The sequence below is a fragment of the Dipteris shenzhenensis genome, chromosome 18 (genome assembly GCF_047967505.1).
Source record: "Dipteris shenzhenensis isolate YYH24624 ecotype China chromosome 18, Dip_SZ_1.0, whole genome shotgun sequence".
NCBI lineage: Eukaryota > Viridiplantae > Streptophyta > Polypodiopsida > Gleicheniales > Dipteridaceae > Dipteris > Dipteris shenzhenensis.
The window spans coordinates 22,292,682-22,364,770 of record NC_141613.1 but is presented as its reverse complement, the minus strand read 5'-3'; the positions used below and the strand labels follow the sequence as shown (position 1 = coordinate 22,364,770).

The 72,089-nt window shown below is 41.7% G+C and overlaps 1 protein-coding gene across 1 annotated transcript; it reads left to right on the top strand.

Moving 5' to 3' along the window:
• The first annotated feature begins 14,573 nt into the window (after window positions 1-14,573).
• On the top strand, window positions 14,574-43,704 carry LOC147890954 (uncharacterized). The gene is made up of 5 exons (XM_087389101.1): window positions 14,574-15,084; window positions 15,663-17,242; window positions 37,251-37,371; window positions 41,430-41,492; window positions 41,583-43,704. The coding sequence occupies exons 1-5, from the start codon at window positions 15,079-15,081 to the stop codon at window positions 43,125-43,127; spliced, it is 3,315 nt and encodes a 1,104-aa protein (XP_087245227.1). The 5' UTR covers window positions 14,574-15,078; the 3' UTR covers window positions 43,128-43,704.
• Window positions 43,705-72,089: the final 28,385 nt, after the last annotated feature.

Sequence of the window (72,089 nt, the reverse complement as noted above, 5' to 3'; positions counted from 1 at the left end):
AGTTAGTCTTAGTTTACCATTTAGTACTTATCTCTAGCCCACCTTACAGAATTTCAGTAGCAACTCCTCATAAAATTAGCTTGACTTGAGCTCCTCACATAGTACCTGCATGAATCTTTCTTTGTTTTCCCTTTGTTGGTAAGCCCCTAGATAGCCAAAAATTTAAAGAAAGTTTCTCCTAGAAGGACATGATATTGCAGTCATCTGGAAGACACTTTCTATTGCTTTTCTATGGTTTATGAGGCTCAACTTTTCATAAATTTGCAGCTAGCATTAGGTTCAAGGTGCTGCTATATATGCCTCATGAAAGGCAGAAAGAATTAGCAAACGGGACTTCAGGGACTTCCTAGAGGCCACGATATCACGGTCTCCAAGGAACCCCCTTTGCTCATTTTTTTGCCCCTTCAAAAAGCATTTATATGGGGCTAAAGAGGCATTGATATGCCCTTCATTTGCTTTGTCCCTATGAAGGGAATGCAAGCGTGAAGGAAACCAATATATAGGCACTCATAGCACAACAATATCATTGATGTTGATGATGGGTAATGGAATTTTCCTCTCTTTAGGCAACCTTCAAAGGGGAAAAAAAAAGAGTGGAGAGGACTTCCAGGAGGCCACATATCGCAGTCTCCTAGGAGCCCCCTTTGCCCATTTTTTTAATGGAATTAAATAGATCAAATGCAACAAACTTTGGCTAGCGATCTAGACGAGAACCACTCTCAGCAATCTCTCAAGTTGAGACAAGGATCTAGATGAGAAGCACTCAACAACCTCTTGAGTTGAGGCAAGGGAGTGAAATTGGCAAGCACTAGTCTATTTATTGATGGGAACTTCGATAGAAAAGCTTGTGAACTAGCCATGGAAGAAGGCATGCACGCACATCCTCTATGAGTGCACCAATCAATCCAACATTTGGGAGGTAGCTGAGTTGGGACAAGTATGGAACAAGGTTGAGGGATGGATTATGAGACTGCAATTGCGGGGAGCAGCGATGGGGAAGGAAGTATGAAACGGGGGCCATTGATGGGTAAGGAGTATGGGAGTAGGGTAGAGGGAGGGATTGTAAGAGAGATGGAGGCAACAAGGATGGGGAAGGAGTGAGTGGAGGCACTGAGATTAAGTGGGAGAGAGAGTGGAGGCTGCAAGAGCAAGTGGGAGGGAGCAAGAGTGAGTGGTAGGAGTGTGGAGGCAGTAAGAGTGAGTGGGATGGAGTATGAGAGTGTGGGGATAGTGAGAGTGAGTGAGGGAGTGAACGAGAGTGAGCAAGGGACTAAGCGAGAGTAACAGATTGAGAATGAGGGAGATAGACGTAGAGAGTGAGAGGAAAATCGAGAGTTAGAATGAGGTAGAGTTAGAACGAGGGGAGTTCGAGAGTTAAGGAAGGTAGAGGAAGTTAGAGAGTAAGAACAAGGGAGAGAGACTTAGAGAGTGAGAGTTAGAGCAATAGTTAAAGAGTGAGTGATTGTGAGAGTTATAGATCAACTGTGAGAGGAAGGGAGGTGTTATTGAGAGATAGAGAGTAAGTGAATGGTAGATAATGAATGTAAGGGAACATCTCATAGTAGAGGCAGTAGAGAGCACTTTAGTGATAAGGATAAGGAGATAGAGAGAAACAGATAGATTGGGAGTGGGAGTTAGAGATTGAGTAGAGAAATAAGGGTGGCTAGTGCCTAAGATAGTGTTTAATGTCAACACCTAGTTAAATCCACCACAAAAATGAAGCTCGTGCTGAAATTATGTGTAGTTAACTTGTTTTACCCTTCTCCCTTGTATTAGTTCAAGAAGTTATAGTAACCATTGTCTTAGTTAGAGAAGTTGTACTTTCCCTTGTCTTAAAAGGTAGGATGCTTAAATTGGCATGTACATGAGCATCCTAGTTTAATGGATGATGGGAAAACTAGTGGAGGACAATGAGGATGATGAAAAAGCTAATGGAAATGAGGTACATGTAGATAGGGGAGGATAAGTACAGGAGATATATATTGGTAGAGGAATACATATGGTGACAAAAATATGTGTGGACATGTATAGCGATAACTACATATATATATATATGAGACTCTTTGTAATACTCTTACACATACCTTGTAAGAGGCTTTTGTTTTGACTCAACATCCTAATGGCATTTTGGAACAATTTGTGTGGTTTTTTGTCAGAGGCATCACTGAATAATAGATGTTACTATCATGTAAGTTCAACATAAGGGTTTACTTTTTTCTCACATTCCTACTGGCAAAAGGGTGCCACAAAAAGGATTTCATTTAAAAAATCCAGATTCAATATAAAACGGTTACATTCTATCAATGAAAAATTCATATACAAGACTTGAACCCATGCAATACATGTGTGTGTGTGTGTGTGTATACATACATATATACATACATACATACATACATACATGCATACATACATACATACACACACACACACACACACACACACACACATATATTTATACATACATACATATATATATATATATATATATATGTATGTATGTATGTATGTATGTATGTATGTATGTATGTATGTATATGTATGTATGCATGTATACGTATGTATGTATATACATACATACATACATACATACATATATATATGTATGTATGTATGTATGTATGCATATACATACATACATACATATATATATATGTATGTATGTATATACGTATACATACATATACATACATACATACATACATACATACATACATACATACATACATACATACATATATATATATATATATATATATATATATATATACATTATGTATAGATATACATATACATATACATATATATGTATGTATGTATGTATGTATTGTGTGTGTGTGTGTGTGTGTGTGTGTGTGTGTGTGTGCATGTGTTGCCCTAATTCTCAATGCCAAGGTGAGCATACTAGGTTTTACATAGTTTTTCAATACCTCTATAGCCCATACATGGATTGTGGATCAATCTATGCTTTGTGTGCTAGTCATTCACCTAGAGTGTGGAAGATTTTTGTGGTATTTTTGTTAGAACTTTTATTAAAAAGCATGAAAATAATCAGTTGCAGAGAGTTGGCTTTGTGGTTAAGAAGGATACTACTAAACATGTAGCACTGAGCCATGTTTGGCCTAATCATTGCAATAATAGAATACTGGAGTGGAGATCTAAGTTGTTCAAATCCTTTCAAGAGAGGAATCATAAGGCTCAATGTACTTCCTCCTCAAGTGATCCAAGAGAAAATAATAAGTTTAAATGAAATGGATCTTCTCTATGTCTGTACAAAAATTATAGTGGCAAAGGTCTAACATATGCAGTGACAATATCAGATTTTCCATTCTATTCAACATATAGATAATTTGAGTAAGATCAATGCTTACTCAGTATTTAATGGGTAAGATAGGAATGCATGCTCCTTTTGCAACATAAATCATGCATTGAAATGTGAAAATCACCAAGAGCCCTCACTCAAACTTCCACCTTGCTTGAACGCAGTCGCTCAAATTATGGTAATCCTCATGATTTGCTACTTTACTAAAATATCAATATCCATGTGGCATCCAAGTTACCTTGCTATCGATCCCAAGCCAAGAGATTTGGTCCAATTGATCTGAGCCTCAGAGCCTTCAATATAGAGCCAAGTCTCCCCTCACCATCTCAAAACTTGCTATTGATCACTCCACATACAAGGCCATTTCATCTGTGAACTCTAAATCTAGCAAGTTTTCCACTTGCCAAATCAAAAGTCTCATCCTAGTTACGTATATAGTATTGAGCACAAAAAATAGCCTAGCACCTCAGTTACAAAAAGGAAAAGGAAGGGGGCGAGTAGGAAACATTGTCATACCAAATGGAAGAGAGAAAAGGCCTCACCCGTGTGGCCACCAATAAGCATTTGGCTAGAATTCCCTACATAAAGAGCAGAGACCCCTCTTATCCAACTATCTAAAAAGCCCAATCTATCCATAGTTCCCTCCTAGGACCACTCCACCATATTGTATGCCTTCTCAAAATCTAAGAGAGGGAAAACTAGAGGCTATGACTTCTATCGAGTCCAATGCACTACCTTGCAGAATGTGAAGATGTCGTCCAAGATGCTACGCTCCATGGATGTTTTTATTGAAGGTATGTTTCTATATTAATATAAAATCATGGCAAAAGTTTATCAATATAGTTTTTTTAGTTTCATAATATTGATAGAATATAGTAGACTTTTGTATATTTTCTTTTGAATTTTGAAGTAAAATATGTAAATCTTGGCGAAACTTCAAAAAATTTCATATAAAAGTTTCAAATCCTGGCGAATGTTTCAAAATTTTATTTTTATTAGGTCATACAAACTTTTGACACCAATATACAAGTTTCGCTTCTTAACGAAACTTGCTATGCTCCTGAATGAAACAGGGTGGACCTCTTGTAGGATCCTTGAGAAGTGGAGCATTATCAAGAAGCAAGGGACATAATGAGTCAAATCCATGTCATTGATCATGAACCTGTAGTACCAGGGAATGAATTACACAAGATGCAGGTTGAGATAAGGGGGCTTTGCTCCACTAAGATCTAGGCCAAGATAAAGAGGGCTTTGATCCACCATAGATATCGACTTTCTGGATGTGGTCACTCTCTATTACCAGACTCACTAACATCCAATCTCACACATGTCTCCGTGTTGGAGTGATGTCCACAATCCAGTCCACTACCACTTTGTCTTGAAGGAGCCCCTCTAGCTGGATCAAGTGGTTTCCACCAAAAACTTTTTCACCAAGCTCAAGCAAAGGCTAATATAGGAAGAAAGGCAAAAGGAAAAAGGCCAAGAAAGTCTAGCTCGGGATCAAGTAGGTAGGTTGCTACAATCTCCCCAAGGAACTCTGGAGTTAAGTTGTTGTTGCATGAGTACCTGTGTTCTTGGAACCTAGGCCATCGAGGGATCTAACAACACACCAAAGAACATTGCATCCTCTAGTGTATGAGGGTGATTTGCATGGGCATCCTTCGACTACTCTCCTTGTGGGGCAAGGGCACAACCACCCTTGCTACCTTTCCAGCCTGCAACTTGCAGTTCTTCAAAGTCTTCTTACTCTAGGCTTCTTGCACTACACCGTAGTCCAAGTACCTTAAAAGGGCTAAACCATCATCTGACTTGTCACACACTGGGCTCTCTCTGATTGTTCTCCTCTCTGATTTTTGTGGGGTTGAGAGGGGGCTCTGTTCAGCCCTCTCCTCTGCAATCACATGGAATATCCCACCTTCAATCATGTGTAATGTCCCATTTGCCTACAATGAAGGTACTGTCCTAGCAGCCCCAAGATCTCAATGTGAAGCACTATGCTCAAAGCCCTCCCAATGGATTGGACAATAGTCCTATACTCCATGGGATCCCCAGGAAGTAGAGTGTCATTGGGAAGCAATGGATATGATGAATCAAATCCATGTCATCAGCCTAAAGCCATGGAACCTATAAAAGAGATTCACAAGATGTGGGCCATGATAAAAGGGGCTCTACTCCACCATGTTGAGGTGGTGTGAGGGGAGCTTAGCTAGAGAAGTAAGATGCCTCTCCCCTAGATAGTGACCTCCTAGATGTAGTCACTCTCTAGTGCTAGACTTGCTTGGATCCAATCTCGCACATGTTTCCTTGATGGAGTGATGCCCACAATCCATCCAAGTATTGCTTTGTCTTGAAGTGACTCAATTGCTTGCTTTAACTATTTCTTGTCCTCTAGCAAAAGAAGAACTTTAATAACTTCGGGAGTCGAGGGTGTTGCCATTCATCCCCTTTAGCCAAACCAAGTGGTCACCATCAAAATCCTTTTTCACAAAGTTTAGGAAAATCCTCACCATTTCTATAAGAAGAAAGGAAAAGGGAAAAAGCTAGCTTAGAGATTAGGTAGGGAGGCTAATACAATCTCCTCAAAGGACTAGCAAAAGGGGAAGAAAGAAGGGCCTCTAAAAGATGGGGATTCTCTACTACAAAGAGCTTGCCAATACTTCACCAAATGAGACTGAAATCCAAGGAAGGTGCTAATATGTGATCCCTTAGAGGATCCCAAACAATGGGTTGGCTTGTGAAGAAGCCAGCCCCTAATGAAATAAAGGAGCTAGAAGGCCACAAAAACTCCTGAAGCGGGTGCATCGAACCCAATCCAATAGCCCCAAGGACCCAAGCTGCTACAAAGGGTGCTTCAAGGGGGAATATGACCTACAAAAGGGTGAAATAGGCCACTCCAAAATGTGACCTATATGCAGCAAGCAGACCTGAATGAGCAGTCTTGAGACACCTTTGAAGTGCCTATAGCTATGTTGAAAAGAGCCCCAACTAATGTGCACATAGGGTGAGGCTTGAAAAAAGGCACAAGGGCTGCCCAATGGAGAGATGCTCAAACAAAGATGACGAGGAGGTGAAGAGTTAAGGAGGGGGGGCAATAGAGAGATGAGAAGGGAAAAGTTCATGTAGAATTGCATCAAACCAATACTCTTCAATCATGTGGCTTGAACATTGCAAATGTTGCAGTATCATCTAGACCCACACTCATTCCTATTATGCCCATCCACATTACACTCAATGTAGCAAATTTCTCCTTTTTCTAGAGCTCCTATTATTCTTATCTCTTTGAGAAGATTTTTAGTTCCTCCTTTTCTATCTTTGTTGTGAGACATGACTGTCTTATCCAGCTTTGTGTATACTTATGTACATACCATTATGTTCTAATATCTTCTCTAGGAATAGTGCCTATCATTGATAGAGCAATGGTGCAGTGATAAACTAGGTTTAGCCCTTATAAAGATCAAGGTCCATCATTTTCTCAAGATGTCCCACCTCATTAGTCCTATAATACAATCTTATCACCATATTCTATGGAAATGTACCACTCAAGTGCAGGTCATAGTTGATTGGTAGTAACAAAATCCATTTTGACCCCTAGGATCTAAGCCACTATTCAATCTAGTGCATCATTTTGTCATACTACAGATACTAGAATTGTGATACATACAAGCATGAAGTTGGAGGTTCTTGATCATATTTTCCTATCAATTTGGATATCGTCCCTTCAATTCTTCATCATAGCAGAATTGAGCTCCTGTTGAAATCTTCAACCTTGGCTAGTACAAAAGAGAGGCTCACTCCATAGCCTAGTGGTCAAAATTCTAATCTCCTCCTTTGCATGGTATCAAAAAGTATACCTTACTACCAATAAGTAATCATTTTCTATAGCTTGTGGCTACATATTTGTTGAACATCAAAACCAAAGGGTTCAACAAAGCAAAGCAACCAATGAATTGAAAGCAAGATGAAATGACCTTTGCCAATATACGAGTCATTTGTGGCCAATTTATAGTAGGGGCCAAATCACAAGGAAGGAACATTAAATGAAAGACACTTGAAGGAATCACACTACATAATCCAACCCGTCTCAAGAGCATCTACATGAGTGATCGCTAGCAAAGATATCATCAAAGAAGAGGGGAGTCCATGGAAAAACAGAATAACACAACTCATAGAAGCTGGTCTGCTAACGATGAGCAAATCCAAGATGTAGTAAAATGAGGGCAGATTAAGTAGTTTAAAATCAAATATGACATCGAGGGTTGCAAAGGGGATGGAGCATAAGAAGACCAAGAGATTCGAGGCTTGATCTACAAAGGAAACCCAGGTGTATCATGGGAAGAAGGATTGAGAAGAAACAACCCACAAAGTCCACACAGGTAGGGAAGGGATCCATTTTCAATAACACACTCCACTAGAATGGTAGATGCATCAAAGCGTTTGCTAGTAACTCCAAGGGTGAATCCACTAGTAATGGCAAGACCACATATAAGATGAGAGGGTGAAAATCCTCATTCACAATTGTAAATGTTTCTATGAATGGTGACCATTCTACAATGCAACATAAAGGATGAGTGCTTATTGTACGTTCCCACCATGTTTGTAAAAATCCATTGAGTGATGGCCATTCCATGACATGGATAACATTGAGGGAAGACTTTTTGAAAAGGTTTGAACATGAGTTCAACAAGCAAGATGTCATGATGAAATCTAATAGAAAGATGGAGAATTAATGTATAACTTTGTGGTGCAAATGAGGGTGTTCATTAATGAACTAGCTATTGCTAAAGACAAAATAACACTTCATTTGTGGTTGCTAATTGGTCACACCAATGGTCTAGAATTGAGGAACCTAGAGATCATGGATCTGACAAGGATGTATGATAAATTGCTATACAAAAAAATTGTTATCAAGAAGGGGCTCATCAATGAGGCCAAAAGAAGGAAAAAGGTGGAATCCCATATGTGGATAGTGAAGAGGATGAAGATGAGCTGATTGTCAAAAGACAAAATGTAAAATGGTGGCAAGGGAATGTATGACCATGTAATATAATGAGTAAAACTTGAAGGTATGCAAGACAAAAGGGTGTTTGTATGCTAGGAGGATAGGATGTGTGTGTAAGTGCTTGCAACCAATTTTAATCAATAGGAAAAGCATTTATGTTTATAGGGATTGATGAATGTAGAAGGGGTAATTGTGATAATAAGGACATGCTAAAGATGAGGATGTGCTTTAAAAAAGCTTAGGCCACATGATGTGTCGTTTAGAATAGGCAAGCACAATTAAGTGTGTGTGTGTGTGTGCACGCATGATTGCACATGTGTGTGTACGCATGATTGCACATGTGTGTGCATGTGCATGAGCATGCATGTGTGTATGTACATGTATTGTGTGCATGTGTGCGTGTGTTTGTGCACATGCATGCACTTGTATTAGCATGTAGATGGGTGTGCATTCATCATTTATTTGCATATGTGTGCATGTGTGTGTGCATGCATGTGCACATGTGTGTGTAGGCATGTGCATGTGCATGTATGTGTGTGTGTGTGCACGTGCGCATGTGCATGCATGAACTTGAGTGTGCGTCACACGCATGTGTGCATGTGCATCTATGCTGGTAGTTCTTGCCATTGAACTTCTCAATTTTGAACTTGCCTTCTTCTGTATTGCCTCGACATGAACTAGGAGCCTCCTTCAAAATGATTCAACGGACATTTCTCAAATAAACGCTCTGACACTAGTTGTTGAGAGTAGTGTGATAATGGAGCAACAATGTGAGAAACAAAATGCATAAAATACTCAACATTGAAAGAACACAGAATGGACGAGAAAGAGAGACACCAATATACATGGTTCACCCAATGTGGGCTATGTCCATGAAGAAATAGCCAATCCTGCATTTTCTTATCTAGACAACCATAAGATATAGGATACAACCAATATATTCAACTACCCTCATGCTATGTGAGCCACACCCTTATTTTACAAATTTTGACTACACAACTCATGTGCCAATTTTCATGTATTCTTGGCTTTGGGGGCATTGCCCCCAAACCCTGCCAAAGGGGTCCTAAATAGCTGTTGTTGCACCCCTCGGTAGGGGGGCATTGCCCCCCCTACAACCCCCCCTTCATAGAGTGGGTATAGACATGCCTGGGTCTAAAGCATGGCTAAAAACAACCTCTAAAAGAGGATCAGGTTCCACATACAATAATCTCCCACTTGGAGATAGATCATAGTAACTCCACGATTAGTATACATACTAAAATTCTTTGGATCTGGCTATCTCTCATATTGTTCCTCATCCTTGAATACCAATTGAAATTGAGCAAGTGCTCAACATGTCCAGAGGATTTGTGTATCTTCTCCAACTTCCATTGTCCATCCTCCAAATGAAATGATATCTAAGGTGTTTATGTTTGGTTCTTGAATGGAAGGTTGAATTCTTTGCGAGATGAAAAGCACTTTGGCTATCACTATACAACCTTCAATTCTCTTGGTTCTTCCCAAGATCCTCCATAAATGTTTGCAAACAAATCAACTCCTTACTGGCCTCTGTAACTACAACATATTTTGCTGAGTGTGACAACCTTTTGGAGGTTTGAAACCCAAATTAATGCTGTTCCACCTATAGTGAAAACATACCCGGTGGTTCTTCTTTCATCTTTATCACCTACCATATTTGAATCAACATATCCTTGTAGAAAAATTCTTAAACCTTAAAACAGAATGCATGAGCAGTTGTACCTCTCAAATATATGAGAATCCACTTTACAACCATCCAATGTTCTTTACTTGGAATCTGGATTATTCATAAATTTTCTCACAACTCCCAATGTGTGTGCAATATATGGCCTTATGCATACCATTTCATACATCAAGATATCAATTGGCTGATGCATATGGAACCCTTGACAGATAGTCAACCTCCACTTTACAACCATCCAATGTTCTTTCCTTGGATTGTTCATAAATTTGCTCACAACTCCCACTATGTGTGCAATATATGGCCTTGTGCATGCCATTGCATACATCAAGCTACCAATTGCTGATGCATATGGAACCCTTGACATATAGTCAACCTCCTCTTGTGTCTTGGGACACATATCCTTGCATGATCTGAAATGATTAGACAAAGGTATAGACAAAGGTATAGACAAAGGTATAGAAATAGATTTTGCATTTTGAATTTCAAACCCTTCAATATATTTTGTAGCACCCAAATCCTTAATTGCAAATGTATTTGCCAACTTTCTCTTGAGCGCATTTATATCCTACATATTAGAGCTTGCAATAAGCATGTCATCAATATACAATAACAAGATCAAGTATCTGCCATTGTCTAGTTTCTAAGAATAAACACAGTGGTTTGACATCTACTATAACTTGTTCTTCCATAAACCTGTCAAACTTCAAATACCATTACCTTGGAGCTTACTTTAAGCCATACAAACTTTTCTTCAACTTGCATACCGATTCCTCATTTCCTTTGATCTCGTATACGTGTGGCTGCTACATATAAATCTCTTTCACTCTAAATCCCTATGAAGAAAAACTATCTTTACATCCAATTATTCAAGATGCAAGTCTTTTATGGCTACAAGTCTCAAAGTAGATTTGATTGAAGTCATTTTAACAATAGGAGACAATATTTCATCAAAGTCTATACCTTTCTTATGTGCAAACCCCTTGACAATAAGCCTTGCCTTGTACCTCCTTTTTTTTCCATCTTCTTCCTTCACCTTGTAAGCTCATTTATTCATGCTATTTTTCCCATTGACAAGCAAATCAAATTCCAAGTCTGGTTTTATAGCAAAGAGTCCATTTCCTCTTTCATTCCTTGCTCCCACTCCTTTTTGGATTCTACGAGCATTGCTTCTTCATACGTTTCTAATTCACATGAATCAGTCAACAAAACATAATTCGAAGAATTTTTTTGAAAAAAAAAAAACATAATTCGAAGGAGAAGAAAATCGCTCAGTTGGTCTACTTACCCTTATAGACCTCCTAAGTGTACTTGGAGGAGCTTGAATTTCTTGTCGCTACTATTGCACATACTCATTTTCTATAACCTTTGGAATTCCATCACCTGTGATTTCATCAAGAGTTGTGTATTCACTATCTACATTTTCTTTCTTACTTTTTTACAAGTGATCTTTATACATAACAGTCTCATTGAATGCAAAATCTCTGCTCCTAATGATTTTGTTACTTTCATAATCCCACAAACATCCCACAAACAATAACCAAAATCACTACCTTAATAAAGATGCACTTCTTGGAAGTCGCCTCAAGCATTGCTCTTAAATCCTTATCAACATGGAGAAATGATTCACAACCAAAAACCTTCAAAAAGGGAGTTAACCTTTTTACTTGTCCGCTCCTCTTTTGGACAAGGAATAATATCAAAATTTTTTGCTATAGTGTTTGCCTCCATTATCGAATCTGAGACCCTTCAACTTCTTTACTGCCTCATTCTCAACCAAAGCTTTCCATTTCTTAAAAGTTTCAAAGACATCAGATTTTCTTTGAATGCAATAAACCCAAGTTTTTCTAGTTGCATATCGTCAATAAAAGTAACATAATAGGGAGAACCACCAAGAGATGATACATCAATAGGACCCATACATATGTATGCACAAGCTCTAAGTTTTCTCTTTTTGGGTTTTCCAACTTTGAGAAAAATAACTCTCTTTTGTTTTTCATAAAAATTCTCCCAAAAATCCAAATCAACCTGCTTCAAACCTGGCAACAACTTTCTTGAGTAAAGAATCTACATCCCCTTCTCACTCATATGTCCAAGCTTATGATGCCACAAGGCTGTATATGCTCTTGTAGAAGCTAAAGCAATAGAGGAGTAAGCATTAATAGTATGTAAATACAACATACCTACTTTGGCTCCTTTTGCTATTACCATTGATCCTTTGGGGACCTTTCATAAATTTCCCATAAATGTGATTGTGCAACCTTCATCATCCGATTGTCTTATTGAAAATAAATTTACTCTTAAATCAAGAACATGCCTTACCTCCTTTAGTAACCATTGGTTTTCGTTCTACAATTTTATTCAGCACCTTGCCCTCTCCTCCAACCTCACATGCATCATCATCATCTAAATGAACTTCTCTAAAATCACCTTGAACATAGTCTTGAAAATATTTCTCATGAGATGTAGCATGTAATGAAGCCCCTGAGTCTACTACCCATGCATTAGGAATATTATCCAAGGAAAGAATTAAGGCATCTTGAAACACAATATCTTCTACATTTGCTTCCTGTGTCTTCTCTTGTTGTCCATCTCCTTCCTTTTTCTTTCTAAAAAACTAACATTATGCAACCAACGATTTTTCTTTAAGTGTCCTTTCTTCCCACAATGCTAGCACTCTAGGTTCCCTTTGGATTTGGATCTGCTTCTTCTTGACTTGTCGTGATTTCATGGGCTCTTTCCTATCTCCCTTTGTCTTCCCTTGTTCTCAAGAGTCAAAGCATTACTTGATGTTTCACCTATGCTTTTTCATTGTGTTTCCTCGCTAAGGAGAACACTAAGAACATCATCAAGCTTCAAAGTGTTTGACCCAGAAGAGAGTTACTCATAACCATGACCAAGCCATCCCAACTTTAGGCAATGAGCACAAAATTAGGAGATCTCAGACCTCATCATCATAGTTTACTTCTGTAGACCTTAGCTGGATTGTATTTTGTATTGAACTTGTCTACAAATCGTCTCCACTAGATAAGTTTTTGATCCTCCAACGCAATTTAAACCCCTATCGTATTAACCATTCAAACTTTTGCAGAAACAAAATCAGAATGAACAGCAAGATTGCATAAGACAACGACGTTGCGCACTTGCAGTGATTGTACAGAAGATCATTTCAAGCGAGCTCACTGACGGATAGAACGAGTCGTACCTTAGAGGGGAACTTTGAACATTCTCCGATCTCTTTACCAGTACTCAACATTGACAAATATGTCATTCACTGCTCAATTAAAATGCATGCAACGCTGTAATTAAAAGGCACTTCAAAATAGAAGAAACTTACCTTGGAAGACACTGCAACCTTCGTCAATAGATATTGAGATCCTCTTGAACACCTTTTCTCTTGAGCTTATGATGAACTTCTTCGGAAGATACTGTTTTGTTTTCGAGCTTCGACAAGGGAGAGTAGCCTACAAACAAAATAAGAACGTTATTAGTAATGCAGTCCGGGTAAATAAGCGGTCAAAAATCATTAGGAGAATCGAACATTCTAGATAAGGACATGCATGAAATACCTGTGGACTCCAAACCCATGTAGTTGCTTCTTTTGCCGACAGATTTCCCAAACTTCTCCTTCAAACTTGGGTGACCAAATCATCGGAAACAAAAGGAAGAAAACGAGAATGAAAACAAAGTAAAGGGAGAGTGAAGTAGAAGACGAAGTTAGGAGATCCAAGTCCAAATAGACCTCTTGCAAACGGTGTACTCTCGGTCTCCATGGGCTCTACCAAGGCATTGATAATCTTCCTTCCATAGTGAGTAGAATAGATGAAGAGTGATAGATAAAAGAAAAGTTGAGAGCAAAGTGCACAACCATTGTTGAAGAACGTGACGGTGTCTGTTTATATAGAACGTAGTAAGCTGGAAGAGCATGTAACATCGCTTGAGTGGTGGAAGCCTGCCAAGCAAACATAGAATTCAAACACAAGGCGCCATGCACCAAAGCTGTAGTAACCTAGAATTTGCTTGAGTAGTGGAAGCCCACCAAGCAAACACAGAATTGCAACAGAAGGCACCATGTAGCCAAGCAGTGCATGTTGAGGAGACGCACCACCCAAAGGATACGTGCACCAATCCAAAACGGCAAAAACAAAGAGAAATTTTAGTTCTACGAAAAATCAATTTTATATCTTTCGTGGTGCAATGTTAACTAAGACCTTCCCCATCGGGGGCAGGTCAAAAACACGAGCATCTGATGTTGAGCTGAGGAGGGTTTCACACACAATCCAGATGGGTATTCTATTCACACCAGGCCGACGGAGGCAGATGACCGTAGAGCAATGGTGTCTTTGATGGTGTGGCAGGCGACCGATGGGCATCGGGTGAGAGTTCGAACAATGGAAGGGCGAGCGAGCACGTTGTGACAGGCAGGCAGGGAGGTGGGGTCCGGCGAGGGAGCGAGGCATGAACGTGATCCCCAAGCGAATGTGGTGAGGTTAGAATGTGTGGGGATAAGGAACTCCCAAAAAGGATGAATATTGCACATTGGTGTTTTCTCTCTTCTTGACTTATATACACTCTTTTGTGTGTATGGACTGTCTTTCTCAGATACTCTTGTTGCTCTTGTTGTTTTTGTTGTGTTTCTGGCTCTCTTTCTCTGTTGCTCTGTGGATCTTCTGTTGAGCGGCAACATCTCAAGGTATCTTCGTCGCCATCTTTGCTTCTCGCAAGCCATCGCTTTGCTCCCTTGTCTCTCTCGCCATTCCCACACAGCAAGCAAGGATGCCACACCACGACCATCACGGCAAGCTTCTTGGATGACACCAAAATTGCTCTCCATATCCCCTCCCCTTCGTTTTTGGGTGGAATTAGGGTTTTGCTGTTCTTTGCTCACCGCATGCAAGCTTCCCAAGAGCTCTTTAGCGAGAGCGCCCCGCCACTCCCCGGTGGCAATTGCTTCTTTGCAGGTATTGCAGTTTATGGCTCCGCGCTGCTGAGGTTACATATGCGATCGTTGAGAGCGATGAGATCTGAAACGTAAAGGCGGGGCTCAAATTACCAAAAATGGAGGTTTTGGATTCCTGCCGTTATGCTTTGCTTGTTCTGCATCGTTCCATTCATTTTCCCGTTAGCGTCGTACCCTTTCAATTTGCAAGGCCCGATCTTTGTTCTGAAAGAGTCTCCGTTGACACGGCTTCCGCACCAGCACGATGCCGATTTTAAGTCTGTTTTCCCCTCGTTGTTTGAGAGTACTTGTTTCGTACTTATTGGCTTTTGAAGGAAAAGGGTTCGTCCATTTTAGGAATTCTTAAAGAAACTTTTTTAACGAGTCTGCATTTCTAAGTTTGTTTTGCTTTTGCTCGATCGCCTCAGAGTAGTTTTTCCTCACCGATCAGTCCGCATGAGTAGTCTGCCCACGAAAGTTCATGTTACTTTTTGACAAAGTAAAAGTTTGCGGAGCGCGTCCGATGGTTATTCATCTATTTGCCTTTACTCTTCTGGGCGAATAATGCCTTCTTGAAACAGCATGCCTTGAATCGCTTAGAGGGAAAATATCTATGTGAGCTGAGAAACGAGTTCTGTGATTATGCTATTTGTGCGAGTAGGTGGGGCTTCTTAGGAACGAGTGTTTGCTCGTCTGGCTGCAGGTTCATCACGAGAGCAAACTACAAAGTCCAAAGCTAGGGGACTTGGCGGAGACTGCACAGGTTCGAAGGAGAAGCACCAAACAGCTTCTAGAGCTTCCCCATAAGCAGCCACCTATGGTTTTCGATCCTTATGATCCTTATTCGTCTGCTATGGATAATATACCCTTGAAAGACTTGTTTCCCAATGTTAAGGTCCGTAAGCGGCCTCAGGAGAGGAAAGCTGAAGGTTCAGACATGCCTTCTCCCAGGAGCGTCGAAACCCAGGAATCTATAAGGAATAAATTAAGAGAATCTTTGGCGGCAGCACTGAGAACCTCACAGATTCCAGAGAGGGATTCAAATGCAGAAAGCAATGCAATTGATCGACATAGGAGTATTGAGCTTTTTGCAGCAGAGACTCAGGGAACAGATTCAAATTGGGGAGATGGTATCAAGAAGTCTGATCTGATGGAAGAAGGAAGCAGTTTTCTCATGGACAGAACTTTGCCCCCGATGCAAGTGGAAGAGGCACCCTATAAGAAAATGAAGGTAGAAACAGAGAGAGCAGGGAGGGAGGATGCTGACCTGGTCCATGCATCTGAAGAAGTTGAGAAACTGGCGACGGACATTGAAGCAGAGCTTTACAGGCATTTTGGTGGGGTGAACAGGAAGTACAAAGAGAAAGCCCGTTCCTTGCTTTTCAATTTGAAAGACCGTTTGAACCCAGAGCTTCGAACTCGGGTTCTCTCGGGGGAGATTTCTCCTCAGAATCTGTGTACCATGAATGCAGAGCAGCTAGCCTCAAAAGAGCTTTCTCAGTGGAGAATGGCCAAAGCTGAGGAATTTGCTCACATGGTTGTTCTCACAGATGCAGATGCAGACCAACGAAGGTTGGTGAAGAAAACTCACAAAGGTGAATTTGAAGTTAAAGTTGAAAAAGATGATGTCCTTGCAGAAGTAGCTACTGGCGGTGTACAACAGAGATTTGCACTAGGAACCAAACGAGAAACAGAGGCAAATGGTGCCGAAGTCCTTGCAGATGCCATCTTTGATAATGAAATGGACAGTAATGTAGCTGATGCAGACATGGAGGGCCTTGAGTTCTCTCCCATTAGAGATTCAATTTCTACGAGTATTGTCTCTGCTGCTGATGAGGTTTATGGTGAGAATTGTGAATGGGATCAAGACAAGATGGATAATCTGTCGCAGGAAGCTGGGTTGGAACCAAGTTTACAGGAGGATGTGGAAAAGGATGATAAATTGCCTGCAATAATGTCTCTTGATGAGTACTTAGGCTCCAAGAAAGACCGGGAGCTAAACCCAGCTGTTAAAGAAATTGCTTCAGTACCTACTGAGATGAAAATTCATGCACTTGCTCATCTTACTGAGACAAACACCCCTTTGATCAGCTCTAAAGAGAAGGTATCTCGGAAATTCGTTGGGATTCCTAAACCTAAGGCTCTAGAATCAGGGACCACTAAAAATGGGAGCTTGCTTCAAAAAGAAAGAAAGAAGGAGCATAGACAACATGAGAAACTCTGGGAAGGCAGTCTTCAGTTGTCAGGCTGCCAAATTTCACCAGTACTTGCTTTTTATAAAAGGTTACACTTACAAGCCCTTGCCATTCCTGCTCTTCTAGATATCTTGGTAATTGGACTATAGGTGATAAACAGATACAAGGATTTTCGTGGTCGTGCTGCCAATTTATGAGCTTGAGTTTTTCAGGAATCGTAGTGTCCTTACTAACTCATTTCGGAACAGTATTTTTTTGCGCTCTCATTAGTTTTAGAAGTTATGGATCTTTCTGCACATCAGAAACATGGGTTTTCCTATCGCTAGATTGTTTTTGTCATCATCTCTTGTGCTTTTGAAGTATGCAGCTCTTCTACCCCCACGTCACATGTCGGGGTAAGTAGCAGCATTGATTTTCCCTTTGCACTCTGTGACTCGTCAAACGAGATTTCTGGATGGCCTTTGTAATCTCCCTTTTTGACTGCTGTGCTTACGTAATATCCCCCCCCCCCCCTTTCCTTCTCTCTCTCTCTCTCTCTCTCTCACACACACACACACACACACACACACACACACATTCAGGCACGCATGTGCACACACTACTTCTCTCTCCCTCTCTCTCTTCCCCCCCCCCCCCCCCCCTTCTTCCCCACAACCACCAAAACAAAACCCTCTGTCCCCCCTGTTCTCTTATTCTCTATCCCTCTTTTTCTATCTTTTTTTTCTTACCTGCAATTTGTGATATTCTCAATTTGTAAGAATGCGTATATTTCAGTCTCATAAGCTATATATATGTGCAGGAAAAAAATACTAGACCTCACATCAATTTGATTTCATAACCGTTTGGATGGCTCTTTTTTGAACACAAAGCATTTAAATATATAGTAAACAACTTTAGATGGAGACGTCATTATCTTGGGAGAAACAAACTTGTAATGATCTGCAGCACGTTTGGATTGCTGGGTAATATTATGAATCTTGCAAAATGTGAACCACAAACGAAAGATTCTACTAACAAATGGTGCAATGAATAGACTGACCAGTTTACAAGTTCAGGAAGAAAATCCAAAGCACATAATAAGAGCTAGTAGTTTTTGGCACAATAAATTTAAGTGCTTAGCTTTTTAGTTTTATCTGTGAAAAACATGGACAGCATCACATCAAAAGTTTCAAGCATGAGTCACTTCATCAATCTTGCACCAACTGTTTTAGTAGTGCGTTAACAACAACCAAACTCTCGTGAACTGAGGTGGGTGTATGGTTATAATCCACGTTCCAAATTCTCATACTCTTATCACTAATTAGCACACACCAATTCCTTCCATAGGGAAAGAATGCCTCGGTGATTGGGTAAAAAAACCAAATTGTAGGGAAATGATGGTTTATGTATATATGCGAATGTAGCTCTATTATGCTTGCATAAGTCAGTTCCAAGATCAAGGCTCTACGTTTCCTTGAATCCTTGTTAAAGGAGGCAGATTGTGCTTTTCTTTTCTTGGAATCAGACACGTTGAATGTAGTTGGCAAGGTGGGTTTTGTGAAGCAGCGTGTTTTAGATAATCTGGGACACCTACCAGTAATACTTGAGCTTATGGCTAGAGGTGAAGGGTGTTGCTGTTACATTGGACCAGCCACTCATTATGGTCAAAACATAAAACAAAGAAGCCCTTTTCATTGAAAAGTAAACTCTCTAAATGTTTATCTATCTCAGGTTTAACTTTGCAAGAATGATTTTTTGCACGTTTCAGAGTTTTTCTGGCCATGTTTCTTGCAATTCCAGGACCTGTGGGATATAAGGTGCATCCACCTTTTTACTATACATGAGAATATTCAAGAAACAAATTTTAGCGGTGTTTGGCAAAGTGTATTTTACTGCTTCCAGAAAATCATTGCTAGATTTGAAGGTTTCATTAACAAAGGGAAGGACCTGTGGAGTTCTGTAAAAAAATTGCAACAGTCGTTAGCATTCATGGCCCACTTGATGCATGGCTTGATTAATGCCGACACTGGGCTTCCGAGCCTCGAGTTTCAGCATTTCTTTGCTCTAGCTTGCTCTACTGCCTCGAGTTCACCAGAATCAAAGCTGGCTCTTCACCTATTTTGCGCAGTATTGAACCTGTGGTTTGATGTGTCCGGGAAAGTTTGTATGCATGCCCAAAAGATTTGTGTAGCAAATTCATTTTGCAAGGCACCAAGCTGGAGCTTGACATGTTCTGAATCATCTCTGGTAACGATTATGACCTGTAGGTGGTAACATTTTAAGGACGTGAAAGCTATGTGCTATGGTTATCTCCACCTGATTGGTGCTCTACAGTGTGTTTTTTCAGTGGAAGTTTTTAATAGCCCGAAGAAACTGTAGTGTTGGTTGCTGAAACAAGCTCGAGAGAGGGCTGGACTTCTTGTGGACTTGGAGAAGGGTCCACAATATGCACTGCAGATAAACGCGGAAAAAGTGGGCTTGTAAACCACTTTTAATCTTGGTTTCTATGGGGAAGGCAGCGTTATGTGTCCATTCGTTGCTGTGAGATCGAGAGGGAAGAAGGGGATGAACAGCTGCATATTTTAGAAAGGGTCATATTTCATGAGATGGGGCCTTCTTGAGCATGCCCCTTGTGCCTCTATGAGATCCCTCCTATGTGCAGGGTGATCTCTGACCGTGATTGCTTAATCTTGCCAAGGATACACTCCCTATTACAGCCGTGAAAATTCACTGTTATAAATAAGTTACAAACCTGTGTTTACAGTCCAATAATAGGACCGGCATTTCTGTCTTGGGATTCCTAATCCAATTCATTGCGTACCTATAAACCTTTAGCGTGTAAACTTGGGCTTTAAGGGAACCGTCTTTTCTCTCTTTTTCTAAAAACTGTCTGCACTTTCAACTTTGCGGGTCTCCGTCTGTTTTACCTTCTGAGTATAATCTTGTTGACTGAGCTGAGTCGTAAAGCCATAGTGCCAAAGCAAACTGAAGAGCTTTTGAAGAAAGAGCCTTTCTACCAAAGCGGGGAGATGTTTGGTACCAACGAGTTTGTAAGAAATCCTAGATTTACTATATTTAGAAATGTGCTAAGGAACAGAAAGGAGACTGAAATAGCAGAGAACAAGGAATAATTGTATTGCTTGAATGTTTGTAGGGTATCCGTTGTGTGTCATCCATACAATTGGGCCTCTCTTATATAGAGAGTGAAGAGTCATACATGAAAAGGTGTGTACTCCAAAGGGTATGTGCATGAAGAGGTGTGTACCCCTTGTGAAGGGTGTGACCCTTGATGAGAGGGTACATTACAATAGGAATGTCTCTTCAATAGGATGTCTCTTGTGAAGAGTTGTGCCTCATAGGAAGTGTCCCGTCGAAAGGGCAAGGGTTGTGCCTCATAGGAAGTGTCCCGTCGAAAGGGCATACCCTTCCACAAGTGTCCATTCATCAAACCATCCAAAAGTCTAGAAATAGAGAAAGGAATACGTCACAGATCGTGACATCCCCTCCCACTCAAAAGAAGACCCTGGTGGAGATAATGAAGTGACGTAGAAAATATCACTGTAAGTTCTGAAAATACTGCTGTAAAATGTCAGGGTACTGTTGTAAGTCTTCATCAGATTGCCAAGTAGCGTCAAAGTCGTCCAGATCTCGCCAAAGAACAAGGAATTCCGTGATAAGTCGATGTCGAGTCTCTCGCTGTCGATGGTCCAGAATACGCTCATGAATAAGGAGAACATAATCGTCTTCGATTTCTGGGACATAATCACCTGCAGGAGGAACTACTTCATCGCTTGGAATGTACGTCTTTAGCCAATAAATATGAAATGTTGGATGGATTTTACCCCATGATGGTGGTAATTCCAATTTGTAACTTAAAGGTGAATTTTTCTTAACGATCCGGAAAGGTCCATAGTATCTTAGTCGTAACTTAGGAAACACAGACTTAACCGTCTTATAGCGATGTGGGGCTACAAATAATAGCACCATGTCACCAGTTTTAAATTCCAGGTGACGTCTATGTTTGTTGGCAGACCGTTGATACCGCTCTTGCGCTTTTCGCATATGATCCCTGACTTGTAGTAGAATGTCTTGCATTTCTTGAACCAGTTGATCAGCTAGGGCCACTCGATGTTGAAGTACAAAATTCGTTGGTACAATCGGAGTGTGTCCATAAGCTGCTTGGAATGGAGTCATGCTGATGGCGCTATGGAAAGAGTTATTATAAGCAAACTCAAGGAGTGGTAGATACTCTTCCCAAGCTGCTAGGCGTGACTGAATATAATGTCGAAGCATTTCTTCCAGAACTTGGTTGACTCTTTCACTCTGGCCATCTGATTCTGGGTGGTAGGCTGAACTGAACAGTAGAGTTGTACCCAAAGATTCGAATAGTGAAATCCAAAAGTGACTGGTAAACTTAGGATCTCTGTCGGATATGATTGGAAGATGTGTTGTATGAAGAGTTTGGCTATGTCCGGAGCTTGTGCACTGCTTTTGCAAGCAACAAAGTGTGCCATTTTGGACAATCGATCAACAATTACCATAATCTGAGTGTTACCTCTGGAGGATCGTGGTAGTGTTGTAATGAAATCCATGGAAATACTTTCCCATCTTTCAGTTGGAACTGGAAGAGGCTGAAGAAGTCCTGTTGGAAGTCGTCGGCTTGCTTTCATTTGTTGACAAGATAAGCAAGATGTAACCATTTTGATGACGTCGCTTTTCATCTGAGGCCAGTAGTATGTTGCATTGAGTAACCGATAAGTCTTATTGATGCCTGGATGGGCAGCATAAGGAACTACATGATGCTCTTTTAACAAAAGACGTCGAACATCCTTGTCATGTGGTACACAGACGCGATCTTGATAATACAGAAGGTCGTCTGTATAAGAATAGGATGAGAAAATCTTCTGTTCGGAAGTCGAAAGTTGATCTTTTGAAAGAACCTGTACTGCTGTGCTGAAATCTTTATCATTGAAATACTTTCCTTTGAATGAATTCGGAACATCCACAGATAATGTAGAGATTACCATAGCTGATGCTAGAGGTAACCTACTGAGAGCATCTGCAACTACATTGCGTAGTCCTGGAATGTACTCAATGGTCATGTGAAAGTTGGCCAGAGACTCAACCCAGCGTGCTTGTCGAGCATTCACGACTGGCTGAGTAAAGATATACTTTAAAGAGTGATGGTCTGTTTTGACCACCGAGTCGGCTCCCATGAGATAATGTTTCCAAGAGCGATAAGCATGTACAACGGCAAGAAACTCCTTATCATAAACCGGATATCGGGTTTGGATATCAGAATGTTTATGGCTGTCAAAAGCAATAACTCTGCCTTCTTGCATCAAGACTGCTCCTGTAGCAATGTCGGAAGCATCGGTCATGACCTCAAATGGAAGGTTTGGGTCAGCAATAGCCATAACTGGTGTAGTAGTGAGTGCTTGCTTGAGTTGTTGGAAACTATACTCTGTTTCGGGAAGCCACTGAAAAACTGCTGTGCTTTTCAATAATTCGGACATAGGAGCTGCGATTTCGGAAAACTGATAGACCTTTGTATGGTAGAAGTTTGCCAATCCGAGAAAAGAGCGGACATCATGAACATTCTTAGGAGTAGGCCAGTTTCGGATTACCTTGACCTTCTTGGGATCCACAGAGATGCCTTGAGCGGAAATAACATGTCCCAAATATTCGAGTTGGGTTTTGAAGAACTCACTCTTCTCAATGTTGATGTAGAGAGAATTTGCGCGGAGAACTTCAAAAACTTGGTGAAGATGTTGTTTGTGCTCATGTAGGGATCTGCTGAAAACGAGGATGTCATCAAGGTAAACGATGACGAACTTATCGAGGAAAGGCCTGAAGATGTCGTTCATTAATGTCATGAATGTGGCTGGGGCATTGTTTAACCCAAAAGGCATGACTAAACATTCATAGGGTCCATATTTTGTTCGAAACGCTGTCTTGTACTCATCGCCTTCTCGTATGCGTATTTGATGATAACCTGAACGAAGATCAATCTTTGAGAATTGTGTTGCATGTAGAAGTTGATCGAAGAGGTCATCGATGCGTGGCAATGGATACTTGTTTTTGATAGTGAGCTTGTTGAGGGCTCGGTAGTCGATGCAGAGGCGCATTGACTTATTCTTTTTTTCCACAAGTAGTACAGGAGATCCGAAAGGGCTGCGACTGGGCCGAATGTGACCTTTGTCAAGTATTCGGTGTGTCGGAGTTTTGAACGTGCTTGGAGGTCCGCATTGGCAGGTATGAACTGCTTACGGAGCACGTGTTCAAAACGTTTCCATGTTAACACACTTTTGCCGTCCTTTAAGCGTCTTTGCCACCATAGAAAAGCTGTATCCTTGAGGAGGGAGGCTGCCAAGGCGATCTTTTTGCCTTGAGTGAGGTCAACAGTATCAAAATACATGCGCATTTTTGCGAGCCATTGGTAAACTGTTCGGCGATTGCGTTGACCAGTGTAGGCTTCCGGAAGTTTGATGTCAAGTCTTTTAGTTTTGGAAGCTTGAAGTAAACGGTAGAGGGCACGTAGTTCAATGTTTTCTACCTCTGGTGGGAATGAATCCGCATAGTCGTCTGGTTGCGTCACGTCATCCTCTGTATGTGTGGTACTGCGAGAATCTTGAAGTTGTTGAACTTTCTCGACCAAGTTGGAGATGCTGTCGTGAAGCTGGGAAATTTGAAGCTGCAGTAGTGATTCGCCTTGTACGTTGACTTCAGGGGTCTTTTTTGGACTTGAGTCTTTGATCTCTGGAGAGGCTTCACGCGAGCATTGCGACATATCGGAGATCCTTGTGAGAAAAGCGTGAACTTGCGCTCTAGTTTGTACCATTCTTGGAAGAAGATTCGGGCTGCCTCCTGAGGTTGCTCATGTTGGAGGGGGCAGGCGAGGCAGGATGGAACCACTCGTGGAAATCTGGTAAAGGAGGTCCTGTTTGAGGTAACACTGGTGATGCCGAAAGTGGTGTTACTGCTCGTGAGAGGACAGGAGAAGGTTGCAAAGTCCACGGATCTGAGAAGGGATAAGGAGTTGCTATCGGAAGTGGAGGATATCCAGGAGGAGGAGTGCCTTCGGAGTGTAAATACTGTCTTGGAGAAGGTACAACCTGTAGAGGAGGATATCTGGGAGCTGAAGGAGGTGGAGAGTATCCTGGAGATGCCGAAGGTGAGGGGTAAAATTCTCTCCAAAGATGGACAGCAAACTCTTGAGGAATATCGGGTTCTGGGTATCTTCGTGTCTCGTGGAACACAATCTTTATTGTGCTGAGGAAGTAATGTAATTGAGGTGCCTCACGCAAAAGATATAGGATGTGGTCCAAATCACTAGGAGGGCACGTGACACAGAAGACCCACGATGCGAAAGCTCCGAAATGGGCTGGTTGTGCAATCTGAACACGATATTGTGTGGTAGATGATGCCTGAGGTGTCCTTGAAATGCCGGGTGAATTACCAGGGGTTTCCATGCTTTAAGGGAGCGTCTTTCATTTGCTGTAATTTGATAATGACAAGAGAATCCTTAAAAGCAGAATGGAAAGACTCCACCTGGCAAGGAGAGCAGGCTATCAATGGCGCAACAGGCTGCAAATACCCAATTCTGGATCACAATAGGGGCTGGCACACCAGGCTGCTGCTGTCATGGCGAAAATCTGTTTGCAGGTTGTTTTTCGACCGAAAGGCTGGCTGGTGTTGAGCTTACGTTGTAGGCTGGAAAGGAGCAGGGCTGCAATACCAGCGGGGCTGCAAAGGGCAAAGAACCGGGCAGCGAAAAAGGTGAGGGCTGGCAGCAGAAGTGGCACGGCTGGCAGCGTGAATGGCGCGTGAAGGCGTCAGCAGGATGCGTGGGCTGGCAGCGAGATGGCGAGGCCAAGGCGTGCAGCAAATGTACGCGGGCTGGCAGCAAGATGGTGAGGCCAGGCAGGGCAGTGAAAATGCTAGGGGCTGCACAGGTAGGCTGAGCGAAATGGCGAGGCTAGGGGCTGCGCAGGTAGGCTGAGCGAAATGGCGAGGCTAGGGGCTGCGCAGGTAGGCTGCGAAATGGCGAGGCTAGGGGCTGCACAGGTAGGCTGCGAAATGGCGAGGCTAGGGGCTGCGCAGGTAGGCTGCGATATGGCGAGGCTAGGGGCTGCTGCTGCGTGGAGATCCGTACGGTGCAGATCCGTACGGAATGGGGCTGAGGCGTGTTGGAATACTGAAAGGAAAGAGTAGAGTGGACACAAAATCAGAATACTTGCTTATAGAATGAAGAAGAAAGAGGTCCTTAAGTAGGCACCTCATACAAGGTCACTGACATCACTGATGACCTCAAAGCTCCACAATCATCTCCTCAATCTGCTCCTAGATTCACTCAATCATCCTATGTGGCTTTTCCACCACCTAACTGTGCTTGTGGGCACCTAACTGTGCCTCTAGCACTCACACATAAAAACATAAGGTGTGCCTGAGGCATACACCTTGAGATATCCCAACAAACCCCCCCTCAAGGAAATGCCTCAGGCTATGTCAAGGATACATCTAGTCTCATAGTTTCTCATGCCATCTCATGGTGGTCAAGGATAAATCTATGGCTAGGTTCTCATGCTAGCAAGGGTTCCCTTGGGTGTAAGGTAAACAGAAAGGGATACAAACAGACCTTCCAATGGTTATCTCCCTTGCATGTACATGCACACAATGTCTGCAAGAGGTACCATGGAACAAAACATACACATGGCCTACATCATAAGGTGACCAGAGGTGTTTACAAAACACACACAACACAATAGTTTATTTTCATTCATTTTGGAGGACTATCCAGGCTGAGTACCTTGACATAAAAAGAAAAGAGATCTGGAGCATACATAGAGATGATTTAAAATGCATAATCTTCAAAGGATGCCTCATCTTGTGGAGGCAAAATATCCATGTCAAGGCAAGGTCTTACCACATGGGCAGTGTCTAGTGCCTTATAAGATGGTACTATGATAGAACAAGTGGATCTGAAAGTCATATCCTTCATGAGAACAATTATCTTGTCATCTCCATAGTTGTGTAGAGAAGCATATCTTAGGTGTCTGACCTTCATCTTTTTCTTGTACTTGGAGTCAAATAAAAATGCCATGAGAGTGTAGATCTCTGTATTTGCTTCCTTTTTGGCAACCATTGTTTTGGCAATCTTCAATAAGGAAGTCAGGTTGGCATTTTCATCCTTTGTAGCATAACAAGACATTGCTTTATGTTTTGGCTTTTCACATATTTGGCATAAGCAAGCCATGAGAGGCTCTAACCCAAGTATTGGGTAGTGTCTTCTCTCTTACAAGGCAAAAAGAACTGAAATACTTCCAAAGTATAGCCACTTGTTGTAGCAAATAGTAGTGACTAGTTTTCAAACAATGATGCTTCTTCTTACATGCTTCATAGAAGTGGATGAAATAAACATTTTCCAATCAAAACCAGGTCTAGCAAGTCAAAACAAAACTGAATCCACACTTGTACTGAAGTTATTGAAAGCTTCAAAAAACCAGAAATGCTAGAGTAGCATTTTATGTAGCATCATCTTCAAAAACTTGTCCAAAACTGTCAAAACTGAAAAGCTGAACTTGGAGGGCTTGTAGCTCACTCTTCAAAGCAAGGAAAAGAGGGCTTTCTGAAGCAAAAGAAAGCTCATATACCAGAGAAGGTCCAGCACAGAGGTTGGACGAAATGGTGCGCACTTTTGCCCGGGAGAGTTGCTACAGGCTGAAACTGAGTTTTGACGATTTCTCCCTCGTTACTGAACCAAATGACCTGAAAAATGGCTCAAAATCTTCGTCTTGAGGTCGCCCATCTACTCCTAAGAGGGCTCAGGCAATGGCGGAGTATGTAGGGAGTATTGAGCAACAGAAGAAATTCGCTGTTTGAAGAATGGCAGCCACCACAGACGTTTTTTCTTCAATTGCTTGCAGGTGGAAGTTCGCCCATACTAGAGGAGTTTCCAGCTCAGAGGGTTTGGGCAATGGCTGTTTGTAGATGGAGAACCAAGCTCTCAAAGATTTTGGGAAGAAAGAGGAAAATGGAGAAGAAGAAGATGAAGAAGAAGATGATGATGTGGCAGAAATGGGCTCAAGGGGGATCAAAGGGCTCTGATACCATGTTGGAATACTGAAAGGAAAGAGTAGAGTGGACACAAAATCAGAATACTTGCTTATAGAATGAAGAAGAAAGAGGTCCTTAAGTAGGCACCTCATACAAGGTCATTGACATCACTGATGACCTCAAAGCGCGGGCTGCTGCTGCGTGGAGATCCGTACGGTGCAGATCCGTACGGAACATCAAAGAGGTTCGCCTCTTTTCGTTGGGGGCTGCCTAAGGTTGGGTAGTTGCCCAAAAATTAATTGGGGGGTTTAATTAACCCTAGGGTAGCTAGGGTAAGCCTAAGGGTAGGGGCTGGGTTTATTTTTTTCCCATTTTCCTCTAGGTACCCTTTTATAGGTGCTTGGTGCCTAAAAGGTGTGCCTATTTGAAGGGGTGTGACCCTTGGAATAGGTGCACCTTTTCATGAAGGGGTGTGTCCCTGTTTTTAAAAGGGGTGTCCTTACATGAATAGGTGTGTTCTTTTTGTCCACGATGGGGTGTGTCCCTTGAGTGAGGAGTCGAGACTCTTCATCAAAAGGTGTGTCCGATGGTGGAAAAGGTGCGTCCCTTGGTTTTGGGACAGCCCTAGCACCTGAAAAGACACGATTTTTGTCGTGTCCATTCACATCAACTCGTGATGTGTGGGAGATGGAGAGGCCATAGATGACTTTAGGCAGGGTTGGCACTTAAAATTTTTACGCTCATCCTCTCCATCTCTTCCATGCACGATGTGCACGGGTATCCTTCTAGTGGAAAAGATGTATCAGATCGACGCTAGAAGGTGGGGGGCATTTCCTGTAGGCAGGAGCAAATTTTGCTCTAATACCACTGTAAGAAATCCTATATTTACTATATTTAGAAATGTGCTAAGGAACAGAAAGGAGACTGAAATAGTAGAGAACAAGGAATAATTGTATTGCTTGAATGTCTGTAGGGTATCTGTTGTGTGTCATCCATACAATTGGGCCTCTCTTATATAGAGAGTGAAGAGTCACACATGAAAAGGTGTGTACTCCAAAGGGTATGTGCATGAAGAGGTGTGTACCCCTTGTGAAGGGTGTGACCCTTGATGAGAGGGTACATTACAATAGGAATGTCTCTTCAATAGGATGTCTCTTGTGAAGGGTTGTGCCTCATAGAAGTGTCCCGTCGAAAGGGCAAGGGTTGTGCCTCATAGGAAGTGTCTTTTCGAAAGGGCATACCCTTCCACAAGTGTCCATTTATCAAACCATCCATAAGTCTAGAAATAGAGAAAGGAATACGTCACAGATCGTGACAGAGTTGGATTGTACCTTCGGTAATAACCTCTGTTCAGCCTTCTCAGCCTTATCTTGTGACTTGAGCTGAGGTCTTCAAAACCATTCACCACCCTTTGACCTTGTCCAACCTTGATTGTGAGACTCATAGAATTTATTCCCAAAAGCATTTCTCATGACATTGAAACTAACGTCCAAGATGATGCTACAAGAGTGCGATCTGGAAGGATGGCAAGTTTATTATTTATTGTAGTAATTCAGAGTATATCCTGGTGGTTTTGTACAAGTTTGATAAAAGGCTTTAATGCTTAGAATCATAAGCTTTTGTTATGGTGGGAATGAGGTAGGTAGGTCACATACCCCAGGTTTGTTGTGGTTCTTGTTCCCTTTTTCCTTAGACTTGTTTTGGAATGATTCAGGGGAATCTGTTCTGGAATGAATATTTGGACGTGAAAAATGAGTCTATGGTGGCATTGAAGATGAGCATTGTCAAAGTGGGCAAAAGAAGATGTGAATTATTTGAAACTTTTGACTATGACAGAAAAGACGCCTATGGACCATGAATCTCTACTTGTAAACATTTGTGGGCCAGCTATCCTATTGCGTGATGTCTAACGCACATGGCTTTACAATCTTGAGTTTGCCATGAAATAGTCAAACTGAATGAACTTTGTAGCAGAAGCCTAGGGAATCTGAATAAAGAATGCAAAGATGGATACATATTAAGAGAGAAAAATCTACAACATTGTGATGCCCCCTATAGTTTGCCAAGAAGAGACCGTGTTTCTTGTATTTTTGCGCAACCAATTGGCTTGAAGTACTTTCAAAACCCTTGAGAGGTGTAATGGTTAACCTTGAGATGAACCAAGATGTAAAGAACGAGTACATTTTTAACCAATGACTTGGGCTGCTGCCTCACACGTTTCTATTTGAGCGTAAACGTTCTACTACCGACCTATCAAAGTGTTGGGACAAATTGATGTAATGGATCAATACCAAGGTCTATGGTTGTGAGTGGGATCACATGAGTGAGTGTGCGAACACATGCGTGTGTGTAGGTGTGCCCGAGTTAGGTGTGATTGATTGATGATGTGTCAGTTGGTAGATGTGGATGAGTGAATTTAGGATTGTGGTGTGTGATTGAGAGATAATTGTGGATCTAGAGATGCTCTCTTAAACACATATGATGTCACTCTTGGATGTAACTTGTGCCTATATATTGGGCATATCTTTCATGAATAAACTCTCTCTTTCATCATCTTGGTATCTCCATCTTGCCTCCATGCTACTCCAACATTTGGTATTAGAGCCACTACGTCATCCTTGAGCCACTTCTAGCCATGTCATCATCTTCTCCACCTTCTCCATCCTTCCTCCAATTTTGCCCCTTTCTGTCTGATCTTGGAGCTTTAAATTCTATGAATGTATGCGACCATTCTCCAAGCCCTTTCAGCCTCAGAATTCTCTCATATAGGCGCACTTTCACTCCAGAGGGTTTCTGGAAGTTGTCCTTCCTTTGCCCATGCCGCCACGATTATTGCCGGACGAACTTCTGCTACATACGACTTGTAGAAGTAAAATTTTGACCAGGCTTCCTAGGTATAGTTGGGTGACCTTATGAGCTAGCTGCTGTTCAAATTTGAGCTCATTTGGACCAGTGGTTGAGGAGAAATCAACGAAAAACCAGTTGGGATTCGAGCAGCATGTACCAGCGAACTGATGCAACATTTCGCCCATCCTTGGCTGAGGATACTCTCTGATATATGTCCTTCATTTCTGCATAAAATTCAATAGCTCTTCTAGCTGTGTGAATTCAGCCCTCCAAGTTGCTACTATTTTTGGGTTAGATTTTTGACAGTTTTGGTTCTTTCATACTTGCTTAGTCACCAAAGAGATTGGGGCTTTTCACTTGGCTGAGTTCCTTCCATGGTTTTCAGTTGGTTCTAGCCTTGTAAGAGAGTAGACATTGCCCAAATCAAGGTTAAGACCCTCTCATTTATCCTCATGGGCACTCAAGTCAAAAGTAAGATGGACACTAGAAGGATGCAAAATGCTCTCTTAAAGCACAATGAAAAGCTTTGCAATGCCAAGATGAAGGATAAACCACATATGATTCATGAGCCTCTCCAAAGCATTGGCATTTGGACACCAACTTGGATTCTTTCATCTACATGAACACGGTGGTCAAGAATATGCACCCTATTGAATTTATCATTCTACATTTGTGGACCAGTCTCCAGACACAATGATAGCATGGAAACGACGTCGGAAGACGCCAGAAAAGGATTGCTATCAAGGGGGGAATCTTCCCCACATCTCCAAAATATTAGAATTTTTGTGTGTGGTCAACAAGGATTCTTTGCCCTGGGATGTCCGTCTTAAATGATTGCTAGTCTTATGTGTGAGATTTACCTTGTTAGATCTATGGGAACTCCCCATGCATAGTCATTGTTCAGTCTCCCAATTGTAAACCAAGAGACCAAATTTAGAGTACGATCATGTTGGGGTGAGGATGCCTAAATGAGTCTACTGCTGATGCAACTAGAGTGAGTGCCAGGTTGGGATCACGAGTGTTTTCACTAGAGGTGGGCAAGCTATGAAGTTTCCCATGGACTACTACTAGGGTTGAGGTTATCAATTTGTGGGGGGGTATGTTTGAACAAATTGATGTAATGGGTCAATACCAAGGTCTATGGTTGTGAGTGTGATCACATGAGTGAGTGTGTGAACACGTGTGTGTGTGTAGGTGTGTTTGAGTTAGGTGTGATTGATGATGATGTGTTAGTTAGTAGGTGTGAATGAGTGAATCTAGGAGTGTGGTGTGTGATTGAGAGAGAATTGTGGATCTAGAGATGCTCTCTTGAGCTCACATATGATGTCACTCTTGGATCTAGTGCCTATATATTGGGCATATCTCTCATGAATAAACTCTCTCTTTCATCATCTTGGTATCTCCATCTTGCCTCCATGCTACTCCAACTTCAAGAAGCATGCCTAGGAAGCATCTTGATCACCTTGGACATGCTTGTTGAATCCTTGATGGTGATTGTTAGTCCTCTCAACAAGTCTTGGCCCTATGGTCTATGTGTCACGGTGCTCCCATAATAATATTTTTTCCACCAAGAGACGTGATTAAGAAACTTTGCTTCTTGGTCATTTAACCAAATTGCATTGCGACATGTGTGGGTAGAAACAGGTTGTTGCATATGATTGAATGCATTTGCAGCTTAATCAAGTCGTCTCTTATGTCTTTGGCTAAGTCGGCTATCGATGGCGAACTGTGAGAGATAGATACTTTGTGTTAGCCTTTGTCAAGGAGAGTGGTCACCATGCCTTTTCCATATGAAGCATCACATTGAAAGTTCTGTAACTAGAATTCTTATCGAAAATTGGCTTAGACCGAATTAGGATGATTATGGAGACAGAACTTGCTGCCTAGGTTGAACAGATCCCATCTAGCGCATGATGCCATGTACACGTGATGACATTGCCCCTTGTCATGTGGCCATACTTGTGCTCATGGTAGTGGTAGCTTAGATGCTCTTTGTGGGGTCTTGTTCATACCATTTGTGAGACGTGATTTGAAGGTCAATCTTGGTAAAACCAAGGTTATGATCTTCAACATATCTAGTGCAGTCATGCATAGAGAGCAAGTTGACAATAGAGATTGTTGCGTCTTACACATACCTGGTAGTGCTCTTCTTTGGCACGCTAACACTAGCTATGCAAGCCTGGTTGAGAAGGGGGTATGTTGTGCTTGCTAGACTCCAGCCCAGTGCTTTCACTCTCATTCCCAGGTGGACCATAGTCTCTTACCTCTGACTCTCTAGGCTGTGTAGCTGGGGCGTATGGCAGCCCATGCTGGGGCCCTGATTTATCAAAGGTGGATTGGGTGGAGAGCCTCCAGGTTTTATTGTTGGCACGCAGTAAGCCTTCAGCCCACATTAGAGCAGCGTGGCTGAGTTCGGGGTTCCCTACTGCAGCTTGACGCAGCATTTGAGGTGATCTCATACCTCCATCAAGTGAGGGATTTGACCTTAGGCCGATGTAGGTTACCATGGAGTCTGGCCATGACATTAGTAGTCGAGGGTTGTTGATATGCCCGGACATGCAGATGGTTTGCGAGTCATGGACTTCACATAGATACATTGCGGCCTTTTCGGTATAATGTCGAGCTACACACATATAGGACCTGGTTAGTACCTAGCGAGCTTCTTGTGAAGCTCAGCGTTTACATAGTGCACTGTCTATGGATTTTAGAGGAGCACTTGATGTAGTTCTCGAGTCTATAAACATATTTTTGGAGTTTGGAATCTTGTCCTTCCGCAGGTGGCAACACCATGCAATTGTGATGACACTACTACTTCCTTGATCCCATCCATATGGGAAGACAGACTTATGAGTATCATGAGATAGACCAAAATTATATATATACACTTGAACAAGAAAAGAAATGTTGTATACGGAATAATCAATGGCACTTGGATGTTGGAGAGAGAGGTTAAAAACAAAAGGAATTATATTCACATACTCTACATACTTCACAACTGAAACCCATCGTGACAGTGTCTTCAATCATTGAAGACTGTAGAGTCCGTTTGGTCTTTGCATGACTGGTGCATGCTGATTACTTGATGGATGAGTGTTTAACCGTTTTTCTGGGCTGTGCTGCTGCTTTGAGCTGATGAAGAATAAGGGGGCTTGGCCCCCCTTGTGTGATTGGCACTCCTTCCCAATCTGCTGCTGACAAGGCAGATTGGATCAACGGGAAGCATAGCCAAGCACTCAGTGAGGACCAACAGTCAACGGAATTCCAACAGGCTGCCAGATAGGCCAAATGGGCTGCTGCGGCTTCTTTGTCATGGCTGAGTTTTCCCTTCATCTCCAGAGAGACGACAGAAACTCAGTACGAAGACCTTTGTTTTAATGGATTCTCAGTATGTGTGGGTGTGTGGATTTGTATGTGAGAGCATATGTGTGGGTGTGTGGATTTGTATGTTTGAGAGCATATGTTCAAACTTTTTGGTGGCCTCTACATAGTATATTTTTCTTCTATGTAGACCCTTGCATTCTTCAACAAGACTGTTGCAAGTTCTCGTAAGCATCGTTTTTCCCAATATGATGCAATTGATGATATGCTCAAAAACTGATATCCTGAGCAGAAAAGAAAGTTGTTCGAAAACTAATGGGTATTTGCAAGCTAGTTTTGCTTCGGAAAGTATTTTTCCCATGAAAGGAGTGAGAAGAGGAGCATACTAAGACAAGTGGATTGATCACTTTGCTCGTAGAATACTTGGCACAAATTCGGAGAGACTCTTATAGCCACGTGACACTTTCATGGTCTCTTCCAAAAACCATTTTAAACCATAAAGTGGTGGAGGAGGAGGAGCCATCAACCAACTGGAGTACTTTGTCAAGCTTATGAATGCCAGGAAAAGGGGAGGGGGGCAGGAGCCATCAATATGCTTTTAAATTTGCGGGTGTGATGCTTGTCTTTTGCCTTCTCTATGGGAGGACATGGCTCTACATACAATTTTCGAAGTTCTCTTGAATCGTCAAGCCATTTGCTAGCATACCAATTGCAGCTATGGCTTCTCATATTTGGTACAGTTTGTTCTCCTACTACTAGAAGAAATTATTCCTCTCTGGTAGCCTTTCTCCTCTTCTACATGTTGTGACAGCTCATGGTCGCTTCAATGGAGGAAGATGAAATAGTTTGGCCTTGGCTTTTTGAACAATCTCTTCTTGAAGATTAAAACTACTTAATCTTCAATGCCAAATTAGTTGCTTCTTCAAGCCCTCCAGGTTTTAGATGTTTGCATCATTTTTAAATGGAATATAAAGGCTGCTCTGTTGTTTCCCATCTTGAAAGCTTGCACTTCGAGAAGAGCCTCTTGAAAATGTGAAATATACTCACTCGTCGTCTCATTGAGTGTATTGTAGAACATCCCACTAAGTCATGGTATCCGTCCGGAAGTGATTGGGAAGAGGGCCAGTTTGAATATTGTTCTTGACGTCTTCACTACTAGATTCTATATTTTCTTCCGCTCATGGCTGCTGCAATGGAGGAAGATTTGGCATTGATTTTTTTGGATTGCTTCTCTCATTTTTTGTGAAACTTGTGAAACAAGCTCTCTTTGACGGTTAAAAGCTCTTAATTTTCAATGCCAAATTAGTTGCTTGAGCGTCCTCCACGGTAACCTCTATCTACCCTTCATCGGTCGTGTCATACTATTCATCTCTTACCCTGGATTATGTCTGCATATAGTGCTGCTGGTTTGAGTAGTGAGAAAGGAAGGAGGGACTTTGTATTCACAGGCAGCTGGCCCCTACAAGAGGTCGATCAGGTCTGCCATCTGGCGACCTGGTCTGGGGTCTGTAAATACCCTTTCCAAGCCTTCTTCAGGCCCCTTTGTGGGCTTGCTAGGCCCTGGGCCAATTTGTGCCACCGATCTGCCCCTCTTATAGGGCCAGATCCAGCCCTTAACAGCTTTCCATATCCATGCATAACCCTCTTTGCTTGGCCAAGCATATGGTCCAGACTCCATGACCAGTCCATGTGGCTGATGAGCATGCTGCCCACATGGCACACCATGTAGAACATTCTTCCCAGTAGATCTGCCCATGTGGCACCTATATCATGTGCCCCACATTGCACCCTATCTAGACCCATAGCTCCTACCCTGGTCATCATATGGGGGCTCACCGGTGCTTCTAGCTACCACCCCCTTTCACCAACCCAGCGAAAGAACTGCTCCATTTACTCCCATTCAGAAGCTCTCAGGAACATGCTGAAGGTGGCATCGCATTCGGGTCCAATTCCCATCTTTCATACCTCTGGGTCCTGCTCTGCATTGTACGTGAACAACCAGAACCAACTGGCACAATCACAGCACCACGGCGCTGGTGGTATTGCTAATCTTTGGCACAAACATGCTAGCCTTTAAGATACCTGGGCACCACCAACAGGTCCATCAGGACAAGGTCTTGAACTAGATCACCAACCTACCTGTCCAGCATCATGCACATGATCTACCATGAAAATTCTGTGTCAGCTGTCTCTAATAGCACCACGATCTGCAGAGTCCATGACACTAACTTCTTCAATCAACAAGGAGAAGGCTCCGAATGCCTCTTCATGAGAGCAGACAGATATCTCAATAGAGGTATAAGGTGCCAAACAGAGTGCCACCTAAGCCTGGAGTGCTATGCAAGCCTCTGCCACATACATCGATCACAATCTTACCCTTTGTGCATGCTCAAGGTGCATGAGCACGGAATACCTTGATCAAAGTAGGTGCCATTTCTTCTTCTTTTTCTTGCTCTCATTGTTTGAAGTATCCTTCTTTTTGTTTCCCTTCCCTTTTGCAGTCTCCTTGTTGCTTGCTCCATCTTGCAGCTTCCACTAAGCCTCTTCTTGAGCAACGAGACTGAGCTCCTTGAATGTGGGTGACTTTTATCTCTTCAACTATCAGGGTCTGTCACCAATTTATTGTAGCTCCTTGGCAGCTTAATGACAATTCTGTAACCTCCCATATTGCATGTGCAACTACATGGCTCCGAATCTTTATCTTTCAGATTGGCTAGTTGGTCCTATCCAACATACTTACCTCACCAAAGTTTGGGATCGGCATGCGAGATGCCATCATTGCATTATGAGAATTACTTCAAAGAGATTTCCGACCTGCAATTGCAAGCAACTTAATCACACTTGATAGATTTGAAGATGACTTCCTTTCTTCAAGCACATATCTGATACATATTTAAATAAAGAGGCTAGTGTCTTACACCTCATCCTGCAGAGGAAAGCTTAACCAAAGTTTACTAACGCTTAACACCCAATTGTTACTGACATGTGCATAAATAAAATCAAAAGAACACATCCGAAACTACCATAAGCATTCATCAAAATGAACTCAACTAATGAGCGTGCACCCAACTAATGAGCATGATCTCACACTAAATTAATTTTGATTTGGGTGGTCTTGCACTCTGTTCTTGCAGAATTGATTTGTTCTCCTTTATCCGGAAAATATATGTTTTAGAAGCAGGGAAGTTTCAATTTGTCCGTGTCTAAGACCATTTTTAAAACTGGTGCATTCCATGAGGAGTTTCTTAACTGGGTCATCTCATACTTCCAGCCATGGTTGTTAAGTACCTATGTATTTGCTATCCTTGTTGGACCTACTGCACACTTTCTGTGTGTGTATGGATGTTGTCTGCAGTGCACATAAAGAGGTACTACCTCAGACATATATGTGGATGCATCTAACAAGGGTACTTGTCTGTAGCATTTTTCAACCATTGTTTTTAGGCCCACAGCGTTTGATGACTACCTAAGTTGGACAAATCCTTCCGAAAGTGTAGATGGGGCTTGGGGTTTGTTAGATGGCTGTCCTGATTGCTGATGCTTCTCTGGATAATAAGTGCATGCAAGTGATGTACTTCTTTTACTTTGTCTTCCTTCCATGTTTTTCCAATATAGTGCCATGAGGCTATTCTTGGTTGAGTTATCGGTATTTCAGAAACTATTGTTAATCTGCTTTTTATTCAGAATTTGCATCTTTATTTGCAGTAAAATTCTATTAAAGTTCAATCTGTAGTTTGGCTTTGCCTGCTTATGGAAAATTTCTGATGTAGTTGCTTAGGGAAAAGTTCCATGTCATGTGAATTTGCTCTGTTCCTTCAGAGAGAGTTGCATATCTTGGCACGATTTTTAGGAGATGGAGTAAGAGAGTGATTTTTTGTCTCATTTTTTATGCACAGTGGTGATGGTGTGGAACTGCAAAGCTGGCCAAAGGTGATAGAAATCAAGGGGAGAGTAAGACTGGATGCTTTGGATAAGTTTCTTCAAGAGTTACGCCTTTCTCGAACACGCTCCATTATGGTACAAACCATTGTCTTGTCCATTGTTTTATGTATTCTAGGCCCCTACTTTATAAGTCAATTTAATCTTCTCATTGATGCTTCTGAATATTCGCCTTACAATTTTTCAATGCCCAAGCTGATTCAGGTTATTCTCTTTTGCTGTTAGTAGCAGCATTGGTATTTGGAAGGAGCTGGACATGGTCTACCATAGTTTAGCCTCCTCTCAGCTAATTCACAAAGTGTTTATTTGGCCAATGTTTTTTTTAAACAACGAAGATGAGGTGGAGCAACGGTAGCATTAGAAAGGGGTAGAGATAGTTTGATGAATGTAGTAACCTCATAACATAGATATGGAATAAATAAAGGGGAAAATATAATTTTGGAGGGGCTACAGATTGGGTGTGTGAATCTTTGCGTGGGTTTTGTGGATTTCATACTGCAAAGGTGACGGAAGAGGGGGACCTGTGCTTTGTTTTTAAAGTGTTGGCAGGTTGAATGACTTGTAATTTCACAGAGCAGATGTTAAACAAGATGTGAAACCTATCGGAGTAGGTTTTGCAACTCAATCTATGATTTGTAGCAAAAGTAGAAGCAAATTTGAGGAATTCATTTGTCAGACTCTCCAAAGAGGGTTCTCAAAAGCCATGCTTAAAAGAGAGGGTCTGTTGAGTCCCTAAATTCTCTACAGAGGAGACATTTGTCGCAGTAGAATTCAATGAGGAAGGCTATAAACACACCTATGAAAGCACTTAATAATAAGTGCATAATGCACCATCAACTTGTGCGATTGCTTTGTGGAACAAGTGCAACCACATTGATTAAGGGCTCTATCATGAAGATCACCTTAAAAAAACATAAAAAACCAGCTTAAGAAATTTAACGCGTGATCAAAATGTTTTATTGTGATCAGATGCAAAAGTATTAACAAGGAAAAGGGTGCTAAATTTGAACTGGCACTGGCAAATTGAAAGATTTATAGATTTCCAATTAAACGTAGAGCTTGAAAATATGATGTTCCTTTATATGTGTTTCAAGTATGCCAATTCTTGTCAACTTCAGGTCGATTTTGGGCGCGGATGGGCTTAGGGTGACATTGTCGTTAAAAAGAATAATTTGATGCTTGCACTCGAGCTATGAGACGATAGCAGATGATATCAGATATTTGTTGAAAGAGAGAACTTTAAAGACCAGATTTAACTTGTTATTTTGAGTTCCTTTAATGAATCCCAGGTGCAAGAGAGCTCAATGAACATTGATTTGAAAAATGAGTTAATGGTGATGACATTTCTACAACTTGCATGGGCACCTGTTCACAACTGTCACTACCTTTTCGTTTGACTTCTTAACCTTGAAGATGTTGGCATGTAAAACAACTACGTGCACACCATATGGAGGAGGAAGCTGATGGGATATATCACCAACTTCACCAATCGTCACTTATGACGGTTCCAATGAAGGCTAACTCCAGTGCATGTAATAATAACAAAATTCTGAATATAAGAAAACAGACAATACATAGAGAGAGCACAATCAACTTTGAGCATTCAATAGTGAGCAAAAAAACTCTTGTGCAGGCTGATAAGTGTGGTTGAATAGTAACCAACAGAGAACACCTGCTCACAGCCATTGTCTCTGCTCATACAATTATCCCAGCTTCATTATTCCTTCTCACATCCATTGCCTCAGCTCATACAATTTTACATGGCTCACCGCTAGTTTCCAAACTAGAATACTGCAGTGTCTACATCCCTATGTATGACACCATTGACAGTAATCATATAACATTTGAGCCATTTGAAGGTTTGCCACATGTGATCAACACATACTACACTCCTTTGTTGGCATGCTTAAATGAGATGTTAGTAGAGGGTCATGTTATAATCACAAATTTGCTATCCGTACAATTTTGTCATTGATCTTTTATACTTAAATTTGTTTGAGAGGCTCCTTAAAGAGCTTTGATAGAAGAGAATTAAATGAATCTGTAGACAAATGGCACATTTCACAAATCAAGCTCAACTTGTAAAATTTGGGGCTGCATGGGTGTTGTCTAATTTTATACTCTTCTCAAGGCATCGTGGAGCTTCTGTGAGTGTCTACTTAATGCCAGATTACGAAGCTGTAGTAGACCAGAAGAGTAATGTCAGCTCCATTCATTGTCTACAAAAGGCCAAAATGCCCTATGAGACAAAGATCTGAAATATGAGCACTTATTGACCCTAATTGAAGACTACGTTTATCTCTGGGGACTATGGAAAGTTAATGGTTTTGCCTTTAATGCCAGCCATCATGAGCAACTGTGCCATTTATCTCTGGGGCCTAAAAGAAGCCAAGTGCAGCTATGTATAAATGTATGCTGATTGTGTGCGAGTGTGCAGTGCATGTGCTTGTGTAAGACCATTGGTCTCTTCACACCCACTCTTGGGTGCTGAGTGAGTCCATGGGATGTCATTGATAAAGGAGTTACGAGGACTATTGGGGTATGAAAGAATATCGAAGTCATTTTGAAGTGTTATGCATATGCTTTATACAGGTTTGTTTGCACACAGTGCACATTGTGCCTTGCGCAAAGCCATACTTGAAGCCTACAGAGGCATGAGATCAATTGAGATGTGTGGACATGAATTCAGTATATCCTAGCTGAGAACTCATTCCAACTCTGAAATTGCGGTAAATCTCTGCTGCTCCATGGATGTGTGAACTGCGCATGGGCAGCATCTACGAGGATGTGTGCACTAACAGAGGTGTATCTATTAGTAATCATGGGCAGCATTTACGAGGCTGCATGCTTCACGATGACTACACTCATGCCACTGCACAGAGATGTGCATTGTGGAAGGCAGATTGCCAGATAGGCCATCATGAAAATATGTGCCAGCATGGTGACAATCAATTGAGAGGGCTTGGGGATCTGTTAAGCGCCTTTAATGGGTCTTTGGCGGTGGGAGGGGGTACTCCAATAACAATCGCAGAAAACCTTTTGTCTGTTTACAATGTGAAATTGACATCTTTAAAAGCAGCTGCTAGCTGCTCAACCTTTTCAAGGAGAAATGACAACATAGTGCTTTAAAAAAATAAATAAATCAGGGCATATGGCTTACACCAGCAACCCTATGGTAAATAATCCATGGGGGAGGCTTTCAAAGCCAACTGACCTCAAGTGGAAATAAAAAGGACATGATTTTCAGCTAGATCCACTTGGGAGCATTGCTTAACCCAAATATGGAGGGTGAACCTCAACCTGATAGCTGGGTAACCATGACACCCACGACTTTTTCAGCTCATGTAGCACAGCTAGTAAACTACTGTCGCACAGGTTGTTATTCGAAAGAGGAGAAACTTAACCAAGCCAACTGGTGGGACCATACCAGGATAAGGAAAGTGAAGACTTAGAAGCACAAGGGTGGCGCTTAATAACTTGGCAATAAACAAAAAGGATGAAAGCTATAGCTTTCAGCAGCTGCTCCTACAACAGACCGAAGGACAAAGGAGATGGAAATGGGGCAGTAGCAGGGGCCCTTCAGCTTGGTGCAACCTCGTCCAGGGAAGCAGCCGTTTAACTTCATAAGATTAGTTCTCACAGTAGTTGCAGTTGGAACCGGCATATATATACACATATATGTAGTAGTGGGCATGTGTATTGAGATTTAACAATAAGGGAACATATTAACGACACCTGTTATTCATAGAGGTAATAAAAGATTCAACATTAGGTGCTCATGCAAAAAGAGGGTTTTTTAAGGAATCTGGAAAGAAAGAACCCCCATGCACTACAATATAAACACGTACTGATTCTCATGAGCCTTATGGGTATTTAAATATGATGACTTTACAATACTTTGAGGAAGCAAAAGAAGAAACAAAGGGAAGGTGTGAAAGAATTATTATTTTTGGTTAGGTCTTGTAGAGGTGAATCAGTCTTGAGAACCAAGTATACAAAGGATCCAGTGAGACAACCCTTGCATCTGCACTCGTGGCTGTCTAAGATTAAAGGTGTCATATTGATGGTGGTAGCTGTGCTCATCATTGTACAGCACTGGCATCTGTTTGTTGAAATCACTTTGTGGGCTGTCTCAGATCATTGCGTGCCGTGTTGATGGACAAGCAGAGAATGCGACCTCAGTGAACGCAATGAAAGAGGTAAGAGAATTAAACAGATGTGCTACCTTCTTTAGTTGTTGGAGGTTGGATGAGGTTTTGTGCTAATTGGAGATTTGTGTTTTGCTGCAGGCTGCCAGTCAATATCAGAAAGGAGAGAGAGTAGGCTATGCTGAACCTGCTCCAGGCTTTGAGCTGTACCTGTTTCCCGGTGGGGGTAGCTCCTTGAAACTGTTGGTTGAGCATGGCTACCTCAGTGCAAATCAGATTTTGGCACAGGAAGAGGGAATTTTAGTAGGTTGTGTTGTATGTCGTAGGAGCATGATGCCAACCAATGCAACACCAAAAACATCTAGTCACTACTTCAATGCAAATAGGCATGCTTTGTCTGGACAGTTGCATTCGCCTACTCGTCCCGATGAAGGTCAGTGGGCTGGAAGTGCAGCTGCATCCTCCAAGGCGGTCTCTCTTCCATTGCCTAACTCATCTAATTTTATGCCCATGAAAACAGACGTTGAACATCAAAAAGTGACAGAATCTTTTGCAATTGCACAAAGTAGCGTTTCTGTTTCAAATATTAAAGCTCAAGACATGCTTTCTGCCACGAATAAAAGCACACCAAGTAGTTTGCAATTCATGACACCCAAGCCCCCTGGCTCTGATATGACTCTTGCACGGTCCACCCAAACTCCCCAAGATCCCAGATCAGGCAAGTTAAAGCCACCAATGGAGTGGTTGCAGAAGGATATCAGTAAGGAAGAGGATAATTCTGATGACCTACCCCCAGGATTTGGGCCGAAAGCAATGGCCACAGTTAAATCTGGCATCAGTCTTTCAACAGCGCCAGATGATGATGATGATCTCCCTGAATTTGACTTTGCAGCTGAGAGTACGTTGCCAATGCTGCCCGGCTCTAACATAAAACCTCCAGAAGCTCCAAGAGGAACTGCATCTTCTTTGCCTCCATCATTGGGCATGCAGGTGTCTTCTTTTCCACAGGGTTTAGCTGTTCCTCAAATGCCTGCAATTCCACAAGGAGCTGTTGCGTTCTCTTCCCAGCCTTTCCGGTCAGGTCCTCTTGGACAGCTTAATCCTTCGGGTCATTCTTCTTCTTTCTCTTCGTCGAGGCCAATTCTTTCTCAAGTACATGGATCTTTAGAGCAAATCAACTCGTCACAGCAACTACCTCCGGTGTTTCAACACGTTCAGTTTCATGCACTAAGGCCCCGCCCACCCCCAGTGCCACCACCAGTACAGCCTTTGACCTTTTTCCCTCCAAGGCCTCAGATATCTGGAGATGGATCCTTTATGATAAGGCCACCTAGTGTTCCACAAATATCTGCTCCTGGTCCTAGACACAGGAGCACCATGCAGCCAAGCAACTTGTGGGATGATGATGATGACATGCCAGAATGGTGTCCACCAATGCTTTTGCAACAGGAAACCCCACAGGTCCCTCTTCATCCAATGCCACCCCTATCTGTTGGTGAAGCCGTACGCCCAGGGCTAACAAAGGAAATGTCGGAGCCAGGCATGCCTCCAAGGACTGTAATTTCTCAGTCTGGAGGTCGGGGGTGGCAAGGAATGCCACCTCAAATAATCCCAGAGTTGAATCGGGGGCCCTACAAAGGAGAAGGAAGAGGAATTTTACAAGCACCCCCACCTCCATTGAGATAGGAGCAAATTCTATCCCAATGTTCAGATCGCTGTCGCAAGCTTTGAAAATGTAAATGAAGTGGTATGTTGAGTATGCAAAATGGTAGAACTGTTTGCAGGGTCATTTGCTTCAAGGAGATTCAGAATCTTACTCATAGTATGAGAATAATCAAAATTGACGAGACTGTAAAAAAACACAGATTAATAGAATGGTCAGTTAATGGAATTAGTTGCCAATGTTTGTATCTCCATCTTAAGTGTACTGTTTAGAGGTAAAGTTGACTATAGCTCACAAGGTTTTCATCTTTGATTTCCCATATACTCTTGGCCCTTTGGGAATCAAGTCAAGTTGACTATGAAGCTCACAAGGTTTTCATGTTTGATTTCCCTACACTCTTGGCCCTTTGGAAATCAAGTCAATGTGGAAATCCCTGGAGTCTTACGTAATACGCCTGCAAATATAATTTATGTCCAAAGGTGAAGTACAGCTATACATGCCATATTTGCAAATCTTCATCCATGTTCTGGAAAAGACGTAAATGATGTACCTTTTCCTATCAGGTCACTTTCCTCATATACTATCTTCGCCGTTAAGTCCTTGTATGGTATTGCTTGATGCATAATTGCTGCGCCAATAGAGTTCCAATAGAGTTCACATGGTTGAGTGAAGTAAGAAGTTCAGCTATACATGCCATATTTGCAAGTTTCCAATAGAGTCACATTCGTATGGTTTAGTGAAGTAGTAAGTTCAGCTATACATGGTTGAGTGAAGTAAGACGTTAAATATACATGACATATTTGCAAGTCTTTATCCATATTGTATCATTTCTTGGGCTGACTTTCCATGTGTCCTATCTTAACTCTTAAATTTGAAAGTGATAGATGTGGATTGTCCATATGATTGAGAACCCATATTGATGAATAATTCCAGATTTTTGCATTCCATGCTTGTGTTGCCTAACAATGCGAATACCTTTTTTTCATGTCCTTTAAAACATATTTTGTAGGTTGTGTGATGGATTTTTAAATCCAAATTACCTTCTATCAAAATGAGATACCTTGGCAATAAGTATTTGAATGGTTGTCAATTTACAATTGTTGCATAAGTCTCTTCACAATCAGTTTCATATTCTTGAGCATAACCTTTGGCAACCTATCTAACGTTTATTTTTTTGAATTGAGCTTAAGAGCCTTTTTCTTTCTTCGTCAAATTTGTGTTGAGTTTTCATAACTATTCATGCATTGTAGTACTTCTTTGAATGATGTCGGTTCTTTTTTTTCCATGACTTTACTGTATGTCCATATGTATGGATCTTTCCTTTCTTGGGATGATTTTCTCTCTTGAATAGTAAAACTTTCTATAATTCTATAATAATTGTAGTTGCAATATCTTATTTTAAGGCGTGCGTTTGCTTTGTGATGTCATAATAAATTTAACGCTTACTTTTATCCGGAAAAGAAACCGAGACCAAAGGCTAGAGACTAAGTATGGCGACGCTCAAAGGCCATAGAGAAAAGGAGATCACGAGGGTGAAGGGATGTCATAGGGGTGAATAAGGAATTAGAAGTGGAGGGAAGGAAAAGGGAGACTATGACACAAGGGGAAAGGGAGAGTGGGAAGAGAAGTAAGTACATGATAGGAAGAGGAATGTTGAGATGTAGACATCAAGGGAAGTGAACCATACTTTATTGGAAAGGAGGGATGAGAGGGAAATATCAAAATACTAGCTAGGTGGCTTTACAAGAATGAGCGTGTCCCATTAAGGAATTGCCCCTTCCTTTTATAGCCAAAAGAGGGGGTCTCTCCACATTAATGTATCCTCCCACATGCATGGTGTGTGTGGAAAAGTCTTCCATGTGGGCTAGGTGGGTACGCACTCGCAATTGTATGCGACAACCCTTTGCCTCAATTTTCCACATAAATCAAGCCCCATATCTCAAGTTTATGATACTCCCTTGGCCTCTTTCCAATTTTATAATAGGTTCAAACCTCTAGGAGGACAAGTGGAGGGTTGGCACAAGGAATCTTGCCACCTCATCCTACTTTCCCCATTATTTAACTAGCTCTCTTTGTCCTTTTACCTCCCCCACATGGGCCTATCCCATATGGAGGGAATAACTCAATATAATAGCCATCTCCACCCATTTTATATTGCTTCTCCCATGGACTTTGAGCTATATCTCAATTATTGCATCCTAGGTGGAGGGGTGGCACATGGAGGAGCCATGCCACCTTGCATTTTATAATGTTACTATTATGGATTATGTACAACACACCTTATGGGTCCTCTTACATGGAAGGGTGGCACATGGTCATGCTCTGCCACCTCAACCTTGGGCCCTATGCACACCATATTTGATTATACTATTGCCACATATACAAACACACATACATATTAATGCCTTTTTCCTTAGATAATTTTATCCATAACAGTTCCCCCCCCCAGGCAGGGAATGCACCGCATTTCCATGCCTGGGACCATCACGCACAAAGAAAGGCTTGAGGTAGCGTTTGTTGATCACCTTCTTGCCATATGGTTCATGCAGCTTCTGAACTTGTACAGACCCATTGCTACGTTCTTTGATGACTTTGTATGGACCAGCCCACAGTGGCAGAAACTTCTTATCCATTTGGTGGTCCAATCTGTTATCAAAGCATAGCACAACATCCCCCTCAGCAAAGTGTCTTATCCATCCCTTGCGAATCTTAGCATCCAATCAGGCCTTTTGTCGATTCTTTTGGATCTCTGTTTGATGTAGTGCAAGGCGTCGGGTCTCATCTAACTTCTCAAGTTGTACCAATCTGGCCTCTACTTGTTCATCTTCTATCATCCTCTGTTCTTGCGCCAATCTCAAGGCCGGAATCTCTATCTCAAGTGGTAAAACTGCCTCAGTACCATACACCAACTCAAAAGGGGTGTGACCTGTAGATGTTTTATGAGTGATGTTGTAAGCCCACACTGCTTCAGTGACCTTCTGATCCCATTGGCTCCTATTCCCTGCGGCCATTTTTCCTATGGTTTTACAGAGGAGGCCATTGGTCTGCTCTGTTTGACCCATGGATGCTGGATAATAGATGCTAGAAGTGTGAGGATCAATGCCCATGCGATCCATGAGTAACTCCACTGCTTCATTTAAGAATGGACTCCCATGGTCAGAGACTATCTCCATGGGTGTCCCAAACCTTGTGCAGATACGTTCAAATATGAAACTTGAAACTGCCTTGCCATTTGCAGCAGAGAGAGCGATAGCTTCAGCCCACTTAGTGACATACTGAGTGGCTACCAAAAGATACTTCTTTTTGCGGGCAGTCATGGGCAAGGGCCCGACAAAATCTATTCCCCACTTCTGAAATGGATGGATGGACATCACTGGGTGATGTTGCCCGGGACGCAAATCCTTCCTACCGAAGAATTGACATGGTTCACAGGTTTTGCAATACAAAGTGACATCCTTGGACAATGTCGGCCAATAGTATCCAGCATGTAAAATCTTCTTAGCTGTATAGTCACTGGCATAGTGGCCTCCACAAAACCCATCATGATAATGCTTCAATACCTTAGGCACTTCATCTGCATCAATGGCCCGTCTGAGTACCCCATCCATGCCTTGACGGTACAACACCCCATCAAGGAGGGTGTAGCGCCTACTATCTCTGCGGATCTTCTTTCTCTCATAGCTTGTACTTTCTGAAGGAAAGGAGAAAGCGGTCAAAAACTTATATATACCACCATACCAAGGATCCCCAACTTCTATGGCTGCTACCAGGGTTACATCAAGGCACTCCTCTAAATCAATCAAAGCATTCTTCAAGTTGGAACAACCCCCTTTTACAATTTTGAAAGAAAAATCATATTCTTGTAGAACTGCCAACCATTTGGCCAACCGGCCCATGGGATTTGGTGATTGAAGAACCTGCTTTGCAAGACCAGTGTCAGTGAGTATAAAGAAGGACCGTCCAGCCACATAATGCTTAAATTTCTCAATGCAAAACACCAAAGACAAGGCATGCTTGTCGGCCTCTGAATAGCGTCGCTCAGTGTCGAGCAATTGTCGAGAAGCAAATCGAACGGGATACATGAACCGATCCTCCCCTTGCTGGAGAAGAATACCTGCCAGAGTGTGCTCTCCAAACCCAGGATTGATATAGAAGGTCTTTGACCAGTCTGGATTGCGTAGAATGGGTTCTGAAGCCAGAGCATTCTTGATTTGTGCAAACCCATGATCACAATCCTCATTCCAAGAGAAATCAACCCCATCTTTTAATAGCATAGTCATGGGTCGTGTCAAAGTAGCATATGGATCAATGAAGCGGCGATAGTATCCTGCTAGATTGACAAATGAGCGTACCTGACGTTTGGTTGTAGGTGGGGAGAGCTTGAGGATGGCTTCTACCTTCTCAGGGTCAGGCTTGATGCCCTCGGATGAGACAACATGTCCCAATAACCTCCCTTGAGTGGCTCCAATGGTGCATTTCTCAGGGTTGAGACTGCCATTTGCATCATTGACCCTTTGGAAGGCCAATCTAACCTTCATGATGTGCTCCTTACGTGATGAGAATATACAGAAATCATCTAAAAACACCTCCAAGAAATCCCCCAAATAAGGAGCAAACACCATCTGCATGAATCTTTGAAAGGTGGCAGGAGCATTGGTGAGGCCAAATGGCATTACTTTGAATGCAAATGTCCCCCAGGGTGTGGCAAATGTGGTTTTAAGCACATCTTCCTCGGCAATTCTGATTTGATAAAACCCAGAGTAACCATCACAGAAAGTATACATCTCATGTCCACTTACCTTCTCAAGAATGAGGTCTTGAAAGGGTAGCGGATGATGATCCCTCTTGGTGGCAGCATTGAGCTTCTTATAGTCGATGCAGACCCGCCACTTGTTGTTTTTCTTTGGGATGACTACCACTGGTGAAACCCATTCAGTATTGTGAACTGGAACAATAAACCCAGCCTCTACAAGCTTCTGCAACTCTGATCGCAAAGCGTCGGTCTGTAGGGGCCCTAATCTCCGATACTTCTGAGCCACAGGCTTTGCATCAGGCTTCATCTCTATCTTGTGCTCTATGGCAGTCACATGGCGAAGGTGGTGGTAGCTAGTTGCAAAGAGGTCAGGGAAATCTTTGAACATTTCAAGAAACTCATCTTTCTCACCTGGAGTGAGGTCTGGAGAAAGCATTGATTCGAGCTGTTGAGGACTAGCTGTTATCTTTTCTGCAGGTGGCAGGGTCGGAGACACCCCCATCATGTAAACTTCCTCTTCTGAGAATTCCTCCCCCCCGTCTGATTCTTCCATGGACTCAGACACTGAAGATGAGAGAGTATCACTGTCATGCTCCTCTTCTTCTTCCGGTTCCATGGCACCAGGTTGCACAGGGATTTTCTCCTTGGAAGCACCAAAAGACATGTGTCCTGTCTTCCAATAGCTGACTGCATCACTTTTTCTCAACCATGGTCTCCCGAGTATGGCAGGGTAACTTCTGCCTGTATCTTCAATGTCCACTACATAGAAATTGACAGTGGTGGTCAGCCCGTTGACAGTGATGGGCAAATTCTCAATGACTCCCATGGTGGCGAGTCGTCGACCATCTGCTACCTTGATTCGAGTGGAGGAACGCCTTGTACATTTCAAATTCAATTTCTTCATGATGCGGGGCACCATGATATTACATGCAGCTCCCCCATCAACACACACATTTTTGACACGACAATTATCTATGATGACATCTACTGTGTGTGGGTGCCGATCAATTTCTTCAGAGATAGAAGATACCTCTCGTACCTTTCCCTTTTTCTTGCTCTTCCTTGTTGAGAGACCTTGCTGCAGCTCACGTCTCACCTTAGGGCTTAATGCTATTAGTTGCGGGAGTGTGATGCTCAAAGAACGATGAGCAAGGTCTTGAACGACCGAATAGTCCTCTTGCCCTGAGCCGATGGGAAAATCCGAGGGTGACCACTTACTCCTGCGAGATCTTTTAGTCTTCTCTGTTGGTGGGTCTGCCATCTCAGCATCTGAGGGCTCTAAGAAGGACACCTTCTTCTTGGGGCGGCCCGGTCCACGGTTTGGAGAGGGGTCCGAGGTAGCACGAGTTCTTTTCCCGAGATCAAGGATCTCCACATCAGAATCCTCAGTGCCCGACTCACTTAGAAGATTCACCCTTGGAATATTGGGGCATTCTGGGCGATAATGACCCTTCTGGTGGCACTCGTAGCATACAACATTAGCACGATCTCTTGGAGGGCGGTTGGCTTGATTTCTGATGCCCACCATCTCAAGCCGAAGATCATTCAGGGCCTTGGCTAGGTCATTGACTCCAGGTTCTATTGCAAGGGGGGCCTCTTTAGTTGGAGGGGCCACGGGAGTAGAGAGGAGGGGGGCTCGTGGGCGAGGCTGGGGAAATCTTCGAGGCGGAGGATGAGGATATCCACCTTGTTGAGGGTAAGCATCTAAGGGAGGACCATACATCTGCTGAGGTGGAGGCGATGGATACATCCCTGAGGGGTGGGGGTATGCCCCTGAGTTAGACCCCCCAGGTTGTTGTTGCAGGAATGGAGGGGGATGCGGAGGGACAATCGTCTTCTTTGAAGCGGGGTCAGACTGAACTTTGTCAAACTTTTGAGCAATCTCATGTGCTAGCACCATAGTTTCTGGATTCTCCCATTTAAGCTTGAGGCGGAATTCATCACTCGCTCCTGCTACAAGGTAGCCTAGCACATGCTGAGTCATTCCAGCTCGAAACTCGACATTGTCCTCCTGTGTGGCAATCAAACGGTCCAGGAGCACGGCCGCTCGATCCACATATCGACGCGCCGTCTCACCTTCTGATTGCTTCAAATTTGCCACCTGCAGGTACACATTCTCCGGCTCCTCTTCTTTGCCGAAATACTCAATCATTGCTGCTGTCAACCTTGGCCAGCTTTGGCGAACATCTTCGGTTTGCTTCTCATACCAAACTTGTGCCAAACCTTCTAGAAATGTGGGGAGAACCAATAGCCATCTGTCTTCAGTAAGAAAGTTGAGAGAAACACAACGGCGCTTGAAAGCCACAAGATACTCATTTGGATTTTCTTCTACCCGTCCACAAAACACGGGAATGTCAGCCATGCTTGGAAGATGGAAAAGAGTGGCTTATCTATGGACGAACAATAGTAAGAGGAAGCTTGAACTGAAAATCGGGTGAAGATACATCCAAAAAGCACACATAGGCAGGGTAGGGTGTGACTGGAGTAGTGTGAAATATAACACGAGAAGAATCTTCAGCATAGAATAGCACATAGACAATCTTAAAAGGACCAATCCTCATGATATCACTTTGATCATTACGCGCGAGGGTTAGAGGTGCGGCGTCGCATGAGGTTGTTCATCAAGGTAAACAAGAATGCCATGACAAATGTCAACAGTTGGAGAGCTTGCACATCACCTTCAGCTTCTTCTAGTTCTTGTAGTCGCCATTCTATTTCTTCAAGGGGTGTGCGGTCTGGCATCCTTCTTTTGAGCAATGTCCTTGAGAACCCTCCTGATGGTCTGCCGAAGTCGGTGAACTCGTATCAAGTAGGCCCAACACTTAGTTTCATGATGACCACAACCTTTGCATTCCTTACAAACGATCACCCTCCTTCGTGGCTTGCGGCTTTGTTGGGGAGGCGCTTCCACTCATGTCATGCGTGATGGAAATACAAGCTTCACGTGCCAAGAAATCAGCAACAAGATTTCGAGCTCGAGGGATATGCTGAATTTTTACCTCTTCAAACTGGTTGTAGAGTTCCAAGGCCTGTTGATGTCGTGGAACCAAGCCTTTGCTCCGCACCTTCCACCTTCCCCTAACTTGTTCACACACTAGTTGAGAATCTCCTTGCACCTCCAATTGCTTGGCCTGATGTTCTTGTGCCTTTTGTAGCCCAAAAATGAGCGCCGAGTACTCAGCTTGATTGCAAGTACTTGCGGGCGAAGACTTGCTGTAACAAAACTCCTCACCACCCGGTGAAGTGAGCTTCACACCCACGCCAGCCGCCTTGGTCGAAGGTTTGTAAGCTCCATCAAATTGAAGAATCCAAGATGTCATCACACCAAGATGAGAATTCGGACATCCCAAGTTTCTTGGTAGTCCAAAATAGGTAGGAGGAGAGGGTGGGGAGAATTCAACACTTGAGCCAAACGTTCAGCACCAAATAAACTTGCAATTCTTTGTTGATAGTTTATCTTAAGCCCAAAAAGAATTACAATTTGAAGCTCGAAATGAGGCACAAAAGGCTGATTAGGTACAAATGGATTCCTTGGTCGAAACATTACCAACCATAACCAAGGCCTAGAAACCTTTGTAATGAGATTGTGAATAAACCATTCAGGACGAGCTTTTCCACAGGAATCAACAAGCAGATGCGCCAAATCTCCCCCCAAGCTTGGGGAGCATCCCACCCTTCGAAGAAGGAAACCGTTTTGATTACCTCTGAAGCAGCAAGTAGTTTGATCACCGCACAATGAGTAGAAGTAAAGTCAAAATCCTCCCAGTGTATCAGTAGTTCGTCACCCTGAATTATCCACGGTGTGTCATTCCACCCGTCATCGCCATCAATAATGCACTGGACAATCAGTCGTTGAAGGTCGACATGAAGATATTTCGTGCATTGGTAGCCGTAAGGTGCGGAGGAACAGGCACCAATTCCTTATACGCGTCGAGAAGTGACATAAATGTCCACCCTTCTCGTGAGGCATGCGTCCGTGAAGTGGGCTTGGAGAAGTTCTGAATTGGCAATCTAGCAAGAGAAGTGGATAGAGAACATAAAATGAAATATTTTTGCTTTTTACAACAAGAGCAAACTCCTTATGGTTAGAGAGTTACAGCTCCCGCAATTTCAATATATGAACAAAAATCATTACATTTTTACCACTTCCAACTTGTTGGCCCAATGATAAGACTTTCTTTTGTGAAGGGGGAGGTCTTGGGTTCCAATCCTACTCTTTAATAAAAAGAGAGGAGAGGAGAGGAGAAGGAGAAGAGAAAGAGAAGAAGAAGAGAAGAGATAGGGGGGGCGCGGGATCTGCTGTTACTCTTTTGCAGGGGCTCAGGAAACACTCCGCGACCAGAGCAGTCCAGAGAACTGTCCGCAACCAGAAGTTGCGGCAGTCCAGAGAACTATCGCGCAGAAAACTGTCCGCAACCAGAAATCGCAGCAGTCCAGAGAACTGAAGCGCAGAAAACTGTCCGCAACCAGAAGTCGCAGTAGTCCAGAGAACTGAAGCGCAGGAGACGCACGAAGCGAATGCACGCGCAGTAGCTTAGAAAGAGCACAGATGGTATAGTTTTGTTGATGTAACCCGTACGAATAGAAGATTCGCCACCAGCCATGGAGATTCGTATCCCAGCAGCCACACCAAAACTTTTAGCCGGAAAAGAAACCGAGACCAAAGGCTAGAGACTAAGTATGGCGACGCTCAAAGGCCATAGAGAAAAGGAGATCACGAGGGCGAAGGGATGTCATAGGGGTGAATAAGGAATTAGAAGTGGAGGGAAGGAAAAGGGAGACTATGACACAAGGGGAAAGGGAGAGTGGGAAGAGAAGTAAGTACATGATAGGAAGAGGAATGTTGAGATGTAGACATCAAGGGAAGTGAACCATACTTTATTGGAAAGGAGGGATGAGAGGGAAATATCAAAATACTAGCTAGGTGGCTTTACAAGAATGAGCGTGTCCCATCAAGGAATTGCCCCTTCCTTTTATAGCCAAAAGAGGAGGTCTCTCCACATTAATGTATCCTCCCACATGCATGGAGTGTGTGGAAAAGTCTTCCATGTGGGCTAGGTGGGTACGCACTCGCAATTGTATGCGACAACCCTTTGCCTCAATTTTCCACATAAATCAAGCCCCATATCTCAAGTCTATGATACTCCCTTGGCTCTTTCCAATTTTATAATAGGTTCAAACCTCTAGGAGGACAAGTGGAGGGTTGGCACAAGGAATCTTGCCACCTCATCCTACTTTCCCCATTATTTAACTAGCTCTCTTTGTCCTTCTATACCTCCCCCACATGGGCCTATCCCATATGGAGGGAATAACTCAATATAATAGCCATCTCCACCCATTTTATATTGCTTCTCCCATGGACTTTGAGCCATATCTCAATTATTGCATCCTAGGTGGAGGGGTGGCACATGGAGGAGCCATGCCACCTTGCATTTTATAATGTTACTATTATGGATTATGTACAACACACCTTATGGGTCCTCTTACATGGAAGGGTGGCACATGGTCATGCCCTGCCACCTCAACCTTGGGCCCTATGCACACCATATTTGATTATACTATTGCCACATATACAAACACACATACATATTAATGCCTTTTTCCTTAGACAATTTTATCCATAACATTACTCAAGTAGAAGGCAATTGTTGGTGTTGAAGACTATGCTACCATAGCTATTTTTGGCGAATTGTATGATACTATTTTGGCTATGACGTGACTAAGTTCTTTGTATATTGCCATACCTTTTATCATACTTGGAAAGCCACAGATTATAACAGCCAACCCAATTTTTACCTAGATGAAGCATTGCAATATATTATCACCGAGAGTAGATCTCTCAACACCTGAACCCCTTATGCTTAAAATATGAGATTCGTGTAATTACAAAATAACCTACAAACTTCACCTTATCATGTTGAAAACCCATTTTGGATAAGATAGTCCTTTGAATCTCATAGTGAACTTCCGAATTTAGAAACACATGGCAAAGCATTTCGCTCCCCCTCCCCTCCCTTTCCTCCCCCCCCCCCATCTTCTCTCCCTTCCCTTCCCTCCCTCCCCCTCCCTTCTCTCCCTTCCTATCCCTCCCCCCTCGCCTCCCCTCCCCTCGGCCCCTCCACTTTTTGCCCCCCTCTCTCTCTCTCTCTCTCTCTCTCTCTCTCTCTCTCTCTCCTTCTCCTTCTCCCTTCCCTTCCCTTGCTCCTTGCCATGCCCTCCCTCTTGTCTTCCCTCTCCTTGGCATGCCCCCCCCCCGCAGCCCCCTCTCCTCTCCCCATCCTCTCCCCTCCCTTCTCTCCTTCCTCATGATTACAACCCTTCCCTTCCATTCCCCTTTCATCCCTTCCCTTGCCTTGGCCACAACCATTCTCTTTTAAATTATTTTTCTTATAACACCTATTTCATTAATTTTGGACTAGTGCACTGTACAAATTCGTTTTGTGAGAGAATTTTGGATAAAGCATTTCAAAAAAAGAGGCTCTTATAAAACAAAACTTTGAGTCAAAAAGTAAGATTTTAAAAAAGCAAATTAGAAAAATTGATGTGACATGTTATTAAACTAGAGTACATTAAAAAAAGAGGACTTCATGTTGTTAAAAGAGACGAAAAGTAAGATTTTAAAAAATCAAATTAGAAAAAAAACTAGAGTACATTTAAAAAACTACAGTACATTTAAAAAAAAGCATGACACATTTGTACAAGAAGTAGATCATATAACTCAAAGCCATATGGTGTTAAAAAACACCTTCCATTAGCTTAGCTTAAAAGATGTCATCTTTGTCTCTTACAGTTACTTTAGAAAACACATAAGTCTATGGAATTAAATTTCACAGTTACTTTAAATTTCTATGGAATTAAATTTCCATCACTTGACTATTAAGTCATTAGAGAGAGCATATGTCCTCGAAAGTGCCTACTATGGCATTGGCTTCATGAAAACAAGCAGACTTTAAACTTGCAGGCCATGTGTATCCAGGGCTGGCATCGCGAATCTCCTCACAGACTCTCTCACAACTTGTTTCGAATCTTCCGCCGACTTGTAAGCATTCAACAACTCTTCTTTTCTCTCTTGGCTTTCCTCATCTTCACCATTTTTTTCAATACAACTTCTGGCCACCGCCATATCCTGTACGAAAATTTAACTCGTTCGCATAAGAAGTACGTGATTAAAAGAAGAAAAAAAGAAAGCTAAGGATATTCACCTCTTCTGCTGAGTTCAAATCAAGCAGCCATGTGCGTAACATATCCTCCTCGAATGATTTTTCCTTCATTGGTCCATACAAAAGAGATCTAAGACAGAATTTGAGTTCAGTAAATGAAGTCGGGTAGTAAGTAGTCATTGTCTTAGAGGGAAAGTGGGAGAAGGAGAGTGAGGGAGCAATAGTGAGGGATGCACAGTGAGCTGCCCCTCCTTCAAGAATGATAGAAAGTGAGGGAAGACGTAAAGTGAAAGATGAATACAAGTTAATCAGAAGAACTAGGATGTAAGAAATAAGAGAGTGTTTGTGGAAGGACTATGATGGAAGATTACAAGTGCACTAAGGCACGATGTGTTCGCTATGATAAGGATAAGGGTTGGAATAAAGTGAGAGAAGCATTGGAAATGCTCTACTTTAAGTGAGTGGAGACTGTCCAACTGAATAAAATTTTGCAGAGCATTGGGAATGCTGTACTTTAAGTGAGTGGAGCATTGGGAATTGATACTTTGCCATGAAATATATTACAAATATTACATCATCACATATTCATATCAAAATTCTCATCACAGAAGGTTATATTTCCTAATAATCACATCATCACACATTCATATCATAAAATTGTGTGCATGAAATAAATATATAAATATCATGACTAAATGCCACTTAAGTAATAAGTCAAAAATTGGTGTATAATCAACAAAAACTACATCATGATTCATACATTGCAACAAATAAATGTCAACCATAATATTCATGGAGTAAACAACATCATGAGAATATGCTCCTCATGCATATATACAAACACAACATCATACATGCATCACAACTCTTCTGATGCTTCTAGTGGAGACTGTGGCAACTCTTCTGATGCTTCCAATGGAGGCTGTGGTGCTCTAGATGTACACTCAGTCTCTACTTCTTCTGTAGTATGTAGTGCTTTCAGAGTAGACTCAGTATCCTCTTCCTTAAATGCAAGCAAAGGCTGTGGCAACTCTTCTGATGCTTCCAGTGGAGGCTGTGGTGCTGTAGGTGTACATTGGGTCTCTACTTCTTCTATAGTGTGTAGTGCTTTCACAGTAGACTCAGTCTCCTCTTCCTTAAATGCAAGCTTTGATATTGCTTCAGTTGGACATTGTATTCTAATGGTAGCAATTAGGTCTCGAATGATTTCAGCCCTAAACAATTGTATATCCTCCTCTGAATATTTGAGCTCCAAAGAGTCTTCCGATGAGATCTGTGGCTTAAGTGAGAAAATTTCTTTGAAAATCAACATGCAGTTGTAGGCAACTCTCCACCCACAACTATGCCCATCTTCTTGCTCTACTACTAAATGCTTTTGGAAGTCTACCGAGTCTTTGTACTGTCCTGTTTCTCTGATAGCAGATACCAACTTCTCAATCGACCTGCTCATCATGACATATTTAAAAAACTTAGTGTGTCTATTACATAAGGTACATAATATAGAAGTAACAACAGATTAATAGAATACTTACGTTTGCACTGAGCCATGAAAGCCTGCAATCAAGTTAACAAACCAACAATAGTTATCTTCAAGGTCCCAAACCACCAGACTCCAATGTTCCCTACACGAATAATTAAGAACCATTATTATTTAACACAATGTTGCCAGTATAAGATGAAAATAAATGTTGCCATGATACTTACATCTCGTGATATGCCATAAATAGGACTTGCACGCCATGTAAATGTAAAGGCTGTAACCATTTACAAACATCGGCAATTGTCTTTCTGCTATCACTAAGTATAGGATAAAGGAGGGAATCCAACATATACACACGGTTTTATACGCTTCTACCAAATCGTGAGATAACTAAACTGCACCAACAAATAAATGAATATTAGCTTATTAGATTTAATCAAAATATTGAATTATCAAGCAGAGAAAAAGTTTGTATCAAACCTGAGAATGGCCATCAAAACGTTGTTATTGACCTCATTTGAAGCTCTAGAGAGGATTGAAATCTCCTCTCCCCCAAATTCAAGATACTGACGTCTATGTTGAATCACAACCCTAACATTAAAAGAGCTTCCTAATTCTTCCAATGAAGCCATGTTTATAGAGTTGAGGTCTTCTATCCTCTTTGACTCTTTGACGGCATTCATTTCGCACTCCTCTGAGCCATTATCTATTTGCCTTGTGGGAGGGTCCATAATGTCGCCCTTAATGATTGCTTGAATGGTACATGTTATAAATGCATAGAGGTGCAAATCCATATATGTTGACAGTGTGGTGTCATTTTGTATCTCAAAAATTTGACCAAGTACCAAAAAGCAATTGTAGCCCACCCTCCATCCACAATTATAGATGTGGCTATTCTCTTGATGTGATACCTGACATGTTATATACTCTATTTGTTGTGCCAAGTCACATTACCGCATTACTGTGTCGATAGCACCTACTAACTTTCGAGCTGATCTGCACATCAAAACATATAACAACAATGAATATGTGCATTGCATATCAATCTACATGTCAAGAAGTGACAACAAGTGTAGTCTATACTTACTCTAACACAGTGCCATGGACGGATGTCATTGAGTTGGCAAAGAAGCACTTCTTCACAAGGATGTCCATGACTACCAGACTCCAATGTGAGCTGCATTATTAATAAAGAATAATTACTGTGTTTGAGACAATTCTAGCGATGCAATAGAAAAAACAAGTAGGGTTTGATGCTTACTTCTCATAATATGCTGTAAAAATAACTTGTGCGTCATTCATAGGAACGTGCTTCAACCACTTGCAAACATCCTCTATGGTTTCTTCTTTGTTGCTAAGCACTTCAGAAATACGAGGATTGAGCATATATGAAACGCTTTGTATATTTTGCAAAAAATTTGCTATAACATTACTATATTAAAAAAAAAGTATTAGCTTCTTGGGTTCAATCAAAATAAGCAAAGTATAAAGCCAAGGAAAAGGCTGCATCAAACCTGAGGATGGTTGTAATGACTTTGAAATTAACCTCTTTCTTAGGATTCAAGAGGATTGAAATCTCTTCTTTACCAAATTCAAAAAAATGAGGTTGTTGTCGAATTAACAACATTCACAGTGCATTTTGCAGCATAGCTTAACTTCACAAGGTGACCTCCCAACCTGCCAGTAGCAAATTCTCCCTCATGGTAAGCAAGAGACTCCCACTTTTTGTAGGACTTCCATAGTTGTTTTTTTAATAATGTATGGACCTGGGAATATCTTGCTCTTCTAGCATCAATCTCAAATTATTTGAATTCCCTCTTATGTTCTTTTGTAAGGAGTGATCAGGGTTGGGACTCTGCATACACAAAAAGAATGATTCAAGAGATTGAATCGCTATGCCACATTCTCTCTTGCCTCTCTTTGCTGCATAAACACCACTATAGATCTTCAAATCTGATGAATATGCTCGCTCTAGAGTAACCTGCATGGCTTCTTTGTCTTTTTTATCAACAAAAATGACAATGTTGCAAATTGCCACTTTGCTAATGGTGGTATATACTATTCTATCAATGAATTTATGGCATCCTTATCTGGCTGATTAATCTTTCCACATATGCAACCACCTGTTGTGGGATTTCTTTTCTCATATAAGAGGTTACTATTTCTGACCCATCTTCATCCTTTTTAATCCACCTGTTTGCCCATAGCTTTACCTTGGGTGTTGACAAAGAAGCTATATGCTTCACCACATTATAGTCAATGTTACAATGAGTAAGTGGAATTTGTTTCTTTGACAGCAAATAATTAATGGCACTATGCACTACATCACGCCTCACCTGTACATTGATGCATTCTTCCATGCAGTGGTCTTTGTCTTTTTTTCCAAAAAACCATTCTTTCTTTAAAATTTTTTGTGCTGCCATGGATGCATACTTGTCAGGTAAGTACTTTATAGGCCTCCACATCCTTGCCGTCAACTCTTTCTTATCCATTACCTTTGACTTTTCGGAGATAAACAAAGAAGCTTCATAGATCAACTGTCCACGCTTACAAGCAATGCACGTTTCAAGCATCTCATTGAACACTTCAACAGGATGAAATATGATAGAAGTGTAGTTGGCATATCTGTCCCTCACCACCTTGAGGCTTGTCATACTTTCTTCTCGCTCTTGAGTTCCCCTAGGCACAACTACATTCAAAGAAGTATAGAAGTTCGTGAGTGTGTCGGCATCTGCTTTTGTTCTCTATGTCTCTCTCCCTCTCTCTGAATTCTCTCTCTTAATCTCTCTTAGCCTTCCTCCCTCCCTCCTTCCCTCCCTCCCTTGGCGGCCACGGCCGCGAGAAGTCTCTCTCTCTCTCTCTCTCTCTCTCTCTCTACCTCCCTCTCTTGGCAGCCATGGCCACTAGAAGTTTCATTCTCTCTCTCTCTCTCTCTTTATCTCTCTCTCCCTAAGTCTCTCTCCTCTCTTCTCTCTCTCTCTCTCTCTCTCTCTCTCTCTCTCCCTCTCTCCTTCTCTCTCTTTCTCTCTCCCTAAGTCTCCCTCCTCTCTTCTCTCTCTCTCTCCCTCTCCCTCCCTCTAGCACAGAAGTTTCATTCCTCCCTCTCTCTCCCTCCCTCTCTCTCTCTCTCTCTCTCTCTCTCTCTCTCTCTCTCTCTCTCTCTCACTCTCTCTCTCTCCCTCTCTCTCTTTCTCTCTCCCTAAGTCTCCCTCTTCTCTTCTCTCTCTCTCTCTCTCTCCCTCTCCCTCCCTCTCTTTCTTTCCCTCCCTACTCTTCTAGCAGAGAAGTTTCATTCCCTCTCTCTCCCTCTCTCTCTTTCTCTCTCTCTCTCTCTCTCCCCCTCTCTCTCTTTCTCTCTCCCTAAGACTCCCTCTTCTCTTCTCTCTCTCTCTCTCCCTCTCCCTCCCTCTCTTTCTTTCCCTCCCTACTCTTCTCTCTCATTGCTGCGAGGAGACTCTCTTCTCTCTCTCCCTCTCTCAGCTCTCTCTTTCTTTCCCTCCCTACTCTTCTCTCTCATTTAAGGAGCCCCTCTTCTCTCTCTTAATCTCTTGTCTCTCTCCCTCTCTCTTTCTCTCCCTCCCTACTCTTCTCTCTCATTTCTCATTCTCTCTCTCCCTCTCTCTCTTTCTCTCCCTCCCTCCTCTTCTCTCTCTTAATCTCTTGTCTCTCTCCCTCCCTACTCTTCTCTCTCATTTCTCATTCTCTCTCACCCTTTGGCGGCCATGGCCCCGAAGAGCCCCTCTTATCTCTCTTAATGTCTCTCTTTTCCTCTCTCCTCTCGCCACGTTTCATTCTGATAAACATCTCTCTCCCTCCCTCTCCCTCCCTCTCTCTCTCTCCCTCTCTCTCTTTCCCTCTCTCTCTCTTTCTCTCTCTCTCCCTCTCTCTCTTTCTCTCTCTCTCCCTCTCTCTCCCTACTCTCTCCCTCCCTCAAGCAGCCACGGCCGCCAGGAAACCCTCTTCTCTCTCTTAATCTCTCTCCCCCTCTCTCCTCTCTCTTTCTTTCCCTCCCTACTCTTCTCTCTCATTTAAGGAGCCCCTCTTCTCTCTGTGAATCTCTCTCTCTCTCTCCCTCTCTCCTCTCTCTCTTTCTCTCCCTCCCTACTCAAAAGTTCACTTTGTGGCACTATCATATTCACATAAAAATATTGTTTTTTCAATCTATACTTTTGTACCAACATGCAAGAATTTGAAATAATCCTATATTAGCAATTCTAGCTATATCTAAGTTATTTGTTAATTTAATTATTTTTAATATTTTTCCTTAACGTTTTTCCTTGATGTGATAAATTTATAAATCCATGAAAGGAGAGTTAAATATTTCATGAAAATAACATTGTCACTCGCAATATGCACAAAATTTGTAAAACTTTTAATAAATAGAAAAAAGACATGATGCCATAAGACCCAAGTTTTGTATTGAACCAAAGAGGTATAATAGCAATTATAGCTATTATTATATGATTACATTGACAGACGTTGCTCTCAACTGACTCCCCATTGTCTTATTGCTCAATGTCATGACAGTCTTTGGGAAGAATATTTTCAGAAAGTAAAATTTTGATTTGGGAAGGATATTTTCACAAAGTAAAGTTTTCATTTGGGAAGGATTTTTGGGCTTCATCCAAAAACAACACAAAAAGTCCAAAATTAATGAAATAGGTGTTTTATGCGACTGTGGCCCGCAGATCATAGTCGTCTCTCCTTATGAATGATGTTGAATCCTTATGAAAATATGTGAGTATAAGGACCCTATGCAATCAAAGGTTTTTGCAAAGCCTCATAACCATTCGGTACATTGATGTATCATATAAGCATTCCAATTCACAATTCTTGATAATTGAGATAAATCATATGTGAAAGAAACTTTTAGAGTTAGCTCTTTGCCCAATTCCATGCATATTACAGTTAGAGGGCTAGAAGCAGCATACTTTTTAGCAATTACTCTAATTGTTGATTGATGAAGTACTTCAACCTTGTGTTACTGAGAGGAGATCCCTCAAACCTAAGGGATATACCATTTTCCAATATGTAAACGATCGTGCTTTGAGGGGTGAGATTTATATTGTCTCACCTACTGCCAACCATCTGAAATCATTTTGGAGAAAAGTCTTTTACTGCCAATCGATGGGAAACACACAATTATGTATGAATCAAAGTGTGCCATGGCTGACTAACAAGTAGGAAGGCTGATTGACAAGTAGGAGGCCAAGCCTTAGCCTTAGTATCAATACTTGTGATCACATAGTTTTGCACACATGCACGAAACGTTCTACTTATAATTTGAAAAGGGTTACTATTTTGCAAATTCAACATAATTAAATCTTCATTTGACTGGATCTCATAAAGGGTAGGCTTTGTATTATTCATTGTATCTTGTGAAAACACATTTGATGGAGTCACAATTAAGTTTGTTCTTGATCTCATTTGAACTTCAACATATGGTAAGGAACCAGATATTCTCAAAAATAACTTTGATACTTCTAGAGCGACATTATACAAGGTTGTATAAGGACTTTTGTTCATCAAATAAAATACTTTGTACAAGCTTCTACCTCATAATGTCACAGTATTTTCTTATCATTTAACATGCATTTAATTGGTTCTGAAATTGCTATGTCCTTTCTTTTTACAAATCCATTTTTCCTATTATGTACTTGCAATTGAACATGTGGATCTTCTACTCTTGGCCTAGGTGGTAAATAAAAAATTCATAAAAGTTGCCCATTAGGTGAAAGAAAAAGCCAAAAAGAAGAAAGAAGCACCTATATATGCTAATAGAAACACTTTAATACATCAAACAAAGCTTTTATCACATGGGACAAAGATGAGACTTATCTAAAGGACTTTATTATAAATTCAAAACACATCTCTTTGGATCTTAAAATGGAAGATATTATACAAATGAAGTCATTTGCAAATCAAGGCATAGCAGCAGGTCTCTCTCTCTCTCTCTCTCTCTCTCTCTCTCTCTGTGGCTCAAATTTTAAGGCAAGAGGGGTCCCTCACTACTCACTAGAACATGCTAAGAGTTTTCAAATCATCCTTGTGCTCGTTTACAATCCATGGAATGTGTGTATTTATGTCGCGGTATTGGGGGTTTTGCTAGGGTTGTGTGCCTTCCTGAGTGCTCTTCATAGTGGATTTGAATATATAAAAATATCGAGACTCCATTCACTTGTACTTTCAATTCCTTGAGGCTATACCGTGCATTTGATTTTGTTTGAGAAGATAAATCCATGTCTTGCTCGAAGAATCGTTTCCAAAGGTGATGAAATAAAATAATCTCCATTCAATGACTTGTTCGAGCATAATCCAAAATGTCAAGTGAATTATATGAAGAATGTTTGCACTTCTAGACCATGATTATGTCAAGTGAATGACATGAAGACTATTTGCACTTCTATGACCATGATTATCTCAAAATTTATTATGATAATTAATATGAGGGCTTTCTCAAGCCAATACCCAACCATGTAGATCAGCTTCATGACTTCTCGCCTATGAACTTCTTCTTGAGGTTTTCTATGTTCGAATCTCCTTCCCTATAGAATCCTCCATCCTAGCCCAATGCTTGCCATTTGGATCCTTCTGAAGGTGCCATGGCCCCTTAAATAGTCCCTTTACTAAATTAATCTCAAGTGCATTCCATTTGCACCTTTTAATTGATGCCTAGGCCTAGAACACCCCTAGAACCTAGCCCTTTAATCCCACTTATACAAAGCATTGTCCAGCCCTCTTAGTTCCGCTCTTATACAATGGCCTTGGTAATATAGCTGACATAACAAGTTTCACAAACATATTTTTGAAAGTAGAGTTATAGAATACATCATACCATGTCAGACCTCTTCACTAAGACTCAGTGTTCAAAAGTCAAATGACCAAATCTTTTATGCCGTAAGATACTTGCATAAGCATATATGAAATGATCCCAAAAGTTATGGTAGCGTCCTAGTAACTATGTTACAATCTACTCATAGTCTTTCTAGAATACAAAGACAATACTAAAATTAGATCAACATTGTTCAAGTTTTAACCAACTGTGCCTAAAATAGTGTCTCAAATTAATGCAATGATTAGGTTTGATGATGATGGAGAAAATATTGAAATCAGCTTTAAAATTATATGCATAACTTAATGTTTCATTAGTGGGTGAGATATAGGTTCATATTAAGTTTAGTTGGGACCTTTAGTGTATAATATATGATATTTCAAAGGAGTCATATATGGAACAATAGTTAGGCTTAAAGAGAATGGACCAAATGTGAATGCACTTTCGGCTAACTTTAGTTTAGTTGACTTGACTAGGCCTAGCTTTGGTTTGATGTCTGATTGAGTTAACTTAATTGGTCAGTTCATATGATTGAGTTGGAGTTTAGGTTGACTAGGGGTTGGTGTTGATGGTCGGTTCATATGATTGAGTTGGAGTTTAGGTTGACTAGGGGTCGGTTCATATGATTGAGTTGGAGTTTAGGTTGACTAGGGGTTGGTATTAGCAAAAAGTCATGGGGGTTACAGACACAAAACTCATGAATGTTGACACAAAGTCATGAGAAAATAATATGATTATTGAGATGGAAATCATGTGGATGTAGCAAAATGAATCTCGTGGAAACTCATAGGCATAGGTGGAAGAACCCCTCCTTTACTTCCCATCTGGGGAAATAGCATGTCTGCCATAAAATGATGTGCATCCTTATGAAAATTTGTGAGAATAAGAGCCTTACTAATTTAAAGATCTCTATGAAGGTCATGACCATTAGACACATACAAGTATGGTAGAACCATAATGATGCACAATTTTTTGGCACAATTTGAAATATAGAGAGGGGGCATTGAAAAATAAGAAACATAATGATGCACAATTTTTGAACAATAAGTCTTTGAAGGAATCCATTGACTAAAGGATGAGCTATAGACCATAATAAAAGAATTACTCATGCAACTGACAAAGATGCAAAGGCCATATCGCATCTCCTTGAAGGAAAATGATGATGAAGAACATTGTTTGAGAGGTACCAAAAAGGAACAAGGAAATGTCAACCCATATTTAAGTGCCACTGATTGAGGTGGCATCAAGCTCTACACATTTCTACCTTTGTCTGTCAACCTATGAATACCAAAGTGTTGGTATACAAGAGGTTTTTCAAATACATCATCAAACCTTGATGGTTTAGTGGACATTTCATAGCAATAAGTCATCACTATAATCTTTTGGCACTAATAGTGCTATTTTATACATGAATAGGATCTCAATGCCCCCTCTTTGTTTTTCAAATGGAAGTTTCGTAGATACTTTTTTGCAATCCATAATTCTTATAAATTATAATATGATAGCACATACTACTTTCTAGAGTAAAAAAAATTTCATAAACAGATAGCTAATATTCATGGTTCACAATGAGGTAGTGAACCAAAGCAATTATATAGTGATGGAGAGCAAGAATATAATGTAAAAATCATGATAGAGTCTTTGTTTCTCTAATGTTTCTAGGCCTCAAGATGTTGAAGTGGCATCTCAAAATATTTGATCTCATCATTTGTCTAAATGGTTGGCAATTTGGGTGCATGTTCTTCCTTCAAGAACTATTGTGTGTGTGTTGTAGTATATAAAACTATCTCCTCTTATTACAAGGGCATCATTTCTTTCATTATCTTCTTCTTGAGTTTGATAGGCATTGACAAAGTATTGATTGCTTGTAACGTAAGGTGTCTTAGTAAGCATCTAAATTCACTGGTGATTTTACCATGATCCTCATTTAAGCATTGGGTCGTAGCATTGTCAACTTTTAGAATCTTTACAATGCTCAGTGCCACATGGAATAGGGATATCAAGTTTAGATTCTAGTTGAATTGAAGAGTATCTTGTATAAATCAAGGAACTACGGACTTAAAATGGATCTAGTGTATCAGAAGGATCTGAGAGTGCTCTCAACATTAGCGGAACGGAAGAGGGTGAGAGAGAGGGAGAGCCAGAAGAGAGCCACACAAGTTTTGGTGGTGCAGAACACCCTAATATTCTATGTCATTCATATATATATATATATATATATATATATGTATGTATTTTGTTGAGGATGGTTTAAATTGCACCATACCTCTAAGGAAAAAAACCCTAACCCTAACCCTAATCCTAAGGAATTCACGTGTATATCGTCATGTTCATGTTCAATACACTTAGTGTACAGTTAGCTATATCATGTGCACTCGTACAGGTAGCTATATCATGTGCACTCTCCTCTCTCTCTCTCTCTCTCTCTCTCTCTCTCTCTCTCTCTCTCTCACTTCCGCTATCATGGTATCAGAGCCCTCCTTTTGTGAGGCATCTTCCATTGAGAGAGATTTCCATCGAGAGAGAGCGAAAGCCATTGCTTCATCAAGGCGTAAGCCCTCTGTTTGAGTCATCTTCACTCATCATTAGCTCTTCATATAGATCTCATTCTCATCTTTGATTTGAGACAGAAAGCTGCGGATTCTGTTTCCTGGAGCTCAAGATATGCTCTTTTGAGTGTGTCTAATATGTTTCTCCAGATATGCTCTTTTGAGTGTCTCATATGAGTGTTTAAGGTTATTTCAGAGACTCATTCTTCGTTCTTCTAAGAGTTTAAAAGACTACTTCTCCCTCACTGTTGGCTACCATTCTCTTTCTCGAGAGAAAGAGGGAGACTTCCTCAAGCCTTAGCCAAGCTCTGCAGTCGGAGACCTACACCAACTTGCAAGAGATTATCCAAAGTTCCTCCCAAAGCAGCCGGCAAGAATAGCAACACCAACGAGTGCCTATGCTCCTAATGAGCCAGCCCGCTTCAAAACAGCTTTGACTCCACAGCGCCTTCTGCAACAAAGGCACACATGCTCTAGTGAGCCTCTGCAACAACGAACGAGCCCAAACGCACAGAGAAAGCGCTCCATAGCACCTATGACCATGGTCGGCGGGCATCTCCAATGCCTTCAACGGCCTCGCTCCCTGGAACGACGAGCACCCCAAATTGCAGAGGCGACCTCCCACAGCCCGAATGACTACCAACGTCAAACAGTCGCCGCTGTGACTAAGCGACTAAGGCACTTCAGCCTCTACACCATCTCCAATAGACCAGTCGGCACGCCTCCAGCGCCCTTCTCCACCGACGTGCAGGTACGACTCTTTAAACAGATTTAGCTCAACAGCCAACGAGCTTCTCTATTCCGGCTTCCTCCATGCAACGCCCTCTACAACTACTCTAACCTCGACTCCACAACGTCCTCTACAACTACTCTAACCTCGACTCCACAACGTCTCCCTCGTCGCCGATGACAACGATCTCCGCGCATCCGTCGTCCTTCTCGCTTCTCTTGCACAGGCGCTTCTGCTTACCCAACCTTAGGAAAAAGCCACGTGGCAGGATAAGTCTACCGTGGTTAAGTTTAGTTAACCAACCTTGGTTAGCCAAGGTGTGGTCAGTGACGTAAAGTGTTGGTTAACTTAGCTTACAGTCTAAATAATTTAACCATGGTCAAGTTTAGCTAAACCATGAGTTAGGTGGTTGGTTAATACTATGCCACATGGTAGCCTTATCAATAGGTGCCATGTCATCATGACGTGGTAGTGCACATTCACCATGTGCCTTCTCACAGGCACAGAGTGCACACAGTATGTGAACACACAACGCCACATCACCACAAGCCACCAGCATCATTTTTGCCCTCTCTTGTGATCAAAATCTGGCTATCCTTTCGAGGGCCGTATCTTTTGATCCAGAGGGAATTTCACAGTGCTCCAAAAAGCAAAATTTCTTGCCAACTCGCGCTCTACACATTTGTCACCTCAGATTTCACATCTGATATTTTCGCAGGTTAGCATCATCAAAACCTCATCATCGGAACCACCTCCTGATCCATTGTAGTGTACCCAGCACATAAAATGAATTAAGATAAAATTCATTTGCTGTATTTTTGTGCTTCAACATGTAGTCTAGCTATAGATTAGCACCGCGATAGAGGAGATCCAAATCCACCAAGCCAAGTCAACCATTGCCACATTATCCAATTAGTTCCCACCGACGTCAATCCATGCAGTTCTATCATCGGTATGCACATTCAGACATCTGACACCAGTTCAATTCTCTTGGCATTTGGCACTTCAGCACCTCAATGTGACACTTGTTAGAGTTCTCCTTCTTGGATTTAGGATTGTGCATGCGCACATGCCAACCATGTATAGTCACGGTTGTTGACTATTTTTGGCATTGGTTCTTGCACACATACATCAGTCTTGTACAGCCTCTTGGCTACTCTCGACACGTAGTTGTCTTCATCACTGTCCTGCAGGCTTGATCCTTCGCACACACACAATAGTTCTCACATGACTTGGTTTTGATTGGTTTTGATCGTTTAGCATAAGCCCCCGAGTGGCATCTCTCATACAGTGTTCTCATGGGTAGAAACTCTTGTTGGTACAAAGCACTAGACCGTAACCCCACATTAGCATACATAGAATTTAGGGCTGGCTGTGTGGTCATGGCTTGGAATATAGATCCTCCACCGAAGTGAGTTGGCGAACCACATGTTGTGGTTGGGCTTGCTGCCCTCGCTACATATGTTGAGCATTGTTGCCATGCGCATTCCCATCTGGAGCTTCAAATAACAAAGAAAAGAAGGTTAAGGAGAAAAAACACAATGACTCTGATTTTGAATTAGAAGAAGAGGAAGAGACTGACTCAGAGAGTGATAGTTCAAAAGATGTCAGTTCTGACGAAGATTCGAATAAGGAAGGAGATGGAAAGAAGAGGAAGAAAAAAGGAAAAGACAAGAAGTCTAATACAAAGGCTAAAACCAAAACAAAGAAAAAAGAGGAAAGGAATCCTACAGGAGACTCTAAACTTGAGAAGATAATTAATTAACAACTGAAGAGTATGGGAGTAGAATTAAAGAAAGAAAAGGTACCATGTGAGTACTATGGAAAAGATAATCATGATAAAGAAAAGTCTTGGTATAATCCAAGCTATAGGGGAGGGTTACCTCCTCATATGCAGCCAGCAGCACATGCTGCCCAACGGCAACTGTTAATCAAGTGGGAGCGCAAGATAACCCAAGATATAAGAATGCAGCACCGAGAAAACAACAAAACCAAAAGTGGAATACGCAGCAAAGACAAAACAGTTAAGCATGCACTTATTGTGGGCTTGAGGATGGACATCGTCAAGGCCCTTAGTGTGAATTGTGGTGTAAACACATAAATGAAAGAGGCATACCCATCATGAATTTCACCCCCAGACTTGATGCAAACCCTCCACCACAACCGCCAGTAGGGTTAAACATTTTGGAGACAATTGTGGAGGAGTCCAAAGAGATCTTCTAGGAGGAGACTACAAGAATAGTTACAAAGGTTCATAGTAAACATGAAATTCAGTATCCTGAATGTGAGTGTGATTGTTTAAAGAGTCGAGGTGTCCATGGTCCAGCCAAATACCGAGGCGTTAGTAATCACAACAGTGGGAGCTAAGGCTCAAGTTCAAGCAAAACATCCATTGGCATTTGATCCAAAACAAGCGGTGGATTGGGAGGAATAGCAAGGAGTCAGGGATACAGCCTTAAAGGCTATATACAAAGCAAATGAAGTGAAGAAAGATAGAAAAGAGTAGTCTAGTAAAGATCTAACACAGTTCCGATTGTCAAGGGAGAACAATCAAAACACAGCCCGACAACAGTCAGATGTAGATCGGATGAAGGAAGATAATGATACTAATAAGAGTAATGCCAGAATGGCAGAAGTCAAACAAACAAAGAAACTACTTTCAAGAAGATGCTGCTCAGAGGGACACAATAAAGAGGAGGATTCGACACCTAGCAGGACAAGATGCACCTAAAAGGGAGCAAGAATTGCTGATCAAGGAGGGAGTATAAGAATCTAAAGTAAAGACAAAAAATAATGGAGGTCAAGAGGAATTTTTAGAGAATTGTTACACTCAAAGATCCACATAACACTTGGACCAATTTCTCAACTTGGTATCTACTTTAAAAGAGTAGTTGTGCCAAAATTTCCATAAGGAACAACCTTCTATAGTAGTTGAAGTGGGAATAAGAATGGAAGTGAAGAAGATGTGGAAACCTATACATCTATGGTGGAGGATGTTGATTATAAAGTGCCTACAGTGGATGTGGAATACAAAAGACAAATAATTCCAGAAGTACTCATTGATGGGGGATTTGGTGTTAACATACTATCACAAGAGTTGTGTAAGTGCTTTTGTGTTGAGAATGAATTGGTCCCAGCACCTTTTCAGGTCAAAATTGGTGATTAGAGGAGAATCCAACCATTGGGTATAGTGAGAGGTCAGCAAATCAGTATATGGGGACTGACATTTACAATAAGTTTTATGGTACTCAGAATGGAGGAAAAAGAAAGTTCATACTCTATGCTATTGGGCAGACCTTGGCTCCATGCTACAAAAGTTAAGCAGGATTGGGGAGTTGAAAGGATTACTATTAGGAAGGGAAAGAAAAAGTATAAGATAAGTCTGACGCCGAAGAGAACTCTTCCTAGACATATGCAACACATAGAGGTGGAGGGAGTTAATATGGTAGCAGAGTTGGAAGAGGATGAAGAGGTCTCTCTTCAAAAAATAATCCTCTTATGCAACACATAGCAGAGTTGGAAGAGGATGAAGAGGTTTCTTATATGCTTGACATAAGTTCATACATTACCTACTTTTGGTAATAAGGTTGTATTCCATGTTGATCACCAGCTATTTGGTAACTAAACCACAACTAATAGGAAGACTTGCAAGGTGGATGTTATTATTGAAAGAATTTGGTTATCAGATAATTCATACACCGGGAAGACATCATGCAATTGCTGATTACGTGAGTAGACTTACCACAGGAGAAGATCCTGTCGGAGTGCTAGATCAACTACAAGATGTAGACTTGTTCATGATCCGAATGGATGATCCAAAAGATTGGTATGATCGGATGTTGTTTTTCCTTACTGATGGATTGATGCTCAATTATTTGTCAAGGATAGTGTTACAAAGTAAGCCTTATTTGTTGGTAATTGCTAGTGTGCTATATAAAAGAGGTATTGATAAAGTGATTAGAAGATGTGTACTTGTTCATAAGTAGCAGGTAGTATTGACAGAGGCACATGCTGGAAGTGTTGGAGGACATTTCTCAGGGGAGGTCACAGGTAGAAAGATTATGCAAGTAGGCATGTGTGGTGGCCAACAGTGTTTAAGGATGCTCATCTAATATGCAAATGAGTGTTTAGCATGTTAGAGTGATGGGAAATCTTCACCAAAGGAGAGGATGCCTCATCAACCAATTCTTCCATTTGAACCTTTTCAGAAATGGGGCTTGGATTTTATTGGTCCAATTAAGCCAGCAGCCAGGTGTACAGATAGTAAATACATACTTGTTGCTACTAATTATTGTACTAAATGGGTTGAGGCAGTAGCTCTGAAAGATAATAAGGGAAGTGTTGCAAATTTTTTGTGTCATAATATCATGACAAGGTTTGGAATACCAAGTGAGATAGTGTCTGATAGAGGTACTCACTTTATTAATAAGGTCATTGCAAAGTTAACTAAGACTCACATGATGTTGCATAGGAAGTCTACAGCATATTATCCATAGGGAAATGGACAGGCTGAGAGCTCCAATAAAATAATTATAAAATTTTTCAGAAGGATAGTTGAGGATAATCCAAAGGACTGGGATTAGAAGCTACATTTAGTTTTGTGGGCCTTTAGAATAGCCTTCAAAATGACCACAGGAATGACTCCTTTTAGATTGGTGTATGGCACATAGGCAGTTGTTCCAATGGAGTTTATCATGGCAAGCCTAAGAATTGCTGCAGAACACAAGTTATCTCTCTTGAAGAATCCATGAATTTTAGAATTCAGTAATTGCAAAAGTTGGATGAGGATAGAATTATTAGTTCAAGTATTTGTGAGATTATTAAGAGGAGAAGACAAGCTTGGATTAATAGGAATATAAAATTCAAACTGTTTAAAAGAGGTGATTTGGTGTTGATGTGTAATTCTAAGCTTGGACCTCATCCATGAAAATTAAGATTGAGATATGATGAACCTTGTAGAATTGTGGAAGTGCTCAGTCAAGGAACATTTCTAGTAAGTCATTTGCATGGGAATACTTTCCCTAAACCAGTCAATGGTTTTAGGCTTAAACCATATTTTGGGAATGATCCAACTCAACCAAAGTAGAAGGTGGTTGGAGACAGTATGTGAAAACACAAGCATTGGGGCAGTAATGCTTTGCATTTGTCAGGTGGAAAATACAAAAGTAATGTAGACAGTACAGTGCTGGCAAGTTTAACAAATCCAGTGAAAATTCGATGACTCCCTTGTTTGTCAATATGGAGAAATATCGAAATGTTGTTATTTGTACATAAGAAGATGGTGGCATTGTTCCTAGATAATTAAGCAAATAATAGAAGGCTACAATAGGGATGTTGTAGTTCGCCGACTGGGGGGTGGTCCCCAACTGTGTTCCGACTATTCGAGTTCCGATCGACTTCCGACACACAGATGATTGCCGAAGAAGAAGAAGATAATTATGTTGAGGAAACTGTTTCTCTGCCGATGAACCTGAAATTCCA

What these genes read in the sequence shown, in the direction of transcription:
- LOC147890954 (XM_087389101.1), top strand. An exon ending in GTACTTGCTTTTTATAAAAG is followed by an intron (nt 17,243 to 37,250) that starts GTTACACTTACA and finishes TTTTATGCACAG; the next exon opens with TGGTGATGGTGTGGAACTGC. An exon ending in CAGTGAACGCAATGAAAGAG is followed by an intron (nt 41,493 to 41,582) that starts GTAAGAGAATTA and finishes GTTTTGCTGCAG; the next exon opens with GCTGCCAGTCAATATCAGAA.